The following is a 72,089-nucleotide window of genomic DNA, read 5'->3' on the forward strand; positions in this document are numbered from 1 at the left end:
AGCAGCAGCAGTGCCAGGAACACCTGAGCAACAGGTGGAGCCTTTGATGGGGCTGCTCTGCCCGCAAACCCTCGGCAAGTTTAAAGCACTCCCAGCCCACTTTGTTTGCAAAGAGCAAATAACTGATCCAAAGGCTGAAAGCCTCTGGGTTTTTTTTTTTCTTCTTCTTCCCTCCCTCTCATCTCCTTTTTCTCTCCTCCTGCTGTTCCTTCAGATTTAGGGCTTTTGTTTCTTCTCCTCCAGACATCTGTCCTCTGCTGTTCCAAGCACAGATATCCCACCTCAGGTCCAGCCCACTTTGATAGTTCACAATGAGACACCAAAGCTGGAAGAAACACATAGCTGGGGAGGGGGAGGAAGGGGGAAAGAAAAAGTTAAATCCCTACTTGAAAACCTGTTTTGTGTTTTCTTATTTCTTAAAGTTATTTTTAAGTGTTTAAACCAGACCAATTATAGTCAGAAACTACTTCACTTAATCCATTCCTTTATCTCCTGGGAAAAATCACCAAAGCAATTCTCAAAATGTTTAAATCCCACAGTGTGCATAAAAGCAGCAAGTAAATCTGCTCCTTCCCAGGCAAACCTTAAGGATTTCACTGACATCTTTAATTAAACCAGCAAATAGGTCGGTTTCTCTTGTATTCTGACCAACACACTGTCAACAAGGAGGGGAAAGAAACTGAAAAGGAGGATTTGTACTGAAAAACAGCACCAGAAACATTTGTATAATCATGATCATGGACTGGAACAGGAATGTAATCAGGAATTATTAAACATTATCAACTACTTCCTGGCAACACATTGCTTGGATAACACTCCTGCAACTACAGGAGAGTTAGTTATGAAATAATTAAACTGCAAAATTGGAAATAGAACAAAAAAAAAGCAAACTCAAAATGCATGAAGCTGTGCAGAAGAAAAGTATTTTTATGTCTGTGAATTTATAAAGACGGATTTAATTCCAAAAGGGAGAATTGTGCAGTTGTTATTAGATCAGTAATAAGCACAGATGGCTGCAAAGGAACCATTCCCCAACCCATCCTGCCATCTCTACCCTGCAGCACTTGTGGAGGAGAAGGAAATACAAGAGTAGGGAGCAGCAGAACTGGGAATTTAGTGTTTTTAAAGACTCAGTCTACATCATTATTGTGTGTGTTATTCTTTATCAGTAACATTCCTGGCAAATTCACCCAACATAGATTTTAAGACATGATTGCCTAAGCTCCTTTAGAAGTTAGACCTGATGCCACCGGGTAGCTTGTCACAATCTTCTGTCAATATCACCCCCTTACAGATTTTTTTTTATTTCCTGCAGGAGGAAACTGATGTTCCCAGGGATGAAAAGGTTGCATGCAAAAGCAGGATCCAAAAAATCCTGCTCTCAGCTCTGTGGAAGAAGGATTTATGATGCTCAACTAGCAAAGATAGCAATTAGCTGGAATACTCAAGAGCAGAGAGCTTGACAATCTGATGAGTTATTCTTTTGAACTGGGGCAGCAACTCATGCATAAATTTCCTTGTAAACAATTATTACAGAAATGCACTGTAAACACAATTAATCATCTCAAGGTGTTATCTCTAGGTATTTTCCCCACAGATTATGTGCCACTTGCTCAATAAATCAAATTTTAACATAAAGACATCAATAGCTGGTATTATTAATATTCCCATTCAGCCAAACATGGTTGGGTAGAAGCTAACAAGCTTTGATTACATTTTGAAAACACAGAAAGTATTATAGAAAATGGGAAAAAGATGTGAATTGTGAAACTTTGAATGAAAATAGGATTAAAGAGGAGACATATGAATCAGAACATTGGCTCAGATAAAATATGAGTACTTTGTAATTTAAAATGCATTTTCACTGATATGAATTGGAAATAGTACAGTACGTCTTGTTAATAGGAATATTAAGTTTTACATCATCTTAGATAGGTTCTTCTTATGAAACAGTATTTACAAGAGCCTTACAATAATGGGCTGCCTAATATTTCCATATGATTTCTTCCTATGATATATCCCAAGCACATTTTCATCCATTGTTGGTAATTATCAGCTGGGGATTGGAATAGCCAGCCAAGGGAATGAACACACCTCGCTCCATTTCATCTCCCACAGAGCCCTGAACAACCTCCACTTCAGATTTATTTGAAACCCACCCTTTCAGACACCAAGCCTCCTTTGGAGATCATCCCGTGGACTTTGGCAGGAGTTTAGAAGAAATGTGGTTCAGAAGAATGGGGCTACCAAGGCCAGGGGAAAGTCTGATGGGGAAAGGAAAGAGGAGTGGTTGGAATAGGGAAGAGGGGAGGAGGAACACAAAAGAAGGAGGATGCTGAAGAGGAGCAAGGAGCATCTCTCCAGCCTGTCAGCTTTGAATAGTTTGCAGCATGGGGAAGATAGAACAGGCACATAAAAAATGCTTAGAGAAATTTGCCACCAGGAAAGGGGACAGGAGCAGAGCAGAGGAGCTACCAAAGGGGCTTGAAAGACAGAGGGAAGAGAAAGCATCAACATCTGCTCAGTTATTCCTACTTATCTTCCAGTCAACATAATTATTCCTGTTTACAAAAGAAAGACATGTTTGCTTAGGCTTCTGCTGCTCTGCCCAATGGCTTGTGCAGCTGGTGACACAAACACGTCAGCCCAGCCAAACAGGTGACTCTGGGAGAAGGACACTTGGGCTCCGTGGATGGGAATGAGTTCTGAATATCCTTGGGGAAGGCCACAGGTGATACCTGAGAGCAGATCCCCTGGAAGAGATCAGAGATCATGGCCTTGGCCTGGTCTTCACATGGGAAACCAAAGACACTGCAGGAAGAGGGAAAGCAGAATTTGCGTCTCCTCAGGTTCCTCTGCTGATGCTTTTTTGTGGTTCTGCAATGTCCAGATTCACCAAAAGCGGCGAGTCAAGACCCAGGAGATCAATTCTCTTTTCCCCCTTCTCAACATCTAACCTGATGCAATCTTTCCTCAGATCTCCCTATATTTGGAATCAAGACCACAGGAGATTAATACAGATGATTCAAAGCCTTTTCATACCAGTCTGCTTTATTTCTTCAAGTTCATTCATTTAATTTTGCAGCCTCCTGCCTGTCTGTGGCGATGGTCTTCAAGATTTTAAGAAGTTTGGTCACCTCTTCTCTTCAAGAAGCCGCCTGTTTTATGATCATGATGCAAGGCATTCATCTTCTATTCACTTCCTGAGCAGGATGATGGAAAATGGCCAACAGACAAATCCCACTAAAATATTGACCTAATGGTCCCTGAGATTTTTAAACTGACACTATTCACCGAGGGTAGGAATAATGAATGTATTGCATGTAGAGAGATTTATTGATTGATATGGGCAGCAAAACAGCACTGTTGAATAATTATTTCAAAGATCAGGAAGTCACCTTGCTATATTATTCCTGGGTTGTTGCCAATTTTTGTTACTGTCCACTTCTGGTGTCCTGTACAGCCCTGAAGATGACTTGGTGTCTGCAAAACTCTCATTTGCAAATGCAAGTGAAAATCAATTAAAAGCAGGAGCACATCTGTGCATGTACAGAAAAGGGCCATGTTTGGAGACATTTGTCCCTTTATGTCAGGGATAGTCCTTACACAGCAAACTTTATCTCACCCAGCGCTGGAGAGTGGAAGGGAGGCAGCTGAGAGCCCATAAAACACGAACAAAGGGGAGGAAAATCTACTTGATGAGCCACCTCAAATCACCTTAATAAGTTCTCGTCGTGGCACTCTCTGGCACTGCTGATGTGCTGCACACCATCAGCACCGAGTGGCTCAGATGAGTTTTCTGCTTATCAATGGCTTCTTTTTCTTTCCATGTCTGGCAAATTTCTAATAGTGGCTGATTTCCTGTATGCAGATCCCATTTACGGTTTGTAGCACTGTATTATGATGAATTTACACTATCAATGAACATTGCTGAAGGGCCTCATTAACTTGTGCAGGCGGTGAATTTGTATTTTTCAAAATGCCACTCTTTCTCTAAAGAAATCTCGCTGACAGTGGCAGTCAAGTACTTGACTGGTTAATAAGGCAGCTCAAAGGAAACAGCTTCACTTCACTGCGAGTTTTTGTCCTTGTTTAATTTCTCCTCCTTTCTCGACAGGTTTGGAGGATGTGCGAAGATAATATATTTCAGCTTTTAATCTCGCAGTCCTGCTGACTACGATGATATAAACAAAAGCAGAAACACAGAAAATTATAGAGATACACTTAAAACAGAACCAGTAATAAAAAACCTGGGGTTCTGGCAGAGATTTCACTCAGGCACTTCTCTACTTGGCATAATTAGGAAGTTTCTTCAAATCCTGCTAAATCCCAGCTCCGTTTCTCCATGCCTGCAAAGTGAACAAGATAATCATGCCCATAATGCGGGGCCTAAAAACCTGAAGGCATCAGCACCCAGCCCTCCAGACAGACTGCAACCTGCAAACAGTTCAAAAGCAAGCTTGTCAGACTGGCTGCGACATATGGAGCTCCAACGAGAGTATTTCCAGATATAGGAAATACCAAGCATTCTGTAAACAGAGTCGTTGGGAGTAGTTTTTTTGCAGGGATATTTTTACGACTGGTAAGTTGCAAGAATCTGTTCACAATATCTGCGCTCTCGGTTACCACCTGTGTTTTTCTCAGCGGAACGTGGGTAACATGCAGGCTTTATGATAACAATTTTTTTTTTTTTTAATCCAGCACTGTGTCTTCCAATACAGCCTCAAAGCTTTGTGGAACCTTCAGGGAGTACGTGGAAATCTTGTTTTTTGGATATGACAATATTTAGCTCTCGGAGATCTTTAAATGCAGCTAAATGTTCATAAAGGGTGTTGTGGGAGGGGGGGTCTCTGGGGCTGGGGTTTTGGGAAGAGTTTTGGGCAATAAGGGTGGCAGAGCTTAACCAGGGCAGCCTGGGGGAAGAAGTTTTTACAATAAGGGTGGTAAAACTCTGGCACAGATTGTCTGGGGAGGCAGTGGATGCTCCATCACTGAGAACATCCAAGGTCAGGTTTGATGCAGCTCAGAGCAGCTTGATCTGGTTGGAGATGTCCCTGCTCATGGCATGGGGTTGGACCAGATGACTTTTAAGGTTCCTTTTCAAGGTTCCCTCCAACTCAAACCATTCCATGGCTGATTCCACAATCTCTCCTGCAGAATCCCAGTGGCCCAAGAACCACTCCTGCCTCATCCTGCTCATCTCACTGTGGCCTGTGCTGTAGGAGGGTGGAAATGGGATATCCCAAATATTTTAGTTGTGGCTGGAAAGGCTGGGCCAGGTCAGAGAGATGTGCAGGAACCAGGGCTGACCCTGCAGAAGAGAAGTGCTCAGTGTTGCCTATGCCATATGGGCAGCAGGAACCACAAACTGTGAGGTCAAGCCTGGGAAATGGCAGCAACAGGCAAGACAAAAATGCATTTTCATTCAGTCTTAGGATCCAAATCTTAACACAGAGCGAGTATTTTCACTCTTTCTTTTAAACATACATGAACACATATATAACAAATATGTCTCTCTCCATACACACATTCCCATATAGATGGAGGTGAAATAAATCTGTAAAACATGAGAAATGACATCCACAAAGGTACATTTTTAGTAACATAGAAGAGAAGTGATTGACAGAACAAAGCATATGGAAACGAAGAAGAATCTAACCCACATTTAGATCTAAGAAAAAAATATTTGCCTGAAGGGAAAATATTAATTAGTTTGTCTACATGCAAGATAAAAGTCTGGAAGACATATCCATCAAAAGGCAGCAGAATAAACAGCAAAATGGAAATTATTTGTAAATTGACAGTAAACTTGGCAAACATTGAGGGGGTAAACAAGTTATTTGGCATGCAAAGCACTCAGAAATCACAGCCTCTGTCAGGAGGCATCTGTGCATATATTCACTTATTTGACAGAAATTAACATTTTGCAGAAATCTTTGTTGCATGCTAAAGATTTCTTCACCCTCCTTAATTATTTTAATTGCTGCTTCAAAAATGTTCCATATAAACATGAAAAAAGACATTAAAATCCACCAAGTCCAGTCCCACGTTATCAATAACACACAGTCCCTGCGTACAGGAGTTTAACACAAAACCCATGGAGACAGAAAATATTGACAGAAAAGAGCCACATTTGTTTTTTCTCAATTGAAATTTAAGAATCACATGAAGGCTTTCTCAGTGTCCTTTCACCATTGTGAAAGGCTTCAAAAACAAAACATTGTCTCACAACCAAATTAATTTAACTGCTGAAAGGCCCAGGGTTATGGAGATCCTGGTTTTCCCAATATCTGGGGGAAAATACACATTTGTGCACCCATAATTCAGGTGGAAACTGGGAGTGACCATGCCATAACCAACTCTAATGGTGGGCACTTTTATTCAAGAATAAAGCAAATTAATCTGCACCTCAGATTTCCCTTTCTCCCCTGCAGGGTGGGGAAGTCATCATGAGCCCAACCAAGAGCTGGATTCTGGCTGTTTGAGGAAAAGTTGGGTTACAAGATGGATAATCTGAAGGTGTCAGGCTCAGAGGAGTCCTGGCACTACCCCTGAGGTCAACAGAGCCACAGGACACCATTAATCACACCAGGAAAGCACCAGAAAAAGGGCAAAATCCTTGAATTTGGGTTATCCTACAGGAATAGAGACTTGAGCCAAGTTCCAACGGCCTCCTGCAGCAAAACCAGGCTCTGCTGTGGATGCACAGGCTTTGCCACAGGTGTTCTGGTGGCAGGACAAAGGGTTTTAGCTTGTTTCGTACTGATAAAAGAGCTGATTCCCCAAATTACACCAGATTTCCTAAGTATGGCAGTGGTACTACACTGCTAATTATAGCCAGGGATTTATGCAAGAAGCTACATTACAAATTCAATGCAAAAATAGGTTTTTCAAATAGAATCTGAATAATGTTTTCTGCAAAATGCAGACCCACATATTGCACTTGACCCTCCCCAAGGGTAAATTCACATAGTTCCAGCAGCAGTTGGATGTCAGATGAAGATGTAACCCTTAAAACACAAATTAATTATCTTTATCACGCTGGAGCCATAACAGAATCCGCCAACAGTTTGCAAAACTGAAGAGGTCCAAAGAAAAATCACAATTTGATAACAAGAGCTGGCCCTTGATGCACTGGCTCCTTCTCCCACTGCCACTGATTTTTGCCATGCCAGCCCAGTTTGATTAATACAGCAGAAGCAGGAAGAATTCATTCAAACACATCCAAGCACTGAAGGAAATCTCAGAGCCAGATTAAAATCCAACAAAAAAACCCCAAAAAATCCCAAAAAAACCCCAAAACCAAAAACCAAACAAACAACAGAAAAAAACCCCTCAAATTGTTCAACTTTGCCAAATTTAAGACTGTTTGTTCCTTTTCATTAAAATGAAGAGCAAGTCAAATACTCGACTTCCTCCAGAAATCCATTTCCAGGTCAGCTTCCAAAGCCAAAATGTCTTGTTTCCTGCATTATTTCTACATTGTATTGTAACATCAGAGCAATTTGAGCAGTTGTCAGGCTGGGTGCTGGTGATTCCAGGCACTCACAGCTATGCCAGGGCTGTGGTTGCTGCAACTGGAACTGCAGCAAACCCTTGGAAAGGTCTCGAGAATGCCTTTGCAACTTTTAATATCTGTTTGTGATATTTGGAAACACAAGATTTGTAGGAAGAAGTCCAGAAATACAGCACAACAAAATGAAATCAATGGGAAGTAAATAATAAGGCAAATTTTGGCTTATTATTTGTATTGCCAGGACAACTCTGTAAATACCAAGTTGTGACAAGTTTCCACAGAGTCTCTGGGTTTTGAGCATAAAATTTCTGCAGGGTCGGTGACTTTCACAGGCAGGAATTTGTAATGGGGCTTTGGGCAGGAGTTTAGCAGGCTGTGGGGGCAGCTCCACACGCAGATCTGAACGTGCTGTAGGACACCTCTTCCTGCTCCTGGGAAGAGCAGGGACAGCAAGCCTCCATCCCAGGCATTCTCTGCCCAAAAACCAAGCCCAGTGTTAATCCCCAGGATCACCAAGGTTGGAAATCCCTTCAGGATCATGGAGTGCAGCCAGTGACCAGCACTGCCAGACCCAACTCTGACCCCGTCCCCAAACACAACATCCACGTGGGTTTGGAACATCCCAGGGATGTTCCCCCACTGCCCTGGGCAGCTGTGCCAGGGTTTGAAAACCCTTCTTGTGGAGAAGTTTTCCCTCATATCCAACCTGGTTCTCCCCTGGCCCAGCCTGAGGCCTTTTCCTCTCCTCCTGTCCCTGTTCCCTGGGAGCAGGGCCTGATCCCCCTGGCTGTCCCCTCCTGTCAGGAGCTGTGCAGAGCCACAGGGGCCCCCCTGAGCCTCCTTTGCTCCAGGCTCAGCCCCTTCCCAGCTCCCCCAACCCCTCCTGGGGCTCCAGACCCTGCCCCAGCCGTGTTGCCTTTCTCTGGACACACTCCAGCAAAATTACCCATTTTACCCAGGAATTTCCTTCCTCCCATCCCAGACTGTGAGCCATTGCTGCTTTCGAAGCAAAACCTCAGAAATTTCTCATCTTCAGAGACTCAAATTGTAGATCAGAGATATGTCCAATGAACACAGGGAAAATCCAACCTTGAATCTCTGCTGGAAGATGAGCGAAGCAGGAGCAATTCCTTATGTGAATTTCCTAAAACAAACCAATATTCATTAAGATTTTTATATAGCTGAAAGCAACAGTAGGCAAGGCAAGGTCATTCCCCAGGCACAGTGTCCATCACAATGAAAGTATCCCTTAGAAATTCCGAGTTCCCAGCAGCAGGAGAGCTCCTGCCCATCTGAAGGAGCACCCATCTTTACTCTAGATCTCTTTTCAACCATTCACAATTAATCTGCTATAAACAACAATTTCAGCTTCCCAGGGGGTGGATTAGGACCTTTTGCCCTCACCTGGGACTGGTTGTCTTCTGCTCTTGATGCTGAGGTTCCACAGCACCACCACAAAGCAAAGTCCAGGGATGTCACCAGGCTTAGGAATTGTTTAGGAATTGTTTTTTTCTGAAAGGTTTTAATGTATGATGGAAGTCTGACATGACTTTGCTGCATTTAGAAGAAAAAGCATTTAAACTCTTCCCCAGATTTTCCTTTGCTTGCAGGAAAGAAATCTGAACAATTAATTAATTAATTAGATAGACAGGATAATGTATTTTACCCTACAGATTTTGCCCTGGCTGGCACCTGGCTCTCTGCTGCTCCCTGGGGCCGCTGCTTCTGTCCCAGCACTGCGTGGCTGTAACTCCACCTGCCCAATTCCAACCACTTCAGAGGAAAGGAGACACTTTTAATACATCATGCAGCACTAGCAGTTACCACTTTTTGGTGAAATTCTGAGCTGACAGCTCTTTGCCCCAGATGTTTAACTCTACGAAGTGTAAAACACCACTGGTAATCCAAGCTCCTACCTAAGCTGAAAGTCTAGGCATAAAATAATTAAACTGGCTCTTTCCAAACCTTTATTTAATGTAAGTTATAGACTTTCTCTCCTTTCTGTGACGGTCTAAGGGCAGAGAGGTGAGGCTTGGAGGGAGTGTCATGACTTTTATAAGCTCCAGCAGCCTGGCTGGAAGGAGAGGGACAAGCTCCCAGGCACACAAGGACACACACGCACTAAATAATTTATAAGTCTGTTGACAACTCCAAGTTGTGCCATGTGTTATTTTGATACCTTACTCTTCAAACGTAGAATGCCCCTCTCTGTCAGCTCTCAGGCTCTCCTGTGCCCCAAAGCTTGTTCATTTTTTCCACCCCTAGCACCCAGTCTAAGAAAAGCTCATCCCTTGCCCTGCAGATTTGCCCCTTGAGAACAATGTGGGCTTCTAAATGTCACCTGGCCCTGGTCACGTTCAGACCTTGGCTGCTTTACAAGGCCAGCCCGAGCTGTAAAGAATTTCCACTGCTAAGGGGCTGCTGCTACTGCTCTGTGCAGAAAATAAATGCATAAATACAGGAACGCTATCAAATATATAATGGCTTATAACAGATTATGGTTTTCTTTTCCTTAGCAAAAATATCTCCAATTCATAGGGGAAATATTTCTATTAGTGTTTATCCTTTAAACACGGCCAAGGAAAATATTTGGAGAGAAAAATCTCTTGAAGACACCACAGTTCTTTTGTATCTTTAGTTTTCAGCCCGTCACTCACATTGTTTCTCCTCAGTCAGCTCAACAGACTAATTCTATTTAATCCTTTTCTTTTTATATGTAAAATGATACAGTTTAATGCTCCACAGTTTAATATCTGTGAAGTTTTATCTTTATTTGTTTGGGAAATTTGAGTCAGATACTCACCTACTGTAATTTCCCAAGAACAAACAAATGAAAAAGGGCAGTCCATTTTCATGCAAATCCAGCCAGCTGTTTAGCTCGGCCTGCCCTTGCCTTCTGATGTGAGGATCTGCATAAAAACCAAAGTGGAGATATGATAAAATATAAAAGGCTGACAATAACATGCAAATCGAAATCAGTCATTGGAAAACTGTGGACTCATTGTCATCAAAAGAATTAGGTGGCAGAACAAAACAAAAGAGCCCGGCTGATAAAAGTAACTATGGCACGATGGCTTTAAAATCTACAGATTTCTTATACCACAAAGAAAATTGAAATTAAACACCTCTCTAGACTGCCTGCTTTTAATCTTTTCCTTCTGAGCTGCTTCCTGACATATTCTCTGTTAACTTTTTATCAAAGGTCATTTATAATCATATTTCAGAGATAAAATAAAAATAAAATTGCATTTATTTCCAAAGTTTTAATCAAGTGCCCAGGAAATAATAAAAAGCAACAAAGCCCAACAAAAATAAGCAGCTGAACTCTGAGAACTGTAGTCCAGACACACTAAAATATTTACAGAAAATATTAGTGGCCCCTTATGTTTCAAACCTAGAACTTCTGGGTATAATCTTGCTGTCATTTAGACTTAGCATTAAATCTGAGAATGAATTTTGGGTGGTTTTTGGGCCACACAAAACAACAGCAAATCCCTGAGTGCTGAGATCCCATGAGGCAAAGATGGTGCCAGAGGGTCTTTTACAAGGATCAGTTTTTACATATGAGAATATCCCCACATTTAGGAAGCTGGGGGAGTACTTCAATGATTTCTTAGGAGAATTTTCTGAAAATCTTCAACAAAGTATTCAACTTGCTTTAAAGTTTTCTTACTAATCTTGTTCCTTCCTCTTAGGAAAAAAAAAGGATTTCCAACGCAACATATTTTTCATTACAGAGGAATAAAACCAGTTCCCCAAAAATTCCAAAATATTTTCATAATTAGGCCACCCTAAGAACAGAAATATAAGAATTTCTCTCTGAAGCTGAACATGAAATAAAATTTTTTTTTCTTCTTTGTATGGATATTTAATTTATATTGATAGGGTTGGGGTTTTCTTTTAGAGACAACATCAAGAATTTGGTTGCAAAAAGAGAACTAAAAATAAGAAATTTAAAAGTGGGTTAAAAGGCAGTTTTTCAGTTCATATGGATACATCCTTAGCTTTAAAACTGGGCTAAAAATTGCTAATTCCACATACTGAAATGCTCAATAGCTGAGAAATGCTGGAACTAAAGGTCCCTCTGCAACTCTAATTTGGCCCTTGCCTGTCTTCACCATGATGTGGTTGTTAATTACTTGCTCACACACAGCTTTGAAATTTTTTTTTTGCCAGAGAAATCCAGGCTCATAAGTGCCCAGGGATGACTGTGCATGGAAATAAATCAGGATTTTTATTTAGCTGCTGTCTATAGTTGGATACAGCGTAAATCATGGAATTGTAGAATGTGTTGGGTTGGAAGAGACCTTAACGCCCATCCAGTCCCACCCCCTGCCATGGCAGGGACATCTTGCACTGTCCCAGGCTGCTCCCTGTCCAACCTTGGACACTTCCAGGGACCAGTGACCTCACTGTCAAAATTTCCTTTCTATGAATGACTGAAGGTGAATGAAGCCAGAAAAGATAAAAACCAATTTATTGGTTTGGAAATATCTTTTATCTCAGTGCCTGAATGTGTAAAATGGAGCCAACCCTCTCTGAAAGGAGGAGATTCCTCTCTACTCCTACACAAACTATTAGCAAAGATCTGTTATTTGTAAAGAACCCTGGGGAAAGGGTGAGGGGAAAATCCATGAGGAAAAGTCCAAAATTTGGACAGTGCTTGGGAAATAACAGGTGATGAGCATGAGAAAACCACACTTGCTGGGAGAGGAGAGACCATTCTGTAAGGATCATGGAATCAATAAGGTTGGAAAAGACCTTTGAGATCATCAACCATCAACTCAGCAACCCCACCATGGTCACCACCAACCCATGTCCTCAAGGGCCACATCCACATTTTTTGGACAATTCCATGGAATGATAACACCACCTCTTCCCTGGTTCCCTGTTCTAATGCTTTACAATAAAGAAATTCTTCCTAATATCCAGTCTAAACTTGTCCTTGTGACATTTGAGGCTGTTTGCTCTCATCCTGTCCATTATCACCTGGGAGCAGAGCCCGACCCCACGCGGTTCCTCCCTCCTGTCAGGGAGGTACAGATCAACAAGGTCTCCCTGGAACCTCCTTGTCTCCAGACTGAGCAACCCCACAACACATTTAAGTGCACAGCGCAGAACAGAAATAATATAAATATATAAAAATATTAAAAATGTGTCTGTAACAGCATTTTCTGACTTTTCAGCCCTTAACTTCCCAACCTTTGCATTCCGTTGCTCTCTTTCAAATGCAATTCCCCAAACGACAAACAAGCCGAGCCTGAAAAGTGTTCAGCCTGCAGGACCAGACGACCTTCCTCCACTTCACTTCATCAGCAAAACTGGGACCTCTAGACTCGTTCTGCCACCTCCTGTGCCCAAGCTCCCCACGCGCTGTGTGACAGCAAGCAGCTTTTTGTCTGTGCCCCGCCGCTCCACACATGGGAAACACACAATTTGCCGGCGTTTGCACAAACATTCAGCACCGAGAAAATAATGCTCGGTTGTGTGGGGTTTGTGCTGTCCCTGGACCAACAGGAGGTGACCCCAGAGCAGAGGGAGAAGCGTTCTCTGCCCGGTTCCTCTGGTGTGGCCATGCCATGGATGTTCCGTATGGGCGCCGCATCCGCGCTCAGAACTGCGAGGAGACGGATCAGCCTCGGTGCAGATGGACTCAGCAAGTGCAAACAGATTTTTAACATGCCTATAAAGTGGGGCACAGGAGGGTTTTTTGACAAGAACAAAATAAAAAAAAAAAAAAAAAAAAAAGGAAAAAGCGTCAAGTAATGAAGTACCTGCTCCAAGCCTGAAGGAGCTGGAGCTGCTGGAGAAAATTATTATAATTTTGAAGACTGTGAAAGAACACGCATTCCCACAATCTCTTAAAAAAAAAAAAAAAAAAAAAAGGAGGAAAAATCTTGCTCATTTTAGCAAAAAGGTTCTAAAAAACTGCTCAACTCACAGCTGGCACAGAAAATATCACCTCCAGCATTTGAAGTCTGCCAAAACTCCAGGCGGATTCCAGCGGGGAGTTGAACATGGAGCGCTGGGCAGCTCACCCAGCGCAGAGCCTGTCACTGCTGCAGAGATGCTTCAGGAGCAGGGAGATAAGAGGGGCTGGGAATTTATGAAGGTCAATTGTTCCCAGCCCTGGTGTGATATGTGTGGCCAGCTGATTTTTATTAGGATTGTGAACACCTTGATTCTCATCCCTCAGGGAGGAAAATCCCCCACCTGAGGGTTATCCTGGAGGTGATGGAGATGGGTGATTGTGGTGCCCATGGAAGCAGAGCCCTCAATCAGGGTGGAATCAGCTCAAAGGACAAGGAAGAGGCTCCAAGGTCTTGCTGGAGCCTTCTCTTCTCCAGGTGGACACCCCCAGCTCTCCCAGTCTGGCTCCAGAGGGGCTCCAAACCTTGGAGCATCTCTGTGGCCTCCTCCACATCCTCCTGCTGTTGGACCCAGGGCTGGGGCAGCTCTGCAGGTGGGGTCTCACCTGAGTGGGGCAGAGGGGCAGAATCCTCCCCTTCCTGGTGCCCATGCTGAGGAGGAACTCAGGACATGAGGAGGTTTTGGGATCCAATGCCCATGGCTGGGAGTTGTGGAGCTTCACACTCACCACCACCCCTAAGTCCTTCTCCTTGGGACTGCTCTCCATCCATTTCCTGGATTTGTGCTTGGGATTTGTACTTGGGATTGCCCTGGATTTGTGCTTGGGATTGCCCTGACCCAGGGCAGCACCTTGCACTGCTTGAGCTCCATGAGGTTTGCATGGTGTGATGCTTTGGAGATGCCAGTCATGGCAGAGGGAAGGATGTCCCTCCTGCCTGAGCATCCTAGAGGATCATCTCAGACCTAAGCAACCCCCATCTCCTCTTCTCTGGTTTATCAGGTTTGTGGAAGATTCCCTGTTCTTTCAGCCAGCCAATAATTTTGCTGGAGTAAGAACAAACATCACTTTAATTGTGCACAGTTATCATTGAAATCTGTTTCCTAAACCAGGATTTCAGGAATCATCACTCGAGCTTCAGGAAATAATGAAATTAACTCAAATCTCAGAAGACTTTAACAAAAATAAGTGATGAAGTTTTTTGTTTTGACTCAGTTTATAAAACACAAGGTAATTTGAAAGCGGTGGACTAGCAACTCACTTTTCCCTTTTTTCATGAAAAACAAGAATTCACAGCCCACAGTTGCTCAGCAAAGAGAATTTTAAACAGCCAGTGGGTCTGGATGGTGGTAATGTTCAAACCCCCAGATTTGAACCTTGAACTTGGTGCAAAATTTAGCATCAAATTCATGTCCTTGTGCACTTTTCCAAATCAAGCCATGCTCACAAAACCTCTCCAATTATCCCCAATACCTTTGGTGACACACAGAGGTTCATCATGGGGCCTTGAGCAGACCAAAGCATTTCAAAAGCAGCACGAGATGACACAAATGCTCAGCCCTGAAAATAAGTCATTTAGCAATAAGTACATTTTTCTTGTCGTTGAGAACAACATGAAAGTTTTGTGTCAGTTTTTATCCTCCAGATGTGTTCCTAATGTTGTCATCGATAGCAGCACTTAGTATTATACCATTTTAATAGAAAAAAAATTCAACTCCTATTTTGAACTTTTTAATCTTTCCCTATGTGCCAGAAAGTAGAATAACTAAAGCTTATCTATTTATGCCTGTGCCTAAATCTTCAATGCATATATAAATTTAAATCTCATTACACTATAACACACTGCTTTAGAAATAGGGATACATTTTAAGAGTCTGCTACACATTTTTATCAAACAGAGGGACTTAATTTTTATTTTTCTTCCACATAAAGCCAGCGAAATCCTGCATGTTAATACTTCAAGAAAATAAACTTGTGTAAAGATTTGCCTATCCAAAGTACAGTATAATTTAAATTTAAATCCCTCAGAAACCCAAAGCACTGTGTTTATAATATGAGAACAGCGGGCAGTCATGCCCTTGACTGGAGGGCATGTCAGCCAGTCCTCTCCTTCCCTGCAAAACCATCAGGCTGGCAGTAGTGACAGATGAACAGCTTACCATTAATTTCTCCTCTTTCATGCCTTCAATCCAAATGGTGCATATTCTCCACAGGGAGGCATCAAGGTCTTTGCCTTTATTTCTCTTGCATACTCGCACTGACTTATAAATCAAGTGCAGATAAGAAGAGAGGGCAAATATCAATCTTTTCTTTTTTTTTTTTTTTTCCTGGCCAGTGCCCACTGGCACAAAACTGAGCTTTGACTGAAAGGTTCTTCAAATCTTTCTGTGATTCATAGGCAAGGGAGTGCTCGGCGAGGACAAAACAACAAAGGAAATTTGAGAGAGAAGATTTGTATATCTTGGCTTATAAATTAGAAGGCTCCTCTCCATGATGTTTAAATATGGTCTCCCCCCCCCCCCCCCAAAAAAAAAAGAAAAGAAAGAAAAAGAAAAAGTGAATTTAAGTTGTTATTACTTTATTGAAAAAATCTTTGTGGAATATAAAGCAGGCAGTCACTGGAGCAGCTCTAATCAGCATGTGGTGTTTTCCCCAAACACGCTGACTTTTGGGGGGGCATCTCTTTGCCACTGAAGCAATTCAATCCTTCAAAACAAAGTGTCTTTTGCTGTTTAGTTTGCAGCATTAATGATTAGGTTTTGTTTCTCCATAAAAAAAGAAAAAAAATTAAGAAATCTTATTTCAATTTAAAATACAAAGAGCCAGATCTACATCCTGTGCAAACCAGTGGAGCTCCACGGGCTCTTGTGCAGCTCTGCTGATTGACAGCCAGTGGAAAATTGTCCCCCAATGTTTTTTAAGCTCAGTGATTCATTAACTATATTTTCTTTGAAGCTGCTGCCACATCTTTCAAAGTTCAAAGAAAAAAGTATTTTTATATATTGTTTAAACCAAGTTTCAAAAATCATCTTCGTTTGCTGTGTTTTAGGGGGTTCACTAGAGACTTAGATGTTAATTCTAGAACCAACCTGCAATGAGGGAAGTGGTTCTTCCTCCTCTGGCTCTCTTATTTTCTTTTGGTGCATTACTAGGAGAATTTGCTATTCAGTTGCAATAAATTGATCTTGCATTTAAAACATATATTAAATCATTGGTGTGAGTGATGCAACATTATTACATGTCAGGAAAAAAATCTATATTATGATAGTTGTTGACAAATGATAATATTATTTTCCGGCTAAGCATGAGGTGTTAATGCTGCTAAATGGCTGCAAATGTTGATGTTAAAGGCTGCCTGCTGGCCATTTCCAGGTGACATATCTGGGGATTTGGGGCTATTTCATTTTCCAGCCTTTTTTAAGGCTTCAGGCCCCATCCATAAATTACAGCTGATGACAAAAGTGGAAGCTAACAGTGGCAAAATTAGGCCCACAGGCAAAATAATTATATATACAGCCTTTAGCAGTGAGGGAGAAAGCCATCAATCAGCCCCCAATTATTCACTAGTTAATCAGCTCTGCCCTTCCTTTATTGAAGGGTTACAGTGTAATTAAGTTGGCAGCATCCTTTTAATTCATCAAACATACAACACATGGCGGTGTTTGCTGCAATCAGGGGACAGCACCTTTGTGTGCCTGACCTCGCACTGCTGCAGCAGAGGGGGGAAACTTCGGAGGGGAGGGAGGCAATTTCTGGGAGGGCAGAGCAGAGCAGCCCCAGCCCTGCAGGCCGGGCAGGGCTCCGCCAGCGCGTGAGGAACACGTGTCTGCACCAGGGTGAACCCAGTGGGGGCAAACACTGCAGAGAACCCGTGGTTAATGGGGTCGGTCACCCATCAGCCTGGGCAGGGGGTTCTAGACCACTGCACTTATGGATGTGACCCCCTGTGCCTCTCCCCAGCAATCCTGTTCTGATAATGAGAGCCAAGCATCCCTCTGGGATGCCTGGATGGGGTTCTAGACCACTGCACTTATGGATGTAACCCCCTCGTGCCTCTTCCCAACAATCCTGCTCTAATAACGAGAGCCAAGCATCCCTCTGGGATCCCTGGATCCATGGTGGAAACACCATCAGGCACAGGTTGGCCCCTTCCAGGCCAGCAGAGCAAACAGCCAATGGATTCTTTCCTCCATGAAATACTTTTGTGGAAACCACGTTTCAGGGAACGACAAAAGCAGTTTTTTGAAGGCAGCATGGAGTCAGTATCATCTCTCAAATTAGTGACACTGGATTTTGATATTATACAGCAGATTGGTATTTTCAGTGGCTTTTTGCCGGTAAGGAAGTATTTGGACATTGATTTTTATCTCATTAGTAATGGAAATGACTTAAAATCTTCCACTTTTCTCTCTGTACTACATTTTAACCTGTGGGTGCCCTCAATGGCTTTGACTTCTGTCTTGGTATGTAAACCCCAGTAATGCCATTTATTGTGAATGTCATTTCCTTCCTATATTTACCTGACCATAAATCTGTTTTCCTGCCACATATACTTCCTGCTCACGGCATCCTTGGAGAGGTTGAACGTCCTAAGTGTCCTTCCTACCTTGCAGAATAGACACAGAATTATTTATTCATAAACAAGCTCCGTGTTTCTAACCTGCTTGTAATAATGAAGTTTTATACAATCATCAGCTCTACCGATGATTCAGGCAAACAAACCCAAACCCCTCAACATCTGCACGTGCTGGGACTCTCAATGTTCAGAAGCTTTGGCTTTTGGACAAAAATCTTTTTTGCTTTCACATGAAAAGTAAATGACCATTGTCCTTCTGGATACTTTTGAATGGTTGTTTTTCCTCATTCAATTGGATTGAAGACTTTGGGGTTTTCTCATTATTTAGCAAAATAGCTTTCCTGAAGACAGGAATTATAATGATATTTCATTCTGGTTTTGTGGGTTTGGGGTGTTTTTCTTTGGAGGAGAAGCACACACATATAGGAATTATACATCTACCCACAAATCTCCAAGACACCAAGTGCAAAATCTTGGCCAAGTCTGGCCAGAAACTTCCAGCAGCTGCAGCAGTGATCCCACCTGGACCTTGCCCTGTCCATTTGCCCATTACCTGGAGTCTCACCAGGGATGTTTTACACCATCTGTGCTGTTCTCCCTCTCAGCCCTCTTACCCTACCAGACACCCCATAGTCCAGCAGCTTCCCAATGTCCCACATTCCCTGGGATGGGGGGCTCAGACCAAGTGAGGAAGGACAGAAGATGGAAACATTGGCCCTCCTGGCCAGGAGCTGTGCTCATCTCATTAACAACACAGGCTCCCCCAGTGCCTTGGGGAATCTGATGTTCTGGAGTCACTGTGGCTTTTTCAACCACTAAATACCCATCTGGAGAGCTGTCCGAGTCTAGGAGTGAGCTTGGTTAGCCAGATCCCAGGAGAGAAGATCTCTCGCCTCCAGCCACAGCCAGAGATTTCCAATTCCAATCTCCTTTTCCTCCCTTTTCCTCACAGCTCTGGAACCTGAACTGAGCCACCCAACATCAGCTACCAAAGAACCTGCCCCAGCAAAGAAATTTGTGTTAAATAACAGTTCTGTTCTTGCTAAACACACCAGTATTTGACTATTTATTTGTCTGCTGGTTGTACTCACACATCTCTTTACTCTTGGGGGATTTTTTTTCATGACAGAAGCTCGGGCTGCACAATTTAGATCCTGCATTATCTCAATGTCAATAAGTATCATCTTCTCCTAAAGAAAACACGTGCCATATTGCAAGTCAACCTCAGTCATAACTCAACACAATCATGTCATAATATAATTTTATACAATGAGATTGTATCTGTTGTTATTGAGGGTCATTGAATTCCGTCTGTCAGGGTGATGTTATTGAATAGGTTCAAGTAATAGTTTGTGCTGATTATCAGAAAATATGTTTAAAACTGTCACTATGTTTATATCTTTCAGGGTTGCATTTGAATTATGCAGATAAACGGGATCAAGAGGTGTAATGCAGCAAAGAACAATTCTTGATAGGAGCTGCAGAATTAAGTTTATATGAAATTTTCTGAGAAAAAAAGGGACTTCGTACATGCTGGGTCTGCTTAAAATGTAAAAGACTGAATATAAAAAAAGCACATTTAGATTTCTTAGTATTGAGCCTAAAGTGCATTCTTGGATGACAAACAATAACCTAAAAAAAAAAATCATCAGTGTGCACATGAGCAAGAACAATATTTTACAGATGTAATAATTTGATTTTTTAAAAAATTATCCCAACAGGTCAGGTCAAGATGGTCAGGAAAAACAGTTTCTATGGACAAGATTCATATAAAAAAGCTGCCAGATGCAATTTTAAGTCCTGCAATAAAAAAATCCTAACAGTAAGTAAGAATGTAAACCACATCATATTTTTTCCTAACTACCTAATTTTGCCATTTTAATATACAATTTGAAATTCATTGCATCATGGTTAATTACATAAATTATCCACTTGAAAAAAAAAAAAAGACAATCCAGTGTGTCTACTGGAGCTGAACACGACAGCCCTGGTTGCAATTGTATATTTTTGAAATTTGAATAATTTGAATAATGTTTTGTTCTCACATATTTTCCATTGCAAATATTTTAGTCATGTTCCTATGAACGTGTTCATTTTTTCATGGACAATTGTTAAGATAACGAACCCTAAGAAAACACAGATTATTTATTCTCTTGGTTATTTGGCTTAGATTATAGTGAGGTATAGCAAGAAGAAGCACCAGCACTGCCATTGGGGTTTTAGTTAAGACTGAACTTTGGATAAACTCAAAATTTTTCTGTAGGTGGTAAGAATAACACCCTCTTGCCCAGAAGAATTTGGAAGACTCCTCTATAAATGCTATTTTTTAATGATAAGTCTTCCTAAAATTAAAATGATGTATTACATTGCTTTGAGAAATTTAAAATAAGATATGAAAGTTCAGTCACATTCAGGTTTTATATAATCAAGAATAGATCTTGCTTAAGGTTTCTTTCTGGATATTCATATTTCCTTACACATAACATCAAAGGAATTCAACTGCACTTACTCATAGTTCCCAAGATAACTTTGGAAATAAATACATTTTCTGTGGTAGAGATATTGGGGGTAGAGTGGAATTAAAGGACAAGATTCCTTGGAGCCAGACTCATGACTCCTCTTTCCTCCTCAAAAAAACCACATTTCAGCCACGTATCAATAGCCTAGAACAGAGATGCAAGCACTTTTTGCATAGACAAGAAAATCTACTTTAAACCTGACTTTCTAAGCAATGCAAGTTGAAATAATTGAGGAAAAATCAGCTTCTTTGCAGAGAAATGAGAAAGGGGAAAAAACCAGACTTAGATGTGGAAGGGGATTCTTTGCTTTGATTGGCACATGAGGTGGAAGCTGATCCTCAAGGCATGAGGGGGTTTTGTACACAGCAAAGTTTCCTCCTTGTCCCACTGAAAAAAATACTCCTTTTCCAGTGATCTGTACCAAGAACCAGACTCCAGGAAATGCATTTGTAAAAGGATAAGAGCTGCAATGACTGTGTGGAATGAGCATCTCAACAGCCCAAAGTTACACCACACCATTCCAACGTGGCATGATCCCTGTCTGGAATATCAGACATCAGCAGAACAAGAGGAGACAATGAAAGGAGGCAGAAAACTTTGCATTCTTACCACATAAACTCCAAGGGGAATATTAAGTTGAAAAACAACATTTTATATAAAATATTTGCATGGCTCTTGAGCGAGGATTTTTCTTTGCATTCACCCTGCAAGAGCATGGCTCAGCCTAATGCATTAGATTCATTTATTTTGTTGTGGAGCTAATGGGATGAAGATAAAGTGACTTCCAGGCAGAAAACCTTGTTAATCAAAACCAATTTGGGCCACTTGTACATGTTGTTCTGACTTCCTGAGTTGGAACATCCATTTTTTACCAGAAACGAACATGCCTGCAATGAAAAAATGAACTGGAGTTTGTGCTCCGTTTTTGGACAGCTACTTAGACTATGTAAATGTTTTTATCTGAGATATCACTTATAGGCAGATTTTTCTTCCCTCAAACAAAAGCCCTTTATATTTGGGAAAGACTTCTTGCTATTTTAAAGGCTATTTTCCAAGATGTATTTGTGAAAGGATTCACAAATATATTGATATATTTTGCAGAACTCTGAGTAACTGGATGGTCTACTGGAAGCCAAATTCACATCCTGGAAAGAAGAAAATTGAATAAAATTTCTTAAAAGGTGTTTAAAACAGAATATGGATGTTTGTGATTCCCTAATGATTGGTAGCTTGATGGTTTTAATGTGTTATTTGAGGAACCAAGGTGCCCCATGGCAGCAGGCACCAGAATGAAGTGACCAATAAACATTTTGACCTCTTGCCGTGTTTTCCACGAATTATTAAGAATGTGTGCCAAAATAAAAGGCACTGGCAGTGAAATAGTTAATATTAAAAGACAAAGCAACAATCGCTAATGAAGCATTTGAATGTTTGTGAGTGAGAAGGAAATGTAAATTTACCAGGGACATTTATTAGCAGTAGAAGCAGAAAGGTGTTGAAATCTTGCATTTGTGTAAAAAACACTTGACAGTAGCTCCCAGCACTAAATCTCTCACCCCTTGTACACACCAGGGCCTGGATTTGCCTTAATTTCTCTTTACTCTGTTTCTTGGGAAGTAGAGAGGCTGTACTAAGGCAGACCAGTGTACAGAAATGCAAATTTAACTCCTTTAAGCCTCCCTGTGCCCATTTTTCTTTGTAAATTCAGACAAACCACCGGTCAGGTTGTACAGGTTCAACTAGACATGAGTGAAACTCTTTAGACCCAAGGTTTAGGCCTCCATCTATTTATAGTTCCTCAACACTGGGTTAAAATCTCCCAGAAAAACTAAAAATCTGCTTGAAGAGGGAGTAAATTAAGTCAACAGAAAGTTTTGCACAGTTTCAGATGAATTATTAAATCACCTTCTGCAGTGCACAGCAAGAAACCCAAAACTGCCCTTGGGATTTCAAACTCCAGTGAGCTTGGTCAGTGCTCTGCATCCCTAACAAGCCTTGCAGTCAGACCAAGGGGCTTCTTTGTGGACCTTTTTTTTTCCATGCACCATCTGGTAAACACATCCCTTTTCATCCCACTTACTTTTGTTTGCATGGTCCATGTATTTCTTTATCTGTATTTTCAGATGCTGTTAAACTCCCCTCAGTATTTCTGAGGAAATTCTGAAACTCAGTAACTCAGTATTCCCGAGGCAACCTGCAATAACAACCAGCTCAGGGCTGCAAAGGATCCTCGGTCAGGAAAGGGATTTCGTTTCTAGCGGGCAATTGCAAACAACAAGGGAAATATTATTTTTTTAAATTAAGATAAATACCTTAATGGTGTACTATTAAAATAATGTGCCCAGTTTACACAGACCTGAGAAAAAGAGGCTCCTATCAAGTTTTCCCTCCTCAGGGATATGCTCTTGTTACCCTCACAGGAACATTAATCACACTGAGGCTGCCTGGTGGAGCCACATTGGAAAAAAGTCCCTTTGTCCCCATCCAGCCAAAGTCCCTTTTCCTCACACCCACAACTTCCCTCTCTGTCATCTCTCATCTCCTCCCCAATGGCCACTTCATTGTGGGGATGCAAGGAATGGGAGAAAACTCTTCCTTCTTTCCTGAACTGCAGTAATTTACTCTTACATCATCTCCAAACCTCTGCACACATCTGTAAACACCATGAAAATGCTGCTCCTGATCCCACCTCTGCAGGAACTTCTCTAGAGCAAGGACTATTTGCAGGCCAATAATCACAGAATCATGGAATTATTGAGGTTGGAAAAGACCTTTGAGGTCATGGAGTCCAACCTGTGACCTGACACCCCCCTGTCACCCAGACCATGGCACTGAGAGCCACATCCAGCCTTTTCTTAAACACCTCCAGGGATGGGGACTCCACCACCCCCTTTCAATGCCCAATCACCCTTTCTGGGAAGAATTTCTTCCTATTGTCCAACTCAAATCTCCTCTGGGACCAGGTCGGACCAGACAGAGGAAAAAAATCAAGAGGTGGACCCAGGAATTGCATTTCTGTGAGGAGCTGCGCATTGATCTCAGTAATGGAGCAATGTAAAGCCAGTGCTGTGGATGATGTGGCACCACCAGGAGCAGACCCAGGTTTGTGGGTCAACATCTTGACACAAAACTGCCGTGGTAGAGCCTGTCACACGCTTGTACAGCTCTCATTTAGCAGGTGGAATAGCAAGGAATATAAATAACCAGCACTGAAAGCAACAGTCCTGTCCTCTATTGTGCAGGTCACGCTACTTCTCTACCCTACGCAAGGCAATGAGAAAATAATGACATGCAATATAGTTAAAAGTGAATGCCTTCATCCTTTTGTTGTTTATCAGTTAACAAAATGACATTATAGAGATGCTTTATGTATTTATTGAAGGGCTGGGAACATCTATCAAAGCTCATTTTAGCTATTGTTAGCGCCATCAGACTTGTTCTCTTCCGCCACGAGCTGGAGCAAGACTGTCAGCGAGAGATGACTGATATAGGCAAATGATTTTGCATCATTTGAGATACATACAGAAATATAATCATACCCAAGGTCAAACATTAGAGAAAGGTTGGGCATTTGGGGCAATGAAAGCAATGCTGTCAGATATTGAAATCTCAGCAGGAGATTCAGCTCCATTAAAACTGAATACACAATTACTTTCAGCTTGCTACCTTCCATGCATGTATAACTAGTTTGCTCATCTTGGTGCCCCCTGCGTTAGGCAGAAAAGGTAAGGTTTGAATATTTGGAGGAATAGGGATGGCACTTCTTTCACAGGAGTGATAAAATGACTCTATAATACCCATGCAACTAGTGCATCACTTCAACAATTAATCTGCCTTGAAGAGCAGAGCTCAGTGATAGAAGGAACTGGCTCTGCCCAGGCATCTTGGAATTCTCCACAGGTATTTGGCTGAATTTACGTGAGTGGCCTTCCAGAAGATGCTCCTTTGATGGCCAGGAAAGGAACATTGAGGTGCCTGCCAAGCAATGCAAGTGGAATTGCATGAGAAAGAAGGAACCAAAGGGAAGAAATGAGGGAGAAACGAATGAAGAATCATTTGGAAAATGAATTGTAAGTAGACATTAAAAACAACAAAGAAGAAAGGTGGTGGGAGGGGCTTCACTCAGATTGGGAATTGCACAGAGGATTGCAACTGGGAATTGTTTTGGAATTCATCTGTTTCGAAAAGCTTCAGTTATCCATAAATTGTGCAGGAAGAAGAGAAACTCCACGTGCACGTGGCTACTTGTGCTGCTCTCTGCCACTTGATGCAGCCAGCCTGAAAGATGCCCCACCATCTTCAAACAACCAATACTTATTTTAAAAAATCATCTTTTTAAGGGATGTTCCCTCAAAATCCGGACTTTTTATCCAAGACAGCACTAGCTCAGGCTCTGAGATCAGAGACAGAATGGTATTTTGGGATCTCAGGATCAGGCTAAAGTGATACATTTTCTGATCTGGCCCCAAAAATTAAATAATTAATGTGATATTGGGAAGATTTTACATTTGCATGTGCTTTTTTTATTTCTGAGAGGTCTGCACTGAACCTCAAAAAGTAACATCAAAGTTTTGAATTTTATGGAAAACCCAACATCCTGATAATTTTCAACTTACATTTCCACATTATTAATGTTATGAAGTTTCATCTAAGATTGAATTATATGGTTATAAACTTCCTTGTATTGATGTCAGCCACCAAAAATATTCAGTTTCTCTTATCTGTGTCCTTCATAACAACATTTCCTGATCTGTTTGGGGTCATGAGTACCCATGTGATGTGTAGTGCCAGGAACATATAAATAATTGCTTTTACTCTCTGATTTTGATACAGTATCATGCAGAGTTCACGCAAATTAATTTTTGATATTACACTCAAAATTTTTAATTCACACAGAATTTTTAAGAAGTAAACACTACTAATAAATGATATGGATTAATACTGAATAGTTTTGCTATTTGTTGAAGCTGCTATAACTAAAAAATATCCACGTTGTGCCCTTCAACTCTTTGAGTACGATGAGTAGTAAGATTTACATTCCCAGCTCCAAATACCAAGGAATTGTTGGGAATGTAATTTCTCATTCCATGTTAACACATTTGCTCTCTACTTGCCAAGACTGTGAGGCACTGACTGAATAAGAAAAAAAAAAATTAAAACTCTAAATGTGGGACAAATGGGAACCACTATTTTTTTAGAAATTTCTGCCTATGCAGACTTTTACCTCCTTGCAGTTGTGGAGCGCCAGGATTCCACTGGCACACAGGGAATGTGTGACTTATCCAGTAATTCTGAATTTCCCACACCATTCACATCAGCCTCCTCCAGGGAGCATCTCTTGGCTCAGGGTTCCCCAGACATCACCTGTCCCAGGTGGGACCTGTGTTGTCCTCTCTGTTTCTGGGGTGGGAAGGCTGAGCTTCCCTCACACCCCACTGCAAACCCTCCCCACACTGACCCAGTGCTTCTTTCTAAACAAATTATTACCAGGCACAAAGCAACCATCCTGTACAATTCTGCACTTTAAAGGCGAAAAAACATTGTTGTGCAACATGTCCTGGAAGAACAAACCCTCCTGGCCACGTCCCCCAGCAGCAGCACAAGAGGAACTGGTGCACACTCACATCTCCTGGTTCCAGGCAGGGTCTCCAGCCACGGCTCCTCCAGCCCATCCCCTTCTTTCTTGGGAAGCCTCTGGAGATAGAAAGAAACAACAATGAAAATAGTAAATTCTTTGAGATTGTCCTGTTCCCTGGGGACCTGAGTCACGTGTGTAAACATGTACATGTGTGCACACACATGTGAAGGAGAGGAATCACCCAAAGCATCGGTAGAGCAGCCCCTTGCTATTTTTAATTTTATTTTTCCCTGCTCCACATGTCCGTGGTGTGTAACACATCTCAATGGGCTTTGAAGTTTCCCATGCTTTCAAGGTCTCACATCTGTCATGCTACCAGTATCCTGCCACAGATGAAAAGAATATAATTATGGATTTAGTGTAATCATTGATTTCTGGGCTCCAAACCATTCAAAGAAAGGTCACGAGTCCACGCGGCTGCCCCTTAGGAAAAGGATTTGCATACGACTATTTTATTTAGCTGAAGACACCCCCAATTAAACGTGGGCCCTTCTCTTTGGGCTCTGCACCTGAGGCGAGCGGAGGAGGATGGATCAGCCTCTTGCCGTGCCGGGTTTGCGCGGCAGAGGCGGCAGCGGTGGCTTGTGCTCACCAGCCCCTCTCATCCAGGAGGCAGCAGCATCTCCCCTTGGAGAGGTGCCACGGCGAGACGTGGAGGACGTGCACGCGAGGAGCTGCACTTTTGGGAAGGTGGCAGGGTGCCAGAAGATTGTGCCTGAAGCAGGGGAGCTGCTGTCAACCCTTCAAGCGTTTAAGTTACTGCGGCTTCGCCGGAGCCGCAGTGCAGATGTAAAGACATAATTTTGCCCACAGTGTTTGGATTAGCAGTAAATCTACTAATCCAGCACAATATCCAAGGGGGCATGGCTGGATCTATGGGTTCATAAATTCACACCACTCCTTTTATTATTCCGGGCCCCAGATGGTTTCAAATGGGCACGGGCATAATGAGATCTTGGAAGACATTATTATATTCTTAGGTCAAAATTCTCAGTCCAATCTCTTTTATCAGGCTCAGAGCCTTTGTGTCCCTGAAGTGCTAATACTTTATGCTGATTGACTGTGCAGGCGTTGGTGGGAGTTCACATTATTTTTGATACAATTATTATTGACAGCAAAAACTCCACCAACAAGAGAAAAATCCCATTTTTATTACTTATGGTATCACATTGCCTGGAATATACAATGCCTGAGACCTTCATTATGGTTATGTTTTCATAACAAAACAGATGAGAGGGGAAAAAGAGGGCAGGATAAAAGTATTATTTTAGTAACGGGAAGACAAAGTATGAGCTTGATCATAAAGACCAGTGAGCTTTATAAATGCATCTTTGAACTGAGAGAGGCTTTTTTTTTTTTTTTTTTTTTAAATAAATGGTTCTTTGAACCTGGTGGTTGTAAGGAAGTGAAACAGAACAAACTTTGAAAAGTGTGCTTGTCTGAGGCTCCTTACACCATATCTGGCTGAGAGTACAGGTGGCCAAGCACAGAAAGTTCCTGCCAATTTCTAAAGTTACACTTTTATCCACTAAACAAGCATCCTGATCCGGGTTACCAAACAGGGCACTCAACAGGAGCCTCCAAGTGCATGTATTAAATATCACTTATTCCACAGCCTGGGCCATCCAGCCTAGTAAAGCTTGATCTAATAGTGTTTCACCCTTTTCCTGTGCTCGCTGGATTTTGGGTAATGGACCTTCCCAGGAGACTGCTCTCAGAAAGTGTCTTCAGTAGAAGAGTTGATGCACATGCTTCTATTTTAAAAAGCACATGTTCAGCACATTTCACTTTTGTGAAATGGAATATGGTTTAAGTTTGTTTCAATAAAAAAAAAAGGGATTCTGCTGGAAGGACTTATGTCAAAGTTCAAAAGGTTTTGTACACAATGAACAGATTTTTTTTCTTGAGGGCCAAAGAGGAGACACTAAAACGAAATCTCCCTGCCACAAAAGCAGTTGCTGTTTTACACACAGAGAATCTACAAGGCGGCTTGTTATGAATTCTCCATCTTTGTATTTATTTTGGATTAGACTGATTTAATCTAAGAGTCACATCAAGAAAACCAGACCTTGTCTTTAATGAGAAACTTAATATGTATTCACAGTAAACACTTTAAATGTCAAAGTTTAATGGACAGTATTCAAAGGCCATTATTGTAGTAATGTGCTTTTATATCAACATGGCTGATGAAGAGCAATTCTTTTAAAGACACTCTTCAAAAAAAATCAATATAAACTTCAAATAATAATAATAATAAAAACCCCCTACAGTGCATCTTAATCCAAAGGAAGGACAGCAACAAACCCCTACATAACCAGGCGATCCAAAATCAAGCCTTGGCAATGACTGTCAGCCTGAGAAAAAGGGTGAGCTGCATGACTGCAGTGCCCTGTACAAGCGAGAAATGTGAACAGAACAAATTTATATTCTTGTCCCAAGTTCATGCCTAAACCCACGTCAGCATCAACCTCCCTGAGCTCAGCTCTTCCCTCCTCTGTGCTTTCCTCCTCCAGGTCCTTCTCACCCAAAGAACATCCCCACGTCACAGGACACAGGCAAATGCACCCCCAGGAGTCACTTGTGCATCATTTGAAAGTTCTGCACAGCAGAACTCGACAGAGGAGTCTTGCTCTCTGTATTTAAAAATGTCTGGAGTCTCCCATCTTATTAAGAGGAGCCTCTTCCCAAATTCCAAGTTTTCCAACTCGCCTTCTCCATCCCACTTTCCCGGGAGTGCGGGAATGGGATGTGTGGGATGGAGAGCTCACCCCAGCAGGCACAGAGTGCTGGCATCTTTAGCTTGATTTTGCTGATTAAAAACAGTATCAAAATCTGCTTTTTTCCCCCCCATAACTCCCTGCAAGGTCTGATCCACCCTTGGTCCAAACACATCCAAGATGTTCTACATTTCTGACACATTTGGTGTCATTATATCACATTTTATTTACAGATCTACAGTGGACACTTAGACCTTCTCAATAGTATTTACGGAATGTTTCCATAAAGATCCTTGCACATATTCCAGCATGATTATTGCTCACTGAAACAGAGGGTGGGAAAGCTCTGGGATGCCTGAGTGAAGATTTCTCTTGATCTGGAAGAAACTGCTCCATACATCAGTCCCAAAATCAAAGGCTGTGACATTGTGAGGTTTATCAGAAAGAAGAAAGCCTGTTCAAGCAGGCTGAGTTTTTATTTGCAGCCATGGATATATTTACCAATTTATAGATAATTTTATTTAATTGCATTTTGAATCAATTAAAGCAGTTCATTTATATGGAACGATGTAGCAACCAAAAGCTGCTGCTTACTCATTTTCTATGCTGAGAAATTTTCCCTTTGGCAGTGGGGCTGAACTTTAAAAGGAAATGATAATAGTTACATTCATGCAAACCCAGAAAGGCACCAAAATAATTCCTTTTCAAACAGATTTAGGGAGATCAAAACCTCTGGTTTATGTGGATTCAGTCTCTGTAACCAACTAACAGGATGCTGTGTTATTTCTATCTGGACATGCAGAAAATACAGAAATGAGGGAAAGCAGAGAATTTCTTTATCCAAGTGTTGTTACTGTATGGAGTCCCTTAAGGAAAATGAGCAATTATTGCATATTTATTTAATTTGCTGAGTAATGACTGCATATGTACTGTTCCACTTTGGTTACATCTCTGCTCCAGTCTGAGCTGCTGACAAGGGAGAAAACACCACAGACAACCATGGAATTTCCAGAATTATCCTTAAACCATTCTTAGAGAGCAGCAAAAGGCACAAATATTAATTGGTTCTGACTTATTTTGCTCCACAGTGTGCACCTCTTTTGCTTTGCTGCCAGCTGCTAATCAAGGCTGGAGTTCTTTGGCAAAGAGCAGCGGCAGCAGTGGAACGGCGCAAAAGCAACGCCGTACACGGGACCTGGCTCTCTGCTAATCCCACTCAGATCAGATCCCTCCCAACAGAGTTTGCACTGCCAGGTGCCCAGGGAGAGATGAGGTCCATGCACTGCACATGGAAATGAAGAAAAGCCCTAAAAGTCTTTAATTGATAGCCCTCAGCCAGAGCAGACTCTTAAAGGGATGCACCATTGATCTCTTGGGTGCACCTCGAGCTCTCCACTCTGATCTGTGAGGTAACAGCAGAAATGCCAACTAAAAATAAATAAATAAATAAATATAAAGAAAAGAAAAAGGATAATAATCCTTCAATGAGTCATTCTTGCCACTTTGTGTTTGTGGAATCCTTGAATCTTCCTACAAAACACTCACCAGCCAAAGACCGACAATACTTTGAAACAGTCAAGATTGGGCTTCTAGAAATTGCTGCCCTCTTTTTGTCCTTTGGAAAGGACTTTGTGGCTGCTGCTCTGAAAGGAATTTTAAAAAAAGGCATTGATTGATTACAAAGCAGAAATCTGTGAAATCCACAAAACGTGCAAAAGCAAACAAGCCCATAAAATTTACTACTGTAAATTTTTTAGTATCTGGATCCAAATAGAGTGCACTTGATACATAGCATTTGTAAACATGCTGAGAGAAGGTGCAGTGGCATCTTCAACATTAAATAGCACATTAAATAAATGCAGGCAAAATATTCCAAATAACCCTAAAATCATCTCAAATTGAAAATTTGTGTTTTTCTAATCATCTTTAGTTGCCTTGATAGGGAAAAAATAATCCAGAAGTGATTGTCCTTCACCTCTCCATTTATTTTTATTCTTAGCAGAAATCAAAGCATGCACTTTGGGCATCTTGGAGCCACAGGAACATCTCAGAAACCTGAACAGTCCTTGCTCTTCTCCCTTGTGTCTGGAGACATATGGGACAACCCTGAAGCCAAAAATGTGAAGGGAGAGGTCAATCCCTGTCCCTTGCAACTCTCCCTGGGCTATTTTGAATTTCTGAGGATCAGCTACTCAGTTTAATATGTTAAAAACATGATGAGAGAGATCAATGTCTACCATGTTTCTGAGCAGTCAGAACTGACAGTAGCAGGAATCTCTTTCTTTTTTTGTATTTAATATATTATGCCATGTCCTCTGGTCAGTTTTAGATCACAGAGATTACAGGATTATCCCTCTCCCAAACTTTGAATCATCTTCTCACGTGCGATATTGTTAAAATTGCTTTCTGGCCTCTTTTCAAATGGTGGCTGCTGAAGGATCTGCTCTGAATTCTAAATAAAGTGAAACTTTAAATATCCCATGCTCTGTGTTTGGAGCATTCAGCTTTGGAATGTGCCAATTCCTTGTGCTCAGGGAAAAAGAAGTCCTTTTAATTAGCAGGTGAATCTATAAAGTCAATGCTGTTGTAACCTTCTGCGTGAGAGGGAACTTTGCTGGGTGCTCCAAATTCTCTGAGATCATCACAAACACCAGGTGTGATGAAGGGGAGCACAAGAAATTGGCTCTGGTTTTGTTTCTGGGATCTATTGCTACGCGGCACAAGAAACGGATGGAAACGTCTCAACCCAAACACTGAGATTGTCCAAAGCTCCCTGATCCCCCTGGAAACAAAGCAGCAAAGTGAGAGATGCCTCATACAACACCAAAATGAAAGGACTGGAAAGCAGATTTGCCGATTAAAAAAAAAAGATAAATAAAACAATGGATAATTGAAGCCAATTTGAAAATGGATTTTCTCATGAGAATTGCCGTTCTATCCGCGGCACTGAAGATGGGTGAACAAGAATTTTTTTGGCTGGTTGGGTTTTGTTTGGGTTCTTTTCGGGGGTTTGTTTGTTTCTTGGTTGGTCAGGTTGGGTTTTTTTCCCCCTTGGATTCCAGCTGAGATGATTGGCATCTTCCTTAAAAAAATAGTATTTTTTTTCATGATTTCACGTTTCAGTTTCTCTTGCTTTAGTCCCAAACTGCTCAGGCAAGAAAAAGTAGCTCCAAACCCCTTTTCAGCCTGAACAACAAAAAAATAATCCTTCCCTATCCAGCAAAACCTGAACTTTTGAGATGCTCTAATTTAGAGAACTGTTCCCTTTCCAGATAAACTCCACCAGGACACAGCAATAGCAGAGTTCCTGTCCCAGGATTTTGCCTGAACACCGAGGAATTTTTAGGGATCTTCCTCTGGCCAAATTTTTCCCAAAAATCATCGAGCTGTCATGGGTTTAAAACAACCTCTATTACCAAAATTGGAATAAATTCTAATTTTAATGCTAATATTTTTCAGCAGGACAAAGGATGAAACCAATTTTTATGCACACAGACAGGGAAACTTCATGAGCCAAATTCTTCCATGTCTCCTGACAATTTAAGTATTTCACCACATCATTTGACTACAAGACATCCAGGTTTTCCAGTCCAGCTCCTTTTGTGCTCCAAGACTGAGTAAGTGGATCCCTACCCTCAACTCCCCACATTCCAGATGTGGCTGAGGGTGGTTCACATCTGGATGATTTAACCATTTTACTCCAAGATGAACAATCCAACCTAAAGCTTTGCCATGCCAAGAACCTGCAATTGTCTCTTGAAACCAGAGGTTTAATCACTGAGATCCAGCAATTCATGTGTCTTCATTTATTTCTGACATATATATGTATATCTGACTTGAAAAATTTACTGGGTGATAAACAGGATTCAGTTGTTTATAAAGAATGTAATTTTCCCTTGAAAGTTTCCTACAAGCGCCTCGTTGCTTTGGAATTATTTTTATTCCTTGCTCTTTTTTTTTATTTTATTTTTTTTTACTTGCTAAAAGACTAAGCATTATCTACTAATAACATGAAGATGCAGAAAAGAAAAGGTCAATTTAATTGGAGCTACTATTTCCCGGGGTTTAAAAGGAAAATGTTGAAGCTAAGATGACATTGACAAATTGCTACTATTTATTTAAATTGTGTAATGCAATCTACCAGTAGTTCTATAATCTGCATGTTTGAAGCAGTTGACCCGTCCAACTAATGCAAACAAATTAGCCTCCTGGGTCCTCCCTAGATCCTATAAGCCATTAAATATCCTAATCTAACATCATTTAATACACAAACTCTCTCAGTTAAAGTGTTACAGTGAATGTGTGTTATAAAAATTACAATATACAGGGTCTAAGCACACCAAAGCCCAGGTCAGTAAATTTGTCTTTTCTGCCATTCATCCCATTATTTATTTATTTATTATATTATTTATTGGTTATTTAACCACAATAGGGGCACATTTTGGGTTTCCCTGTGCCTCTCCTGCCACAACTTCATTGCCATGGGGTTCATTCCCTCAAAAGTCCAGCTTTGGTTTAAATGTTTAAAGTTCAAGGGTTCCTAGCACAAATATATTGTATAAATTTCATCCCATTCAGTAAATTGGTCTCAGGGAAGTGTTTGCATATTAAATGTTCCCAAGGAAATTAAGGCTCTATTATGCCCATGATACACAGGCTACCAACAACTCTGGTTTCCCCCCTGATTTATAGAAATGCCAATCCCCAGACTTCACAATTCATGCAAATAAACTCACCTGAAGGTAATGGGATTGTTTGTCCCAGTAAAAAATGAATAAAAGCTGGTGTAATTAGTAAAGCAATAATTCCCCCAGGAACTCAATTCTGGTGCTTTGTGAAGAGGGAAAATTGCCTGTTCTCCATTATGATAAATACACCAATAGAAACCCACATAATTATTATTTTATCATACTCAGAGGTCTGCTCTGGAATTTATCCGTGAGTAAAGTCCACCTCAGGCAGGAATGAAACCAAGGGACATCTGAGGGCTGCCACGTCCTCCCCTTGATTTCCCCTGCCCTTGCATCAGCCCTTTAAAGATCAGGGAGTCAATCGCGTTTCATAAGAGCAAGGAGACAGATAAAGGTAGCATGGAATGATTAAATCAATCAGGAAAGTAATAGTCCCATAACCAAAGGAAAGTCAATAGGTTATATATCACTGGCAGCCCATAAAGTCATTACAGGAGCTTATGGGACTGAGTCACACAATTAATCGCCAAAGAAAAATCTCGTGGTTGCAGTAAAAAAAGTGTATTTTTAGCAAATTGATACAAGGAAGCTGATCCTTTCCATGGACTTTTCTGGAAGATAACTAAGCAACAACAAAAATAACCCCACAAAACTGAATCCCCTCAAATTACCAAACCATGTGGAAGAAGCTTTTTCCAAGCTGTTACTAAACTTCCTTCTTACAAAATATGTTTTAGGTGAAAAAAGAAACCTTATAGATTTTATAAAGAACAAGCTGAACGTGTTTTTCACAAGGAAAAGAAATATATGGGATCAAGGACCACCTATAGAAATTGCAAAACTGAGGAGAAAAAAAGAGAGATTCTGCAGAAATTTGGGAAATCTTGCTGCCAGAGCACAGATATTAATAGTTTCACGTGCCTGGTTGTGAAAAGCACAATGGGTTTGAAGAGCTCTCTGAAGAGATTTAATTTCAATGAATGTAAGAGCAAGAAGGAGCTGAGCAAAGTGCTCTGATTCAGAGCCTGTGACCTTTCTCAGCAGAGTCATCCACAACTGCTCCACTTCTTGTACTCACAAATACAGAAAATAAACCCCTTTTATTTTAAAACCTTGATCAATAAATTACGAAACCAAAGAGATTTAGGCAAATCCGATCACGAGACCCCAATCTCTGCCTCCTGCTGCAGGTGTGATGATTTTACCTCAAAGGGGGTTGTTTTTTCACTACAAAAATTACCACATATTTTCCTTTCTCTGAGGAGTAATTAAGTGACTCATGGATGAGATCTAGAAAATTGATACTTGTCAGAGGTAAAAATAATGATCAGTGGAAGGGGTAAGTTTATCATAGAATTGTGATTTTAGGCTTTTTTCACATTCCTTACCTAGTTTGGAATTGTTCTGGTTCATAACAATCAGCTATTGTCAGCTGCTAATTATTAATTTCTCTTGGTTTAAGATCTTTTAAGCTGAAATGACATTGAAAGGCAGTTTGAAAGGTAAAGTCACTCAACCTTTTCTGAATTTTGGTTCAAAACCACATTTTTAATTGGACCAGCACCAGCTGATGGTTCAATTTTCCCTTTCTATATCTATAAAACCTTGGACTTGCATTAAACATCCCATTACCCTGAGGAACCCAAATCACTTTGCAGGTTACTTCAACCTGAATTTGGGATTTACAGAGAAACATTTACAGAGAAACAAATCCGCATTACCATGAATGATAACATATGAGGTATTTTAAATGAATAGTAATTAAAATTTAGTAGGATGATAATACGGTAATTAAATATCAATTGTTTGCGCAGGACCACTTATTGAGTTTAATAAGTATGTAAAAGATATTAATCTAGTTGTCATGCAATTACCTCATTGAGGGGGAGTGGGAATATGTGCGTGTGTGTGGGAAGAACAAATCATGAAATGCAAAATTCAGTTTTAAAGCTGCGCTAAGGTTATGACAGAACGAAACAAAGGAAAAAAACTAAATTAATGAATTGCTCCTCCTTTCCTCACTGGGGATATTCAGGGAGGTGCAGTGGGGCGAGCTGTGGGCATTCACAGGGATGAGGAGGGGATGTGGGCATGGAGCAGAGTCACAGGATCATGGGATGGGTTGGGAGGGACCTTAAATCCCATCCAGGCCAGCCCTGCTATGGACAGGGACCCCTTTCACCAGCCCAGCTTGCTCCAAGCCCTGGCCAAGCACAGGAAACCATGGCAAACACAGCTCTCCGAACGTTCCATTTAAAAAGGGCATCTGTGCATTTATTATTGCACCTGCACTTCATCAGGCATCAACCACCACACCGAAACCCCCTCTTCCAGCACTCAGAAGAATTATTTGGGGTTCTGCCTGCCATGGGCTGGTGCTGCATGAAGTGCCCAATACCTGTGGAGCAAATCTGTGGCCATTTCCCTGGGATTTGCACATTAATGAAGTTTTCTGCAAGGTTACTGTGACAATTGCACGTGTCCTTATCAGCTTCACCCCCCCAAATCAAAATAGGCACTTCAGGGATCATAATTCCAACCTGGCAGGTTTTGAAAACAGAAGATGGGACAGTCCCCACATTTTTCTTATAAATTATCCATCCTTTCTGCAGCAACTTTGGAAGCAGTGCCAATTTTTTTATAGCTCAGAGCAGTTATAAAATATTAACCATATCAGACTTGATTTTTCAAGAGCCCTGTGTGGAAAAAATCAAGATTTTTATGCTCCCATGTTTACACAGACATTAGAAGAAGAGAAAGGTGGTAGGAAGTTCGAGTTCACTCCCCTGCCAAGCAAGGAGAAAGGGCTTCACCTACATTTTAACCAGCAGGAGTTCGACAAATCTGTTCGCAAAAACTCAGAGAAGAGAAGCCCTCACTTTCTGAGACTTGTCTTAATGTTTAACAACCCTTTTTATCCAAAATCTTTGCTGCAGAGGAAGCTAATTCCTTCTTTTCCTAAGCTCAACAGAGAGAAAGAGATATTGACTTTTCTGCCAGCAAACCCAGCTCCTTCAGCCCTGTCTCCAGCCCACTTTTCTGAATCTTTCATCAGTTTTGGTCCTTCTCAGAGCTCTGATTCCTGCACAGCATCCTTAAAGAACTGTGTTTTAAATGGGATCCTGCAGCACCCAGAGCCTCTCCTGCCCCAAGGCTTCACAAAAACAGCAGAGGCAGCACCAAAAAATGCTTTCAGCACAACCAGGAATGAACATGAGGAGGGGCTTTGAGACAAATTACAGGGGACAGGATTCCCCTCCGTGCTCCTTTGTGAAGGCGCCCACATTGAGGAGCTGAGGGCAGAGAATGGGCAGCAAAAAGGGTTTTCCTCTCCCAAACACAAGCTTTTAGACTATCAAAAAGCTTAATATGTAAAGAGAACAGAAGAAAAGATGAGTGAGGTAAAAATGAGGGTTTGGGGAAGAAAATGGAGCTGAGTCTGTGTGAGGAGTGGGGTACCAGCAGTGGGGTCATGGCAGGACAGCTCAGTGCAGCCTCTCAAGGGAGCTTCTCTCAGCCTCTGTTTTATCCCTGCCAATGGTCCCTGCAGCCATACTTCAACACATCCATGTTCTGAGCCTCTTTAATTAATTAAAGGGAGAGAATAATTAATGCAGCAACTCTTATTCTGGTTTAGGCCATCAGAGAGAGGGTGGGAAGGGAGGCAGGGGGAAAATGCACCTGAAATTGAGCTCTTGGGTGATGCAAAGCTGCTGCAAACCCAATAGAGAGATCACTCCAAATAATTTTAATATAGTTCTGCATCCCCCCAAGGCAGCTGCAGGATACCGGTGAGTCCAAGCCACAGAAGCAGCCGAGCTGGAAACCTTTCTAGCAGAGAAAATACTCTCTCTAAATATTAGGAGCTTCTGCAGGCTCAAATATGTTGATGGCTCACATCATTTCTGCAGATCATACCAGTAGATATTGGGAAGACTTGCTGTGCCATATGTGCATCCTTCTTCTCTTTCAAAGCCATCAGTTGTCGAAGGGAAAAAATAAAGAGTTGTGTTTGGGGGAGAAAAAGCAATATGCACTGCAGCTCAAAAGCAGGCGCGCGTTTGAAGTGTCACTTTTGGTTTTTATCACCATTTTATCACCACTAAGGGAAAGTGCTCTGCAGCTCACAGAGCACTGCCTCATGCAATAACCCGCTCAGAGCAGGCTTTTTAGCCTGGTGATGGAAACAAACACAGGCAAAGGTAGAGGCAGATGATTAAATGGGCTGAAAATCCAGCCTGACACGTTGGTACCAATTGAACAAAACTGGGGTCGGGGGAGAGGAACAAGAGCATGAACCAGAGCTTAAATTATCCAGCCTAAATTCCTACTTTCCACAGGTACTCCCCCCGCTCCTGGCGTTGTATCACCTTGGTTTCATGTTTCTATTCTGCAGAATGGGCAAAAATTTCCCAGTTCTGAGGGTGCAGAAGAATATTTCCACTATTCCAGGATTATGCAGGAGCCCAAAAAGGCTCCTCCAGCATCATGCCCCACATGGGCAGTGCTATAAAATCCCATTGTTGACTCAGACCACTGGGCCAATTCCCTGAAAGGATTTCTTAGGAGATGCTGCTCTCTAATATCTCTAAACCTACTTGCAGATTTTTTTTTTTTTTCTTCATTTGAAGATCACTGACCTGGTGCAAGAAAATATTTTCTCTCCATAGGAGGCAGACCTCTTCCCTTCCTGTGACTTTCAAACCAGCAGAACTTTGAAGAGTTACTGTGCATCTTTTCCCACTCTCTCAAGCACCCAGTTCCTTGCCCAGGCAGACCCCCTGATGCTTTCAAAACATCAATAAACACTGTATACATTCAAACTCTCCATTTCCATTTATACCTGTATATGTTTTACAGATTTCCCTGCCAGCCCACTAAAAGAATATTTTTGCCAACCTCTGTAAGCAGCAATCTTTAAGCCTCAGGATTCAAATGAACAGAAAGTGATTTTTATCCTTGATTCTGCTGTTCTTTCATATTGGATCTGTGTGAAGTTCTCACACACTTTCAGCAAATAAAGGCTTATTCCTAGATTTATCACAGAATAGCAGGAAGCTGACCTTCCAACTGCTCTGACCTGGACCCAGGAATGGTTTTGATTTTATCACACAGATATTTGGGGTTGTAGTTACACAGAGCTGGGTGGGCCAGGTCAGTCTGGTCATGACAAAAGGCTGGTAGAGAGCTGGAACTTTGCTAGGCTGCTTTGGTGGCAGGAATTTGGACATTCTGTAAAATCAAGGACAGTTGGAGAACAGTAAAAAAGTGAATTCCAAGATTTAAAGAGCAAATTTTCACTGGACTTGAAATCAAAGGGATGGAATAAAGTCGTGGACGTTGCACGTCCAAAAGAACCAGACTCCAGCCAAGCTGGAACACAAAGGGAATACAAAATCAGCTGGAAGGCCATTATTTGTCAAGGCATCACCATCTTTGGGCTTTGGAAATGTCCTGCCTTTCTGTGGGAATTGCCATGCATGATAATGAAGGGAAAAAACAACTTTAAAGAGAGCTTCCAGGAAAACAAATTAAAACGTTGTGGCTGTTTTCTATTCTAGTGCCTCTCCCTCCCCAGGGCTCTGCCCACACAGCTTTTTATACAAAATATTCTTGTCAGGATGCTCTGGAATGGTCATTACAGCTTCCTGTGGGGTCACAGCAAAATCATTTTCAGAATAAAGGGCTCACAGCATTCCCAGGTGGGCAGTGCTGGAACAGGAGCTGCCAGACTGGGTCTGGTGGGGACCAAAGGTTCTCCCTCAGCTGTAGGGATGGGTCAGGACACCAAGGATCTGCCATCAAAGACTGGGATCCATGTGCTTTCTCCAGCTATTCCAAGCTGCCACAATCCCCTCCACATCATCCCTTACTCCTCACAGACCAGGCTGATCTTTCTTTGATTCACATTTACAAGATCTATAAAAAATATACTCCAAAAATTAAAATGGGTCTGATCCTGCTTCCCCTAAAGCAGCAGATGGACTGTGGCTGCAGTGCTGCAATATATTCATTATTTAGGCCATTAATTTCCTTTGCACTGAAAACATCTGGCTTCTGATGCTCAGGGGGAAAAACAACATGCCCCAAAACTAGTTTAAACTACAGGTTCATCTTCTAGGAGGGCAGGTTAAATCACAACCTAGCAGAAAAAAGGACAGATTTCACTATTGGAGAGGATGGAGGGAGGTAAAAATCTTTTCTGTAAAGCACTCTTGAAGTGATTTTTGCCAGGAGACCTCACTGGATAGAGTTTTCTAATTGCTGCCTGGAGCACCCAAGGGAAGAGCTGCTGCTTTTCCTTTTTCCTCGGGTGTTTCTCACAAGCAGAGCTGTGCCTGTAACCAAAGCTGTGGAGAATCCCACACGGGGGCTCAGAGCATCCCCTGTCCCCAAAAACCCCTCTCTGCCCCAAAGATTCCAGCCCCAAAAGGGATTCCCACACATTCCTGCTTCCCTTGGACCCTTCCCCACGACACCAAATGTGTTTCTAGCAAAACCAGCGGTGTCTGCTCAAATGTGGGTTTTTAAAAAAAGACTTTTGTGGAGATTGCTGAGAAACTGGGGAGGGATTTCACACATCAGGGAAGGCAAATCCCACATAGTAAAACAGAAAGGTGTGGCACAATAGCCTGGAAATGAAACAATATCTTTCTACAAATAATCTCAAATGAAATGTTCTTAAAACACAGTGAAACCAACTATTTTCAGGCTCTGACACATTAATTAATTATCTTATGGAAGTGTCCCATGTTAAGAGGAACTAAGGTTTAGTTGTTTAATAAAATAACAATCTCAGTGAGAAATTATTAACCTGTTTCCAGATTATTATGATTTCCTAATCTCTCTAAATTTTACGGTCTCAAGTAGGAAAGACAGGAAAGAATAACCTGGTGGGATTAAAGAGCAGGGACCAGGCCTGTTTCCTCCATCTCCTCATCTCCTTCATTTGCCCCACTGGTCAGAAACATGCCAGGATTTTCTGTGTTCTCATGCCAGGATAAGCTTCGCAAAAATTCCTTTTTTGACTTTTTACCTCTCAAATGACAGGAGTTGCACAGGTCTATAGACAAATCAGAATTTCAGAGTCAACGTGTGCTTTTCACACAAATTAATCTTTCAAGAGGTAGAAAGAAGCCCTTGAAGAGAGGGGACATCTCCAGCCACATGCTCTGTGCTGAGAGCCTTACTTATAAACCACCTTCACCCACCAGGTTTGGAGAGAAGGGCTCCTAAAATTTAACAAAATAATGAATCACTGCTTTATATTCCTGGTTTTGCAATTTTTAATCTTGTTAGAAAATACCTGTTCATTAAACAGCAGGGAAAAACTCCAGATAAGCCAAACTGTATTTCCAACCTATCATTTTGCAATGAGTTGTCCTCTTTCTGTGCCTAAAAGCTTCCAAACAAGGAACATGAAAAGGTTCTCAAGTGTTTGTGGTTACAGATGAGCTTATTTTTAAGCTGCTCACAAAATGAGAGAACTCCACTAGCCTGTAAAATAATTATTCCTGCAACAAGGTGGATTATGCATAAGAAGGGTTTCAAAGGTTAGATTTGACTCTAAGAAAATACTGCTTTAAATCTGAAGCTGCTCTTCAGTTACAGCATCACCCCAGCATTGGTGCTGGCCTGAACAGATGATTCTAGGAATTTCCTACCCAAAATATTTTACCTTTAAATTATTGGAAATTAAATTCATGATGACAAATCGAGAGAACATAAAACAGATTATGATGTCCTCCTAAAAGCAGAGGGAGAACTTAAAGAGTACCTTCTCTACAGTGGTAGCCTTTAAAATCTCTTATAAAAAGAGCTGTAATTTTGGAATTACAGATTACCAGTTTACTCCTCACCAGAAACCTGACATCCTCAGAATTCAGCTGTAACTGGGACAAAGACACCTCTCTAAGAATTCAGTGTACAGCAGTGAAACAGTCCCCAGTGCTGCACTAATGCAAGGGAGAAGCAGCACACATTAGATGGCTATCTCTGCATGAATAATGCACTACTGCCTGTTTGGGTTTAATTAAATGTAATACATAACATTTTCTTGTAATGACTATAGGTATCCATACGCCTCTATTATACCTGACTTCAATAATTCATTCATTTTCCTCTCATCCCCTCATTTGGACAATTTATCATTTTGCCAGTCTCCTAATGTTAGTCATTTATGAGAAAAGTTTTTATAGTGTTTTCCAGGCTGACTGGGATTAACACAGTCACTGCACACATTCAGTATTTCTGCAAACCTGCTCTGAACACAATAATTCTGAGTGGATAACTACATTTAGAGGGAAAATCAAAAAGTGTCCTGACACGATGAAAGGGTTTTAGGAGGATTTAGCCTTGGATTACTCAATTCTTGCGTAGAGATTGATTTGCCTGTTGAAAATCCCAATTATTTCCTATTGCCCCTTCCCAAAACACAGGGAGAAGAGGGGTAAAAAACTTTACCAAGCTTGGGAAAAAGAATAACTCTCACCTAGACTGAAAGTTGGGATTTGCAGCGGATGAAGCTGAAGAGTGCTGAAGTCAACAGCCCTGGAAGGGTTTAAAAGTTCTGCAGAGGTGACAACTGGGGACATGGGGCAGGGGTGGCCTTGGCAGTGCTGCGGGAGTGGTTGAACTCCATAATGTTTGAAGGTTTTCCTAAACAATTCTATAGTTTTGTGAAACATTCCTTTGCTCCTTTTATTCACGAATTTTTGGTGCATAGCACACGTTGATGGATTCCACTCATTTTCAGTCTCTGGGTATTTGCAAATCTGGCTCCTCTCAGACTCCTCAATTTGGAAACTCTCCAGAAGAGCTTTTTCCCTGTCTCAAGGCCCACCGATTCCTTCAGAAGAGGTACCTATATATCCCTGTGCTCCTTGTATTCAGTGAAATCTGCTTTGTTTTGGGATCCCAGCTGCAGGTCTGACCCACCCCACAGATTTCTGCAAACGAGGAGAATTACACCTCCACACTCCTTCCCCAGCATCTGCAGATTTGATTTCCCTCTGTAAATAGATTACATCCAATATTTATAAAAAGATTAGGCTAATCTGACATTTAATTAATGGAAACGGCAATGTTTGACTTTTTATTTTAATAAGCAACACCCTTTGTTCCCACAGAAATCATTACTAGCCGTACGCTCAAAAAAAAAAAAAGAAGAAGAAGAAAAGGCAGAAAGATTTAAGAAAAGGTTCCATTAAATTAGAGAGCAATAAACAAACACAGCCAATTTATGCATCGGAGTCATTAAATGTGTATCCTCTCCACCACTCCCCTCACAGACACTACTTAGGGCTGCTGCAATGGATCTGCAGGGAGCAGTTACCTTAATTATAAAATGAAACACCTCTGCTAATGCAGTCTCGGAGCCTTGTTAGTTTACACCCCGGACATGTGGCTCGGAATGGGCTCCAAATGCCAATTCCAGGGATGCTCGGGGGTGCCCAGTGCTCCATGACTGCGCTGCCTGCGGGGCTCCCTGGATTTTCCCCCATCGCTATCGCCCTTGGGATGCAGATAAAAACGCAGGAACTCTTTGGTCCGGCTCAGCATGGACTGGTGAATAGTTCATTCATGGGCAGCCATTTGGACAAGCAGCCTCTTTATCTGATTATCTGCCCTCATTGTTAGAGCCCTGCCTCGATGTGATGAGCCTTGCAGGAAAAATTAAAGAAGATGTAAACAGTAAATGCAGACATTTTGCAACATAGCTAAAAATAAATTGCACTACAGGCAATTATGCAAGTTTTACTGGATACATTAAAAAGACATTAAATGCACAGCTGTTTTAAGTGTCTTTTAAGCTGATAAATTAACTGTCTAATAAATTGTAAGATTTGTCAGCTAATAATGCTATTTTATCTGCTTTAACATATGCCTTCCTAGTTCATGAAGCATTATTGTAAGTGCCAAAAGGAGATAATGTGCATTTTACAGTGTTATGTCTTAAGTGGAATGGATCATTGGCCATGAAGAAGTGTGTTAATAAATCTCCTAGGCTTTGTTAATTGCACTCAATGAAGTGTCACTGTTAAAACACAAAAGATGTGATAGAGAAAGCTGAACATAATGTCTTTCAGTTTTACAATTAACAGTTCACTAGGCAAATCGACCAAAAAGACCATAATTTGTTGAAGCCTTATTAACTTACATTTTCCTAGTCAAGGTCATAATTGTGAATGGCTCAAAGCTATCTTTTAATGCTCATCAAGAAGAGTAACCTTGCTGGAGAGAATGAACTTTTCCATCTCTCAGCAGCACTTATCCCTCGCTTTGCAGGTAGCAGATAAATAAAGCTGAACTTTGCTGTGCACCCCCAATGAGCACCGCTCCTGAGCCGGGAGATACAACTTCAACCAGCTTTCCTCCACAGAAAATAGAAAAAGTGACAAAAAATTAAAAAAAAAAAAAGGTTTTTCAAGGAGTGCATTGAGCTACCAGAGCTGTTGTCATGCAGAAAGACTGCTCTTAATTCTAATTTGAAGAATTACTCATCAAGATTTGAGGTTTTTCCCCTGGAAACTGAACCCAGCACAGAAGACAAAACACATAACACAACACACTTCACAAACTATTATCAAAACCAAATACAATCACTAAATACCCTTCAGAAAGAAGAGTTATTTCCATAATTCTTATTAAATATTGATTATTGAACATATTAACTCTTGTCAACATCTCATCAGATTGCCACGACTGGGCTTGGTTGCACAATCTTCCCACTTCAGACTGTTTTGTGATAATGTAAAGTATTTTCTCCACCAGGGTAATCACAGTAAATACCAATGATGATGCCTTGGCACACAAATACAGATGTATGATCACCAGCTCCCTAATCCTCATGAAGCAATGAGAGCATATGATGGAGCAATAATGACCAAGCATTAATTCAAGTCTGTCATTTCTTCCTAAAAGCCTCAAGATGCAGAACACGATGATTCCATGGGAATCACCATATATTCAAATCTCACCACTTTGAGCACTTGAAAGCGCTCAGCACTGGTGGTTTGGTAACAGTTGTGACTCTGTGACGCACGAGATGTTGGGATATATAAAAATACACATTAATAGATTGTTCCACCAGCATCAAAAATAATGAAATGTGCCCAATTTGCTGGTTACAGGTTCCACCCTGAGTCATGCAGGAGCTCAGAGCCTGTTTCTCCTGAGCTCAGGGATTCCTGTGGCTGGACAAAGAGGGGGTGCCCCACTCCAGGACCAGGCTCCTTGCTGAGGGATGGGTTATGGAAAAAGGCAGAAGTTGAACAGAATAGGCATCTTAGACATGTATGTCCAAAAAACACGATTTGGGATGAGTCTGAAAGACTGCACTGGCACAAGACTCACAGGGAATAAACAAAGATAATTCCTTCCCTTCCCATAAGGCTCTGCCTTAACAACAGGATTGTTTAAACAATCATAAAATCCAGGTATGGTTTATGCTGGAAAGGACCTTAAAGCTCATCCAGTGCCACCCCTGCTATGAGCAGGGACACCTTCCACCGTCCCAGGGTGCTCCAAGCCCCATCCAACCTTGGACACTTCCAGGGATGGGATGGACTCCTAGCAGTGCATGTCCATGTTAGAGAACACCTACAGAAAATGATAATTTTTGACTAATATATGTGAACATGCACCTGAGAAATTTCTCCAGAGGAAAGAACTCATCCAACCAGAAAAGGGAAAATGAACATAATCACTTGTGTCCGTTTCAAGCTCCACAGCTAGCAGAGGGCAGAAAATTCTCCTTAAAAACTGTGCTGTGAATGGTTTTCACAATTTTCTATTAATTAATAGTATCAGTGGAAGAACTGGATTAAAACTTAATTGAGAGCAGTATCTGATGTAAATAGAGATGTGCATGTACAGATGCAGAGAGTGAAATAAAAAGGTGCACACATAAATACATTTCCAACTCCCAGTTACCCCACAGCTGACAGAAGCAATTTCAAGAAATCATATTGAGACCACTGACACCAAGATAACACAAAATAGCTGAAACACTGTGTTTTATAAAGGAAGAGATTTATGTTTGTGCTACAATACCTCAGCTACATAAAGAGTAATAGCTGCAGGAGCCATGCTGGGAAGCTGGGAGGCCTTTAAGGATTTGAACATCACTGTTGCAGCTGGCTCACTTTCTTCTTCACATGGATATCAACCAAAGGGCTGGGACAGGAGCACCTCAGGGATTCAGGGATGTGCTGCTCTGCTCCCAGCAGGATGCATCCCCTTGTACAAGCCTTGAGATCACAGCTCAGTCTTTCCCTGCTCAGGTACAATTTTGTATTTGATCCATTGGGGACAAGCAGGGGAATGCTGTGCTCCCAAACCACACCCTGACAACTCCCACCCCTCTCACAAGTTGTTTACTCATGGTTTTACAAAGCAGGATGCTGAAGCCTGTTATTTGTCTTTGTGTGCTGTTTCTAGAAATGTGATTAGCAGAAATGCCCTGAAGGTTTGGGGTTTGATATCCTGTGTAAATCAGGCAGGCATATGCCCATCATGAAAAGAACTGCAAACTTTGCTCAGTCTGGGGTTTCACACATTGCTTTAAACCATCTAATCAGGGTGTACAGTCAGATTCCAACCTCTTTAGAGTGAAATTGAGTCCAGTTTTGAGATCCTGGATTTACTTTATGATGATGCAGTTTGATGGAGGGTAGGCTGTTGCTGCTCATAGACTGTTAATGTGAAACCAGGTGAACAGAGCTGGTTGGGCCCTGGCAAACTGAGATCCCTTTAAATCTCAACACCAATCAATGCTTTGGGAATCACAGTGGGAAGGTCTCAGCTGTCCCTCATCGACCCAAGCCCCACAAACACCTTTCAAAAACATACAACACAAATTTTGCAGAACTCGGGGACCAAATCCCCTGTGAAATGTATAATTCCCTCCTCCAACCCCAAAATGTCTGAGTAGCATGATTTCCAGAGATAATAATGAATTGCCATTATGTGGATTGAGGGAGGTTGGCACAAGCAGACACATTTCCTGGGGCAGTCCCATGGCCCCCTGCACACAGGATTTGGGGGGAAGGTCCCCATGCATCCCTGGGAATGGTGCTGGCTCCCCAACGTCAGAGACACCCAGGCAAGAGCAAACACAGCCAGCTTCAAGGTGTTCTGTTCTGCTTTTTGTTTTTCCTTTAAGTTGGGTTCAGCAGCTCTAAAAGAGTTCTTAAATCACCTTGAATTTAATTTCTCTAAGCCACGTTTAAAGGGATGAATTACCATCTGTCACAGTTGGTTAATCAGAATCAGCGCGCTCCATCTCGCTCACTTTTTATTAAAAAATAACCCTTCAGCTACTAAACTTTCTGAGATCTCTTCCATGAAGATATAAGCCATGCTTATCCCACGGCAGCCACTGACACCACTCACAGAAGTTAACCAACGCATGAACAAGCACTGGATGCTGGTTTATGTAATGTCACCACATAATTTTTATTACCTGTGCCTACAACAGTGGCTTCTTTTTTTTCCATTTCTTTAGCATCTTGTGAAGCTCAGGAAATATTAACATGATTCAGATAAATGTCCACCCCATAAAGAGCAGGAAATTTCAGAAAGTGGAGTCCCCGCAAAAATATTAAGATTGTAAAAATAAATGTTCTGCTGGTGTCGGTTTGAAAACAAAATACTCCAGGAAAAGCAGTAAAAAGAGAAGAAAATCCAGGCCTGCTCGCTCCCAGATTAGTGGATGTGAATGAATCCAGAGAAATCTGAGCATTGGCTTAACCAAGCATGGCTAAAGCTGGAACAGTAGCAAGAAAAGATTGCGATTTTCTCCAAACTGTGAACAAAAGGTCTGAACGCCTGCAAAAAGCAATGAATCCTCTTCATTCACCGAAACCAACTAAGTGGTAACAAATTGTGAGTTTCCAGTTGGAAACAACCAGGCAGGAATAATTATGTGGGATGCTAAAGGCTGATTTAACCCTTTCTTCCCCCATTTCTGGGGGGCATCACAGGGAGAACAGTCTTGAGCATGTCCATACAACCAACTCACTTTCCCACAAAAAATTCACTCTGCTTTGGGAGCAGGTTCCCACAGATAAATGAGGAGATCTTAAGACAAATTAAAGCTATGTGAGGCCTGTCCATGTTTTCCTGGTGGCAGGGAGAAGCTGTTATGACTTAAGCAGGTGCCCATCTGAGATATAATAATAAATATAAATAAATAAATGTATCTAATACTCATAAATAGAAATATATAAAAATATATCTATATTATAGAACAGTATCTATAATATATAATAATTAATAAAAATCATATATATATATATATGTGTGTGTGTGTGTGTGTGTATATATAGGTAAATGAAAGACCTGAAGTTTCTTAACCAAGCCCAGAGAGCACTGCAAGGAACAATAGTAGCTATAGCCTTTTCTTCCTGTAACATTTCAGTCTTTCATTATTTAATTTAAGAGCAGTTTGGTGGGAAATGTAGTCCCTCGGCCAAAAAACCCAAACCAAAAAAAAAATTACAAAAATAAAAATTTACTCAGACATTATTTCAAAATCTTTTGTTTCAGATTATATTGAAGCATTGGGGGCATCCCACAAGTCTTTTGAGATACTGTTGGATTTCACATTTAAAATGTTGCATTATCAGCTTCTAATAATTGTTTAGCAAGGAATGCAGATAACAAGAGTTTTCTCAAGCACTTTTTTCTGAGTAATTTTGTTTACTAGCCAATTGTTTCACATGTGCCTCTTTGAAAGCACATTTTGCTTTCACCCACCCTTTGCAGCCTAGCAGAGAGGAAGAAATGCTGAAATTATTTGCAAATGAGAATCATCTTCAGATCCAGAGACTGCAGAACAGGCAGAGTAGAAATTGCCAATTCCAACAGAAACTGCTCAGCGTAGGCATGTCATTAAATTTCTCACTGAAACAAAAAGAAACCCCACAACACCATTTGAAGCAGGAGAGACCTGACCTTAAAACGTTGTCCAAAAGCTACATAAAGTGAGGCTTCTGTATTATTTTCTGTATGGTGGCATTGGCATGGGTTGAGCTGCAGGGGTTCTGAATCCCAGAATTGCTGAGATTGGAAAAGTCCAACCTGTGCCCAGTGCCCACCCTGTCACCAGCCCTGAGTGCCACCTCCAGGGATGGGGACTCCAAACCGCCAGTGTTTAACAAACTTCTTCATGAAAAACTTCTCCTGATGAGCAACCTGAAGGCTATGCTTGGTTTCCTTTACTTATTTCTTTCTCTTCCCTAATGTGCCCTCAGCAGAACTCTGTCATTGCTTCCCTCTCAAACTTGTGGAGAATTGCTTAATCTTGAATTTAAAAAGAGTCTTTAAATCAGCATTGGTGCATTATTACACTGGGTGTAATAATAGAATAATTACAAGATAATGATACTGGCATAACTTTATATTATTATAACAGCAATATAGCAATGCTATAATAACATCATACTATACAATGATAAAAATATATTTTAAGATTACACACTTTAGTAATAATAAAATAATTACAAGATTAAATGCCTGCAGGGAGAAAACCTCATTGAAACATCACCTTGCAAACACTCCTTGCACAAGTAAAAGCCCACTTCTTCCCAAATTCCCATTTCTGGCACTATTACTTTCCTATCCTCCTGTAGTACAGACCCAGGTGTTATTCACACCTCCAATTCACTGAGGTGATTTATTAGGAGATCTACTGGAATGCACTTGCCAAGGGAGGATGGGGAATTTACCTTTTCCTGATTATGGCCCATTCTTTAAGAGCTCAGTAAATATTTTCCTCATCCCTTTAACACACATTTGAAGGATAAACAACCCAAAGGAGGGAAATCAGTCAGATGAAAAAAAAAAAGGCCATGCAGGTTTCCATCAGTCTAAGTGTATATTTTGGCAACAAATAAAACAGATTGCAAGAATTGCCAAAAGACAAATGCACAGATTTGGGGGAAATTTGTCTATTAGTCTGCTCAGAGCACAGGACAAGCAGCCTCCTCACTGAACCACGGGATATATATGTGAACATTCTGTACATAAAAGGTTATAAATAAAAGAAAAAAAGGTTTTGCTGTTATTTTAGATGAGATAAAGCTGAGCCCACCTTTGGTGTTTGCATAATCTCAGTATTTTAGCACTTAACAACTTTTTCTCTTGTAGATGTGTGTGCAGGGAAGTGAAGCCCAGCCCTGTCCTCAGGGTGTGGATTGGGAAGACAGAGCTGGGAACACCTCACTGAGGGGCCCATGGACCAGGACAAGGCATTTTCTGACCAAATAATGAAAACCAGCCTTTTACACCTGCCCTCATCCTCTTTTTCAAGCCGGCATTTTCACACACATTCACATGGAGAACAAACTCACAGCTCCTGCCCACCACCCAAATTCATCCCATTCCAGAGACTTTGTTTCATAATAGAGATTAGAAGCAGTAAAACAAATTCCAACCAATCTTTTAATGATCTTAACCCCTTCTGAATGTTCCCTACAGGACTTATGCTCATTATTCTCCATGATACTCCCCACAAAAGCCAACCCTTCCTCCTTCACACACAGGCTAGAGCAACACTCCTGGTCTCTCATCCTCTTCTCCAGAGCTTTTATCCAACTCTTTTTTTTTTTAAGCAAACAGCATTTTGGTCTAAGGATGTAAATTAGACACAGATATTGGCACCATCTTTCCCTTTATGTTACTTAAGAACAATAACCAAATGCTACCTTCACCCTTACTGTTGAAAAACTGTAGCAAGGCTTCAAAGTGGGGTTTTTTGATTCCTTATTCGTTCCATCAGAACCTTTGAACTCATTGAACTCATTCAGTCAGAAGATTTCTGGTGCAAGGAACCAGGATCAAAGAACACCAAATCATCTGCTTGGTTGCAATCTCCATCAGAATTTTATTTCCTCACACCACAGGAACAGTTTATAACATCACAAAACATTATGCATGGACCCTAACGAACATAATCCCAGAAACCTCACATGAAACCCTCTGTGTCAGCCTGAAGTAACAGCAGCAATACACCTAAAATAAAAACTTAGGGTTAAACAGCAGTTCTTGACTCTTGGGTCTGAGCAGATGAGACACATCCATCCATCAACCACTCAGAATTGTTGTCATCCTCTACTCATACACTTTCCATAAATCCTGCTGAATGCAATGGAGTTGTGCTGTTGGAAACACAAACCTGGAGTAGCCACCACCCAAACCTGACCACTCCCCAGCTCACCCCATCCTTTTGCCCCACTTGCCCACGATAATCTCCTTTCAATAGACCATGGCAGAGGGTTAACAAAGCTCTTGTTACCTTCTGTGGGAATTTCAGCCCCAAACTGTTTAGGAGCTTAAAAACCAGAAGGCAAACAAGCCTAACATTCACCACAGCGCTTGTAGCAGCCAGCAGGATTTACCATGGGTATTAAGGAGATTGTGGTGTGCATATGCCAACACCACGGCCTGCCGCCATCCCGCTGCTCCCACCACCGCGGGACTTGGAGCTGCAGCTCCCTTTGTTTCCGTCTCTTGCAAGAAAAAACTCGAGTTACTAAAATATCCCCCTCTCCCTCTGTAATTTTTTTTGGTTTTTTTGCTATATTAGGTTGACACATCGGTGTCAGAGCGAACCCTCCGCTCTCCAGATGCTCCGCCCGCTCCCGCAGCACGCTGCGGAGGGGAAGGTGGCAGCGAGCCAGCTGGAGCGCTCATCCTGACAACATATTTTTGCAGATTATGCAAAAGCGGCAACATTTAGCTTTAGAGGAACATCACAGCTGTTCCCCTTCCCCTGTCAATCCCAGGCTCAAACCCGCAACAGGTTTCATTTAGGAAGGGCCAAGAGTGCTCCCAAAGTGGCGCTTTCCGCGCGCGCGGCCGCGTGCGGGGAACGTGTGAAGTTGAAGAGCCACCCTTCGAGGACAGAACCAACTCTCCCAGCCAGCAGAGATATCACAGGCTGCCAGGAAGGGACCAGAACAGAAAACTGATCTTTGTCATCACTTTAGGTGCCTGTGCCAGATTTGCTTCTTGATGAATTATGAAAAAAAAAATAAATTAAAAACTACAGTATCAGGCAGACTTCATTCATTCATAGTTGTACAAATGCTCACAGCCCAGAAGGCTCCTGCTCCAACCCAGAGGATGAAATGGAGCCCTTCAACAGCAGAGGAACCTTCCTGGCTCTGGCCAAGCTCCCAAAGAGCACAGGAGCACTCTGGAGACAGAAATCAGATTAAAACTCCCATTAACAGAGTCAGGGTGACTCAACAAAGCACATTTAAGAGGATATTTTAATTTTAAAGCAGGAGAGAGCATACACTTGCTGGTACACAAACTATTACAATGCTCCAGTCATCCATAACCTGTAAACTCTTTGGTTCATGGCTCATTTTGGACCAAGTGCCTTCACATGGTGCTAAAACCAGATTTTTGCCCATCAGCAGGAGGCTCATCTACTTATTAATGCATTGCTCCTAACAGCAGTACATGATGATTTTTCTAACATATTTCTAAAGGCCCATATGGGGAAAATAACTTGTGAAAAACTTGAATATTAAGCCCATAAATAAAATTAAACTTGACATCTTATTGCACGATAAACCAAATGGAGGTGACACTGAATGTGTAGGTGTGTTCAAAGGGAACAGAGATGCAGCAGAACAAGCTGCATTCAAAATCTCAATATTCCTCCAAACACCCTTTAACACAAGCAAAAAAATTCTGCCCCAGCTTGAGACAGTTCCTACAGTAACTTTTCCCCCCTGTATAGAGCCTACAGAGCTTCCTGTGGAGAAAGAAGAATTAGAATCTTCACAAAACACCAAAAAATCAAATTATTCTGAAAACTGCAGATAAAAGTGAGATCACCGCCTCAGTTTCCTTAGGTATAAACCTGTGTCTTCAGTGGGGCTTCACACCAGGAGTTTATTTACACAAATTGGGGCAGAGGAACGTGGGGCTGGGTCCTGCTGTGGTCCCCCTGCTCAGCTCAGGCTCTCCAGCCATTCCTGCTGACACAGCTGAGCCTCCATTCCTCTCATTGATTATTTTTTATTGTCCATTAGTGCCATTCTGGATTTCTGACACAAACTACCACTAGGTCTCAGGTTTATGGCATCTTACAGTGCTCAGCTGCCATGGGGGACAAGAACACTGAAAGGGAGGGAACTGTGCCTAAAACCATTAAACCAGAGCAAACCTTCATTGATCTTTTAATCTTATTTTTGTTATGATCTACCTAGAGACCTGTGAAAAAACCACGAGCTATCGAAAGACTAAAAAATATTGAAGGACTTGAAGCTTTGTGGCAGAACTTCTTTCAGTGAACTGCAGAACAGGAAGGACAATCAGAGCCTCCTGTGTAATTCCAGAAAACCTTTGGTCATGACAAATCATTTGAATGGTGCTTTTTTCTCTAATAAGGAGTTTATTCCATGGTTGATTGCTCCCGGCAGCCAGAAGGTAATGGCTGCTTTAGAGAAGCTGCTGATAAATCTGAGCTAGATGCTTTTTAGGGTCCCTTCCAGCCCAAACCACTCTATGAAGAAAAGCCAGTGACCATGCTCACATGGTAAGGTTGGACTCACAGGAAAACTCACATAATTTTTAGGTACCTTTTAAACATTATTTAGGTTTGATTACATTACTCATGGCAAGCCTAGGGTTTGTCAGGTGGTACAAAGAGGCAGAGCTGTTCCTGCTCCTGCATTTCAGCTACATTTGCCAGTACACAAAACCCATCCGACCCCACTCGTTGGAAAGAGAGCTACCTAAAAATGCAGAAAGTCACAAGTTAAACTTCAGTTCTCCAAAGGTATTTGAAGAGAGTAGACGGGGGCCTGTGAAATGGAGGAATACATAGGAGGGAAGAGGGCTGCACAAAGGTTTGGTTTCAGTTGCAAATTTTCAGGATTATTGATGTCCCCACTCCATGTGCTCGAGGCAGAGCATTGCCAACAGCTGCATTTGATGGGCAAGGGGAGTAGTGAATTCCTTATCACAGAGATGTGAGTTCTCAGATCTAATCTTCACTGATACTGGCATAGAATTTTCACAGCCTCTTCATCTACCCATATTGAAGTCATAGTTTTAAAATAATACAGAAAGATTTATTTTTATTATAGGCTCTGAGAGCCCGGTTGTCAGCTCCACTTTGCCCAGCAATGGGCATCCAGAAAAGGTGGAGCTCACAGCCAAACCTCAGCACTGATATCCAATGCACGTGATGTCAAATTCCTCCTATGAGGCACAAAAAGGCACCAGGCTGGAAATCTTGTGCTAAATAAACATGTCACTCCAACAGCAGCAAGCATGAAACACAAGCCTGGCACTGCACACTCCTAATACGTGTCAAGGTGTGTTAAAGGGCTCAGTGCAATGATTTTCTAAGGGCTGATATCAAGCCCCAGGAAAAAAACCATCTCTTCCCTTTATTTGCTTAAACAGCCAGCACTGAAACACCCTGAGCAGATTTGAGGGGTTAAATTGTTATTTCTGCTCAAATGTGTTGCAAAAGACACTTGAAGAGGCTGTTTCATGAAAGGAATGGAGGTGGTCTCTTTTTTTTTTTTCTCCTTTAATTGAGAGTTAAAACTAAAAATTCCCATATCCTCTCACTTCCCTTCAGAGGTCTGCTGGGCTTGGCTTATTCCTCTGCTTTGATATGCAAATGGGCAGCTTGCTTTCCTGCAGGGGACACTGGCTGGGGGCCAAGGCACACAGAGGAGATGTCCTGTCAGGAGAGCAGCCCCAAACACTCCTTGGGCAGCGCCGGAGCCAAGCCTGGGCTTTGGCTTCAAAATAAAATACCTTTGTTAATGGTTTCTCCTTCCAATATAAATGTTTATGTATTTACCCTTCAAGTCATCTCTGCTGGCCAATGGCAGGAGCACAAGAGTTGAGCTGTTCCTTTTGGGCCAGAGTGGTGCTAAAGTCAGATTCCTCTTTGAAGATACTCTTTAAGCTGCCCTTCATTAAAATCGTAGAATATGGGTTATTTAAGGAGCATTTAAACCATCCAGCTGCAGTGAACAGCCGTATTTTTAGAAATGCGATAAACTTATTTCTACTGGGCAGTTTTCTCATCACTTTTCCATCTGGCCCATTTTGGGGGCATGGTACAAGGGAAAGTCCATTTTAGTTTCTGTGCCCTGGTCCCTTTAAGTTCCACTCTCTCACTTTCTTGTTTTTCTGCCTTTTCTTTTAACTGACATAATGGAGTACCTATAAAAAAAGATTAAATGGGACCATAAAGTTTTATTAATGCCTTACATCACTGATATCGTCTCTGTATTGATAGTTCCACTTCCATTATTGCTACTTAGGCATTTAATTAGTGATTCATACAGTATGTTGTAAACTACAGTATTAGCGTTAACCATCTATATAAAAGCCCTCATTATGTAAAAACTCTTCCTGATATCATAATTGGAGTATAGTTATCCACTTTAACTGACTTGAATTAGATTATTATAGATTAATTTATAAAAAGTTACTTGTAAAGGACATTGAAGATCATGGAATATTAAGAGTGGAACTTCATTACAATAAAATGGACTTCAAGAACAATGGCACTGTCTGAGTTTTATATAAATCCATTAAAATCTTCTGGTAATATGAACAATAACTGTGTTATCTGGCAACTCAGTGATACTTAAGGATGGAAAGACAGAAGGTAAAAAAAGAAGTGTGCAGAATTAAAAGGAGAGCATGCACTTAAACCCTGGATAAAGCAGCAGAGAGATTAATTGCTCTTTGCAGAGGAAATTGGGGTAAGAGCATAAGGTATAACAGGCATCTCACATGGAAGAAGTGCATGGAAAACTGTATTTTCCAGAGCATGGATGTTTAAATATCAGAGTCATTTAAGATGACATGAACTCTTGAGAAAGCTTTGATCCAAGTGCAGTTGTTATTAAATCACAGTAAAAAAGAACAGAATTTGGACCACCTCCCCAAAAAGCCATTCATATTTTCTTCTCTCTGCTGTCACCATCTACATTATTCCACTCAGCTCCTGAAATTACACAGTCTGGAGCCCAATTTGCTGACCTGGCAAAGGGGATGCTGAGCTCAGGCCTCAGTTTGGTCACTGTGCAAGGGAAGATGTTGAAGTTCCTATAAACTGGGTCTCCCCACACATCTCCTCCACTTGCCAGTGGTGGATCCCTCCTGGTGAGCAGGGGATGCAGAACCTGTTTTTCTGCCCCAACTTTTTACTTTGCCCTTAATGTCCAAGGCATCCACTTCTTCCAAAGCCAACAGACGAGCAGATACCACTCCTCTTACTATGGGATTCCTCAGAAAATCATCTCTACTGGCTTTATAGAGGCTTGACACCATCAAACCCAGTTGGAAGATTTCACTGAGCTCTCAGAATTTGTGGCTGCATTTCTCTGCAATCAGCCCTGGCTTTAGGGTGGGCAGAGTCACTTTTCCTCTGCAGTTTTGCCCTTTTCAGAAGGATTTCACTTTTCCTGACAGATAACGCATACAATAATATTCTCTCAAATTTCCCAAGTCCATTTCTATGTGGTTGAGCATTTGCCTGCCTTCCAAAGAAGAGGTCCTCCCCATATTTCAGATTTAATAGGCACAACATGATGTGGGACAACAATACCACATTTGTCACCTGGATATTTGCAGGGTCCCTGAGTGGCCAGGCTGCATTCCCTCTGGGATGCAGGAATTTCAGGAATGATTTCACTGAGTTAATCAACCAGCCCATCCAGCCTCTCTACCACCTGTCAGGTGAAGCTGAGGGTCAGTGGGAAATTTCCTTCAGCACACACCCACCCCAAATGGACCAAGAGAAGCCTATCAAGGCTGTCAACCCTCTGCACTGATTTCCTGTATAATACAGAGTCACGTCAGAGGTTCAGACTACAGCTTTTACCTGCTTTTGGACTATTGTGCACTGAAAAAAAAAAAAGATTAATATGTAAAGGATGCCAAATGACCTTCCCTGGCACAGTGAGATTTTTTTAAGTGTGTCCCTGTGGGACAAAACTTCCTTGGAGCTGCTTCAGGAGGAAAGGTCATTGGGAAAAGCTCCAAAAGAAAAAATGAAAGACAGAAAATATCACTTTTTGGTCACAGAACCAGACATGGTTCTTCAACATCAATCTTCACACCCACACACCAAGGGGAGCCCCCAAGTCAGACCTCAGGAGTGTCTGTGTGGCTCCTGCTGCAGGGCCAACAAATCCTCCAGGATTTGGGGTGGTGGTTCCAGAGGTTAATGCACAGCTGGAACAGGACCAAACAGTGCTAACAAGGGCACTGAGGAGAAGGGACAGGGCTGGAAGAGCACTTGTCATCTCAGGCCACTCCAGAGCTCTAATTAACACCAGATGCTTTTCCAAAATTTATTTCCCTGCCCAACAGCCTCTCTCTCCTGATTTTGGCCAGGTTGACTAAAGGCACTTCCATTACATCCCACCTTTATTAAAGTTGTCTTAAGCCACACTTTTTTCTGTCTCTGACATACCTCAATCCCCAAAGTTTCGTTTTAATTAAACTAATGTGACATCCTTTCCCAGCTCCCACTTTCCCTTTTTTCCAACTATTCCAAACCCCTATATTTTTTTAAAAACCAGAGTGCAGCAGAAAGATTAGAATCCAGCTCTCCCTGCCCATACTGTTTCTTGCAGTCTCTCTCTGGCCATAAATTTTGTAGGAGAGCAATAGAATGCAAAACACATTAGCAGTAACGCCGAAATCCCTGTGCTACGGGGTAAATAGGAAATGGAACAGCACATTTACAATTTTGGCCAGCAAAGTACCAGCACTATTCATTGATCTCATTAAAGACCAATCTACATTCAGGGAAGAATAAGATTGATGAGCTGTTAGACTCTTTAAACACAAAAAAAAAAGTTACCAGCTACATGCATGTGTAAACAGCCCAAAGAGAGGCACGAGGGGCTCTCTGCTCCTTCAGCCTCATGGCAATAATCACTGGATAATGGAAGTGGAGCCTCCTGCCATTCCAAGAATTGGATGGGAACCTGCTCTGACACTTTGGAATAACCAGTGCACAGAAAAAAAAAAAAAAAGTGATATATTGAAATTTCATTTATCCTGGAAATTTATCATTTCATATAATTTTTTTTTACTGTAAAAGAGAAAAATAAATTCCTTTAGATATTTCTCATGTTTCATTAAGCATAAACAGGTCTAAACAGCAGCCTCTTCACCCACACTCAACTCAGACATTACAGGTGACTCTTCCTAGGAACCTGAATTGTTATCCCAGTTCTGCCACAGCCTTCACTCCCTTTGGAAAATGTCTTTTTTTCCCCTCTAATCTCAAGTTTCCCCAACTGAAAAATGGAAATGCTGATACTTGCACAGCTTTGGAGCCCAGAGATGTAAAGCACTCCATTGGTGCAAGGTATTACTGTGTTGATGATGATGAAATAAGCTTTCATACACCACTAAATTATTCAGGAACATCTACTTTGGTTTCACCCCTGGCACTCCCAGAATGCACCTCCACTGCCATTACTCTGCAGGGAGCAGCAGTGGTGAGTAAATGCCTATGAAACTCATATATTAACCTCACTTGGTGGCTGGAATATTCATTTCTTTTTGAGTCATTTCAAGCAAGAAAGGAAAATCTTCACTCTTGGAAATCATCTTTAGCTGACACATTAAGGAGCGGAGCTGAACAAATAATTTCCAATGAATAATGTGATGAATTTATTTTCCTTTTCTCTGTCCCCAAGCAGACTGGGATTTCCTCAAATGTATTTGTTATTCAAATGTATTCCACAACTATCCTTTGCAGTGTTTTTCTTCTGTGTTTATCGTGCCTGAATGTGCTTAGTATCCTTCTTTCAGCTCTGGGGTTTTTCTGGGGTTTCTGGGGAGCAGAGTGTGGGGGGGATTGCTTTCCTTGATCATCCAGGTGTATTTTAGGGATGTGAAAACATCTGATTTACAACATCCTGATACAACAACAACATCTGATGGCTTTGCGTGCCTATCCAAACCCCCTGCCCAGACCTCCCTGGAGAACTCACCAGGTTTTTGGGGGGGTTTTGCAGTGCCCTGCGTGTCTGGCACCTGAAGGAGCAGGTGAGACACGGCGTGTGTCCAACGTGTGCCCAGGAGCTGCTCCGCTCCCGGCACCTGACGCGGGGCACAGCGCCGCAACTCCAACCACCCGAGCACAGACTCTGCGACAGAAGGAGAGGAAATGCTGAGGATTTTTTTCTCAGTTTGGACAGCCTCCTAATGTGTTAAGAGAGACATCTTGTCAAGGATATTTTCAGTTTTGTCGTTTGCTTTATCCCGAGCTCTGGAGTTGGCACATTTCGGAGCCATCCTAATGTATTAGCAAAAGTATGGCCTTGACTGTTATCCTTAACTCTGCTGTAAACCTGGCACAGGACTCTTCCCTTTTCCCACTCTAAGTTTTGCTTCATAAAAGGTGGATTCTATCACTTTTTGAGAGCTCTTCCAAGACCCCCTGACCCAGGTATTACAGTCATTTATAGGTACAGAGCACAAGGAGACACTTCCCAGCAATGAGTGCCCAGAGATGTATTTCCCGAGTACAGTGAGTAAATCAAAGCTGGAGCTTGTACATTCCTGCTTAAGAAAAGTCTGAGCACATCCTGCATATTTCAGCTGATTTTAGTACCCTCTATATGTCCCATGGTGGCTCCTTTCTGTACCCAGAGATATTTGAAGTACAGGCTTTCTTGTTTTCTTCCTGTGACTTTGCTACCGTAGAGCTTGACCATACAAAGGGAAAAAAAGCAGCTAATCAATACTCTGGTATTGTGATATATTAACAGGCTTCTCCAACCATTAGCAGAGAATTACCCATTAACAGATTAATAATCAAAGAACAGCTGGGAAAAATATGTTGTTATTGCTGGTGAGGTAGTGGGGTTTTTTCCTCCTACAGCTTAATTCAAAATAAGCAGCCAAATTTCAACAAACTTAGAGGTCCCTTCTTCCAGAAAACTTCTGCTTTTAATTACATTGGTGGATCCTCAAGAGCCACCCCTACCAGAACCAATCCTTGGCAAAAATTGCCCCTTTGGTGACTGAAATGGAAATAATTCCATTATTTAACTGAAAGAAGGGTATTTCAGGCAGCTGCTGGCCCATGCTCAATGCAGTCTCCCTTCTCCACGTGCTGCCAGAGGGGCCACGTCTGGTTCTATGAAAACTGGCACTTTGCACAGGTTTTGATATTCTTATTTCTTATTCTGACTCCCCTTTTAATTTCTTTAAAATCACAGACCATCAAGTATAATCGCACATTTCAGAATTTCATCAACCCATTTCTAACCAGATATATTTGGGGGCTTCCAAACCTGTCCTATTCCATGTGCCCCACCTTTGAACAGGCACCAAATACTCATGAGCCACTGCTTGAAACCTCATTTTTATAACAATTTTCCAAAAGTATCTTCCTTATTGAAATAAACAGAGGCTTCAGTGACTCCGTTCTGCCTTTCTTCCCAGCCTCCACAGCTCCCAAAGCCCAGGGAGTGGGAAGGAAACGTTTCTTTCAGCAAGATGCCTGTTTCCCCTCGCCTTTGAATTCTTAAAAGAAGAATATTGTTTCATACTCTTCCAAATCTGCTCTGCCTTCCCCGACTCTCACCTTACCTTCTCTTCCTCCCTCTTCTTGATGACTATTTTCTTTCTTCCTCACTGTTTTTCTTTCCTCTCGTCCTCTCCTGCCTCTGCTGCTCTGGTTTCACCATCTGGTTCTGTTCTCCTTATCGCTCTCCTTCCCTCTGCCACTACCGCGCTTTCCCCCTCTCCCACCTTCCCCACCCTTGTTTCTCCTCTCCTTTCCACTCACTCCTTTCCTGTCTTATTTCCCCCAAGGTTTTCAAAGGGAAGCCCAGCCAGGGCCAGCTCTCCCTTCCTGCCTGCTGCTAATTGAGCAGTTCACGAATTCCCACTTCTGGTGGCGGCTTTGCAACTTTCCAGTTCGCCGTTCGACGAGATGGGGACGGCACCAGACAAATCCCAACCAGAAAAATTATCCTGGAGGCTGAAAGTCACAGCTCCCACTTGGGTTTCATTTTATTTTTTCATTTAATTTTATTTAATTTTGCCACTTACATTTAAAAATTTCTTTACCATTTTCTCTGTTTCTTAAACAGGCAAGCTGGACTTTAATATACAGCTAAAAAATTCTTATCAAGAACCTTTATACGTTTTCAATGCTGAAGCAACAAGTAACTAAATTGGGAGCCTTTTTGTTTCCTTATCGAGCAAATCTATTCCTGAATGCTAACAAGCAGGTCTTTATATACTTTGTCCACTTGATAATAGACTAATAATCTTATCATGATGTTTTCTTGAACTTGAACTAGGTGTACAAAGTTAAGGCTGGAAATGTGGGAAATTACTAAATTATATAATGTGGCAGAGATATTACAAGGAATTTCTTATATTGCGCAGCGAAATATTGCCAATTATTGTAGCTGTCAATTTAACAATAGGCTTATTCACTATGGTGTTTGATTAATGTGAAATTATTCAGTTGGCTACCTTGTAGTTGGCCTATTTTTGTGTCCAATTAGTATGCTAATAATGGTAATTATGTTCTATACTGCATGTCTCATCACCTAGAGGGTTTTTAAAATGATAAAATAATGAGAATAAACAAGCTGATGCTGACATTCACTGGGCCATTCTAATTACTTACTGAGAGCACACTGGGGAATCAACACTCAACCAAAGAAAATGATTCTTGCTTACTTTGTTAAAACTACTCTTTTCAAAGAGCATTAATAGTTTGCTGCTGTTTTCTTTATTACAAGGGACTGCACTATTTTCCCTTTTATTTGCCCTGTTAATGTACAGTACCAGGAAAAAGGAAAAAAAAAGATAATTTGATTATGTTTGACTGAAGCGATAACTGTTTGCAGGGGGTGTCAGAAAAAACAAATAACTGTAATTGCTGAATTATACACCTTTGTAATGGCTCCCATTTATTTCTTGGCTGTGTGATAAACATACCATCACCTTTCTCACCACGGGAATGGGGCATTTTTCCAGTGCTGGGCTTGCTGTGGGATGGAGAGCTGCCAGGGATGGACCCGAGGTGGGATTCCCGTGGCAGCCGGACCCGCTGCTTCTTCTTCCTCTCCATCCTCTTCCCCACACTCACACACCCCTCAGGGTTTAGGGGTTTTTTGGCTATTTGTAAAGATAATGCCCTACAATTTTTTCTGATAAATGCTTTCGTGTTGCATAAGGGACATTATTAATAAATAATAAATAGTAACATATTCTTGTTTATAGGCTCGGCTTTAAAATGATATCGGGCACCTTGTGAACAAACACACAGGGTTTGAAAACCCCTGTCATTTCTTACTCCTTCCTTATCCTGCACTAACGACATCCCTACTCACTGGCCGCACCAGAAATGCCACCTGAGGATGGGACTCAGACATCTGTTGCACTGACACCGGAATAAAGAGTCAGGATTTTCCAGCTTCAACACAAAAGGAAACAGAGCCAGGCACAGAGGGTAAAGCTGAGCAGAGCATGAGGGAATTCTGAATCCTTATTAGAGCAATTTGGGATCCATGCACAGATCTATTTGTTTTTTAAATGGAATTCAAGTGACAAATTATATAAAAGAAACATACAATAAAATGGAAAAATATTATTTGAAAAGTCACGGTGCCAGGTACAAGGGAAGCTGCACAAAAACTCAGGATAATGGCAAAAATTCAAGGAAGCTGCAGACCTGAGGCAGACAGCTGGTCAGGTATGCCTTAACTCTCAGATTAATTGATTGTGCAGAAGAGGGATGTTGAAATACCTCCAAGCTTTGCAATCCAGGCTGCCCTGGGAAGCCTATTTAAAACTACGAGCTGTGATTAAAAAGATTGTTTGAATGGAAATCCCTACAAAGACAATACAAAGGAAAAACCCCTCCATTATGACAACACTGTGTGTTTATATGGATGCTGATATTTTACTCCACATCCAACCAAGCTCCAGGACAATCCATCATAAAGCAGTGCTGGGGGATGGCTGGAAATGCTGTTTGCCAACACGGAGCAGGGGCTGGTTTTAATAAAGGATGTAATACGTGACATGTTAACAGGGAGTCATTTGTGCACCATGTATTGGTTACTCCTGTCCTGTCAAATTGAATTATGTCTCAATATATCTCACTTGCTAAAGAAACCAACTACCAGCAAACAAAAAGTTACTGTAATCCGAGAAAAAACAACAAAAAATTATTGAGATAAGGAACTCCAAAAGACTTTTGTTTTGCACTGTAATAAACATATATTCAACTTAGAAATAGAGTTGCAGTGCTAAAAAGAAAATCCCTGGATGTGCCTGTTCCCCTTTCCCACCCCAGCAGCAAAATCTCACCCCTGTCTCATGGACTATGAGTTTAAATTTCTGTTTGATAAATAATCCCTGTGTTTATTTTCCACCCCTCTGTAGCAATCAGGGAGGGTTTGAAGAGACTCAGGAACATTTGGAATTGCAGTTTGAATTCCACAGCGTCCCTGCTGGTGTGGGAAATCTCCCTGACACTTCCTAATTATTTTGGACATTATTTTTTTTTAATTTCACAACGGCAAGCTACTGAAGAAAAGGGAAACTCCAGGAATTTATCTGAGATCAGCAGTTATTTGTGCCTTTTGTCTGTCAGGGAGACCATCAGTATTTATGCCTCAAAATCCTAAAAATTAATTCAACTCCCTTTAATAATTCTGGAGACAAATTCTGAGCAGCAGCTTCACTCTGAGGAGTGCTGAGAGAGCTCAGCGGGGAGTTTGAGTCACCAGTGCCCAAGATAAATTCAGCAGCCTCGTGGCAAATATAATCTTAAACTGTTTTTAAAAGGAAGACTGAAGGATCGAGGAGGTAATTTAGAAGTGAAAGCTGGTGGCGCAGGAGCTAATAATTAACTGCTGTACAAAGGTGATCTGGATCAACTCATCTGTAAATCCTGGAACTTTTACTAAGGGTTGTTATAAATGACAAATTATGCCAAACTGCAGATACCTTCTACTTGATAACCTCGGCAATTACCATCCCACAGTAAATTCTAGGCTGATATCTTTGATTTAGCATGGAATTTAGCACTATCTACATCATTAGCTTTGTAAGTTTCTCCCAAATTAATTAGCCATTAGTGAGAACAAATAAGTACAGCCAACTAATAATAAACATAAGTATGTGCATTTGTATATAATGCTTATATAGACATTATTTATATAACAATTCTTACAGCATGTTCATCTTTAAGGAACAGGGGGAAGATCATAAGTAAGGAAAATCTTGCTCCAAGATCTTCAGGTTTCACTGCAAAGGTGAACCATTAATGATTTGTAGGCACCCTGGATTATGTTGTTCGATAGGAACAGTGTCAGAAAGCTGGGGACTTTAACCGATGGGTTGGAATCTGATAAAGAAAAATACAGAAAATGTGAACTTGGTAGTTCTGATACTTCAGATCTCAGCAGCTACAGGAGATTGATCTGCAAAATCCAGGCTGCTATCTTGGCATCAGCTGCTGCAATAAATTAGAGATTTTCAAATACTAGCTAGCAAGAGTAGCTGATATTTCTCACGACTGCTTTAGTGATCACTGTTTGCTAAAACTTCATAGATGGAAGAGAAAACCTTCCTGTTTTTTTTCTTCTATCCTGAAAGAATTAGGGGGGAAAAATATTTTTTTCTTTGTTTTTGCTTAGCACTGCCTGATGAATTATCTCAGAGCCATATTTTCTTTTTGTTACCCAAGGGTGAGGTTTGGAGGGGTTTTATTACTTATTTAAATTTGCATTGCTCTAATCAGTTGAACTTCTGAGTACTTTTACAACTAAGATAAGCCCCTCCATATCTTCCTCCGAGTCTGCTCCCTGTTAACAATTTCCCTAAAGTAAAAATATGGGGGATTTCAAAGGGGAAGGGGGGAGAAGGGAAAATATAGTTTGGAAAACTACAGAAGTAGCTAACAGTGCACACAGCAAACCTTGGGAGGAGAATTTACATACAGACCATCACTGCCTGCCATGACTGCATTAAACCAGGACGTGATTTAACTAATTCTTCTCAAAACAAGGTATCCACACATCTTTTAAATCACTCATTCTATTTAGGAGGGATGTTTTGGGTTCAACTAACCTTTCTTGTCGGTAGTGAATATCTCTGTTGCAGATACAGGGAAAACACCTGAATTTAACACCCTCTCAGCTTTTCCAAATTGAGCAGAGGAGTTAGAGCACAGAAAGTAGAAGACAGTGGGTTGGGGCTTCTCTGCTCCCCTTCTGCACTAAAAATCAAAGGAGAAATAAACCAGATTTTTAAATCTTTATCAGAGTTTGCATGGAGCAGGACAATGAAGCAGAAAATAAAGGATGTGACCCTCATCCCCAACAAGCACCACCAGGAACTGCAGCCAGTCACAGAGACATTTATATTTTATGCCATTTTAAGCCTGGCCTCTCATGTATTTTTGCACTTTAACATCTGATTTCCCAGCACATGACATCAGCAAGAAGTGGAATAGATAAGTATCTTCCACCAAAACATAGTTCAGTGACCTAAATTACATATTCAGCAATGGGAACGCTGCAAGTCCTAAATCTCACCACCATCTCTCTGGGATCAAAGGCAGTTTCTGCTACAGCAGCACTTTTGGGATGAGGAGTGATCCCTTCCTGAACTCAAATCTCCCCTCTTTACTTCCCAAGATCATCCATAGCAGCATAATGGGAAAGGCAGTACAGATACAAATAAATTACACAGAATCCATTAATTAACAGGCAAACTTTGAATGTTTTCTTGTGCAAGAATAATGCAAACATCAGGGCATTATGTTCCTTCTCTGGGCTGGTTCCTTTAGAACTGTAATTAAATCATAAAACACACTTTTGAATAAGTATTAATGTATAAATTCACTCCTGATTCATCTGAACCTATACTGCTCACTTCAAAATGTGCAGCATATTATTACAGTTAATCACTTAATTATTAGCTAGTGTTGGGCTTTTCTCCTTTCAAGTCTGAAGATGTAATGCACTAAAAATAACATTTCCAGTGGACGTGAAAGACAAGCTCCTGGCCTCCACCAACGCCTCTGATACGAAGATACTGAATTTATCCACCAGGATTTTGGAAACATTTGGTGCTGTCCCAGCCAAGGCAGTTGGTTTCTCATCTCTGCTATGTCAGAGGTACAGGAGGGGGTTTTGGGTTGTGTTGCTCAGTTCCCCCTGCCCTGGTGCTGGGCTTGGTGGATGCCCCAGGACAAAAGGCTCCAGACTGACCAAAGGGGGATTTTCCAGCTCAGCTCTGCAGCTTTTGGGCCACCAGGTCAGTAAAACAGACCAGGGAATGTTGGTGACTCCCAGCCTGAAGCCACAGACTGATGCCAGCCCATGCTCTACCTGCAAGCCTTGCAAGGAAACTGGATGGAGCAAATTTGGCTTTATTTTAATTCTAGACCATATTTGTTTTTAACATCTTTCTATCTCTTGCTCTCACTGGTTTCATCTTACAGGAAATATTTGGTCAACTGGGAAGTCTCTGATATTTTCAACTCAGCCCTGAAGCCCAAATTCTCTCCCCTCTCCCCATCCAAATCTGTGGTAATTAATTACACATTTAAAACCTCAACTGCTCTTCCTTTGCTGGAGCCAGGCAGTGATTCCCACTACCCAGAGCTGCTCCCAGACACCACTTGAGTGCCAGCAGCTCCAGCCCATTCTTGGCTGGGAATTGCCTTGCCAGGGGAAGCTCTGCAGCATGCCATCCTCCCTGCCAACGTAATTGGGGCCAGGCAGGGAGTACCCAGCACTCAGGAACCTGGGACTGCACATGCCACTGCAAAGAGAAAATAAAGTGCTGCAGCCATTAGTGAGTTGTCATTAATTGTTCTCCTGGCGAATGGATGAATGAGGAATCTTGGAGGGAAGAATTCCCACCTTCTCCCAGTAATAATTATTTCTGCCAGCCTGACAAGATATCTCAGACCAGGAAATCCACTCAGAAGGGAACAAATCCCTGTTTTATTTTCAGTGCTGTTTAGGCTTGGATGGCACTTCAAGCATGTGCCATGGGTTCAGTGGGAACTGCCAGGAGTTTTATCCCCTGGCAATTACTTCTCATGCACAGCCCTTCTGACACAGGATAAACAACTGAATAAAGACTCTTCTGCATTATAAAAAGCCCAATTCTCAGCTATGACAGCACTCAGATCCCTGCAAACTCCCTGTCCAGTTCAAAACAATTTCAAGCTGAACAAGATACAGCAAAATAAGCAGAAATTCCTTACACAGCAGTTTAACTTTTATAACCAACCCCTTCAGTTTAACAGAGAAGGATTTGTAACCCTCACTTTAGGGACAAGATAAAGAGCCTTTTTTGGGTTGGGAGAGTCTTTTTCCCAAAGATTTGCAGTTATTGTGGTTTATTGGATGGGACTGGTCCAACTTCTGATGATTTTCCTGGAAGATGCTAATTAACAGATTAGTGCTGTGGCCCCAGCTGACCTTCAGATGAATTTTCCAAGGGCTCTCTCCATCAGCAAAGCACAAAGATCTACATGTGACACTTGGTCTGGTTTTTGCCCCAACAAACAGGAAACACCAGCTGCTAATAAATGCCAGAACTGAAAAATACTGCAAAATACTGGGGAAAAGACCTCTGCTCACCTGAATATTTCATGGTAAAAAATCAAATGGGAGGTGTAAGAGGTGTTCCAGGGAGCTGCAGGCCCAAGGAAGGGCATCCAGCATCCGTGTGAAGGACGTGTGTTTACAGCTATATTGAATATTGATCTATGCATACTCCACTGGCAATAAACTTCTTAATATGTACTTGAAAATCCTAACTCATACATCCTCCCCGTGAAGGCTCAAGGGCAGGGGGAGGTCTGATTGCTCTGCAGAAGTGAAATTTCTTTGTGTGTCTGTTGAAGGAGTTAAACAGGGTGTGATACATAATCTGCCCTGAGGAGGGGAAAGCCAAGAGCAATTCTGCAGGTTGGTAAAACCTACAGTAAGAACTACTGTGCATTGCTGAAATTTAAAATGGATGGACATTTTTTTTTTAATTCAGCACTTATTCTGCAAATGTTTTAACAACTACTGCTAAAATAAATTAAAAAAAAAGGGAAAAAGAAATATAAGTGTTTTGCTTGCAAGTGCATGAAGAGCCCACCACAGCTTTATATTGAAGTACAGGAAGCCTAAAGCAAACCCAAGATCTTTAATACCAGCTCTGCCACTCCAGTTCAAAAGTTGCTGTATAACCAACTCCTCCTGCCACTCCCTGGCCCTGGGAATCAGCACTAATAAATGTCAAGAGCAAAACTGACCAACTTCCATCTCTTATCAAAGGCCAATGGATGTGGTGCCTCAGGTGCCACTTTGGTGCGATTTTTCATCAAAAATAGTAAATTATGTAAAATCCTGTGCATGTGCCTTCTACTGCAGGGGGTTTTATACCTGGAAAGGTTGAAGATATCCAAGTTTTGCAAGTAAATTCAGACATTTGTTTCCATGCTGACAAACTCCAATCACATTTTTCACTCTTATCCAGTTAAAGAAAGGGGGAGAAACCTTATTTTCTTTCCAGTCCCTCCTGCAGCATCCCTGATAACTTAACAGCAAATGCATATCCACAAAAGCAAAGTATCACTCCATGTATGAGACTAACTAGGAAAAAAACCTTAATTTATTGAATTGCTTCTTCTTCCTTGTGGATCTTCCAGGAAATAACATAGAACACACCAAAACTGCACTCACACAAAGACTCTTGCTGCCTTGCATCTCAAATTTGACAATACTCTCTTAACCACCACTTTATCACTAAGTTGTCACAAAATGCATTCCCATTAATTTCCCAAAACTTGTGTTGGGTCTGGATGGAGATGAGTGTCCAGCTCCCCAACCTCCCCAAGCCAGATTTAACATAAGAGGTGCAACCTCCAAGCCAATTTCCAAACTTCTGGCAACTTTGGAACAAGAAATGGAAATAGGAGGACACCAACATGAATTCTGGCACATCCAGAGTGAATCCTACAGACTGATCAAACATTTTGATTTAACATTTGCTCTACCACCTCTCCAGCTAAACATTACTGGGAGTTTGCTTCATCTTTCTTAATCAGTTCCTGGAACATTTCCCCTTGACAAGAGTTGAACCCAAGCTCCAAGAAGCAGGAGCTTCTGGATTTGGATTGGGTCCAAGGATCTAGATGCCTTGGTCCATCCTTTGTGGTCAACATCCTACAAATCATGGAAATAGCACAGGAAGAAGAGCTGGAACATCCCCAGGACTCACTATGCTTTGATATCCATGGATATCCACTTGGACAAAGTTAATATTCCCAGTCTTTCCCAATTTTTATGCTTCCACAGTTTTTTCCCTGCCTTTGACACAATTCCCAAATAGATTTGGTGTTTTGGCTCGTGGGCAGTCGCACCTGACACAGCTTGGCACAGCCACAGCAAAAATCGAAGTTTTTGAGGTGCAACGTCAAAAACACGACTTTAGAGGGAACAGAATTCATTCCTGGGAGTCACACCCTCCTGCCTTTTCTGAGAAACTACGACAACAGCAGAAAACAAATGCTGGGAAAAGCATGGAGAAAAACAGGATGTCTAATTCCTGCCTTAGAGCGCCGTGTTTAGGTTGAGGTCAGCTCCAATGGCAGAACACGATGATGGAACAAGTTGACCTTCTCTGGCATAGACATGATTTCTCAAGCAAATTAACCTTTTTCTCACCTACAGACAGAACAACAAAAACAAAACAAACAACCCATAAATCAACCAGTAAACCTGTTATTTTAGAAAAGACAGAGTAGTGAAGTAAATTCTTCCAAAATGCCCTTACATCATTCATAGAGACAGAAAAACAATTACAAAGCAAATCAGATCCTTTCTTTAATTGATTGCACTCAAGTTCTTTCCTCAAGTAGAAATGTTGCCAAAAAAAAGAAAGTAAAAATCAACGAGTATTTCAATTCCAGGCATCAGTGAAAAAATAACTGCCTCTGGATTGCTGGATTGCTTTCCAGCAGTTTATGCACTACAGGAAAGATTAAAACAGTCCCTGTTAATCCCTTCCAAAAATGAAGCTTCAAAATGTTGCCTTGGATTATTACACAAACATAAAAGATCATTAAAAATGCAACATGGAGTTTTGAAGAGGCTGTTTGGGTGTTTGGTTTTTGCTGTTTGGGAGTTTAAAACTTCTCTTTTAGAAATAAAAGGAATAGAAGAGTTAGAGGAAAGCAGCAGGTTCAAAAAAGACCCAATCAAAATGCTTTTGTTGTATCTGTCATCAACCTTGGCCATGCCCTGCTGACAGAGCTTCAGCAGGAGCTGGAATGATCCTATTCCACAGTGGTGACAGCTCTGGAACCCAGGCAGACCCAGGATAAAAGAAGCAAAACCAAATTAAAGCCCTGGGAAGCCTGGTTTTCTTCATATTTAGCGCTAAAAGCAAGGTCAGTCCATGCTGATGAGGAGTGCTGCACTTTTCCAGTTATTATGATGTATTTATTCAAAGTTTTTGCCCAAAAGCTTTAGTTTGGTGACTCTAAAGTTTAGTTTGGGGACTTCAGGTCCAGCTTTCAGCTGTCACTGTCCCAGCACATCATTCCAAACATCATTGAAAATATCCTCACACACTCCCTGAAAAAAAGGTCATACTTGGACCTGTACAGTGCTTCTTTGCTCCTACTGCAGATTTTCCTGGGAAAAAGCTTCACCCCTTAATACAAACTCCACCTGTCCTGTGCTGAAGAGGCACCAAGATGAATTGCCCTGGTTTTGGAGCTCATAGCATTGCAGTGCCACCATTGTCACTTTGCAGGAGTGCCAGAGCTCAGCAATGGGGAAGAAAGAAAGTGGATTGAAGGCAGGATTCTTCATCATTTCAGATTCTAAGAGTGTAAAAAAAGTTACAGCAACTTGCATCCCTAATTAAGGGTGCTTCTCTGGGAGGGCTGACATTCCCTTCCCTCTGGATGGGGGGATACAGCTCCTGACAAAAACCAGCTCTTCCCCTCATGGCCCTTCACTGCAAGTCAAAGTTCTTATCATGATGTGTCCAGTCTCTTCCCATAACTTGCTCAAGAACTTGTTTTCATTTACTGTTCCGTTTTTTCCAGATAGAGCTGCTGGCCCCTCATCTCGCATGAAACCTTTCCAATTCTCTTGGCCTCTGCCTTGAATTTCCTGCTCTTATCTTCCAAATAACACAAGGCAGAGATCTGGATTGAAAACCTACTGAATCACCTGACACAAATGTTCTAATGCAAAGTGCAGCCAAACCCAGAATCACTTTCACTGCGCCAAGGCCCCAAGCGCAGCTCCCAGGGCACTTTGGCCAAGCTGGGTGTTGAACTAATGACTGAACAAATTCCCGAGCAAAAGCCACCAGAAAGTGCTAATCCTTCTCCTGGAGAAAGTTTATCATGCTGGGGTTAGGTTACAGCCATGGCAGAGAGACCAGATAAATCCTTCTAAATTATATTCCACTAAATGATTATCCATTAAGTGGAAGAGGTATCTTCTGCACTAAAAGCTTTGCTACTCAATAGGACTAATGACAAATTAAAGCTGACCGTGTAAATAAGCAAGATGGGGGCTGATCTGATTTTGCACTTTACTGAAAAAAAGTGACAGATTAATCAATTCAAATTCACTACAGAAATATTTATTGTGAGACCCAACAGTTACAATTAGAGCTTTCTCCCCCCTCCAAACAAACACTTATTTGTGAAGAATACTTTTCCAGTTTGAACAGAAATCACGGGTTCTGATTGCAAGTTTCCACTTGAGATTGAATACCAAATAAATAAAAAGAGATTTAAGTTGTTTTCATTTAGCACAAGAGATATTCCTTCTTATTTTTGTCAGCTGCCTTTCAGGGAAAAAAAGGCAGTAGGTGGAAGACAGAAAAAGCAATGAAGGCAAAACATGTTTTCATGTTGCACTTTATAAAAATTTAACTACACCCAGGTATCTCTTTTACTGTGCTTGAAAGAATTTCTGAAAAGCACTTGGCATTTCAATTTTATTTTCCAAAATGCATGCATTCAATTTATGATAAACAAATGTATGTGATCATTATAAAGATAGAAAAAAAAAAACATTACATGATAAAAGCTTAATAAGCCATGACATTGATGAGGTCAATTAAAGTCAGTATTAAATGTGTTAATTACATATAATATAATAACTAGATAAAGATATGGAAGAACAAGACAAACACACTCAAAGTTTCCACCCTGATAGAATTTTATATGCACTGGGAATTTATGTGGGTATAAAGAAGTGATTTTAATGGGAATAACCTTCAGGGGTTTCCTGAAAATAGATTTACAGGTCTAGAAAAGTCCAGGGCTCATCCAGAGTGTTTCAAGATTTCTGTTGATTAATGTGAAGGCTTCTTTCTTAGTAATCCAAGTTGGTTGTTTTTCTAGGAAATTTATGGAAGCACCAGAACTGCAGCACTTGAGCCCCATGTCCCAGTTGCTCAAAATCAGGCAGAGGCTCAAATGTTCAGCTGGGATCAAATCAAGGGGAAAGACAAATCT

The sequence above is a fragment of the Melozone crissalis genome, unplaced genomic scaffold (genome assembly GCF_028551555.1).
Source record: "Melozone crissalis strain CALT ecotype California unplaced genomic scaffold, PUWL_Pcris_2 ptg000068l_1, whole genome shotgun sequence".
In the NCBI taxonomy this organism is placed as follows: Eukaryota; Metazoa; Chordata; class Aves; order Passeriformes; family Passerellidae; genus Melozone; species Melozone crissalis.